This window comes from Sturnira hondurensis, unplaced genomic scaffold, assembly GCF_014824575.4.
Source record: "Sturnira hondurensis isolate 20B ecotype Veracruz unplaced genomic scaffold, ASM1482457v3 Scaffold0002638, whole genome shotgun sequence".
NCBI lineage: Eukaryota > Metazoa > Chordata > Mammalia > Chiroptera > Phyllostomidae > Sturnira > Sturnira hondurensis.
Window position 1 is genome coordinate 9,449,522 of NW_028075269.1, and position 72,089 is coordinate 9,521,610.

General features: G+C 46.1%; 1 protein-coding gene across 1 annotated transcript; it reads left to right on the forward strand.

Annotated features, from left to right (window-relative positions):
- Window positions 1-16,164: 16,164 nt before the first annotated feature.
- Window positions 16,165-29,058, forward strand: RCN1 (reticulocalbin 1). Its single transcript, XM_037040450.1, has 6 exons — window positions 16,165-16,674; window positions 21,060-21,253; window positions 22,258-22,436; window positions 24,120-24,180; window positions 26,820-27,019; window positions 27,907-29,058. Exons 1-6 carry the CDS (start codon window positions 16,421-16,423, stop codon window positions 28,012-28,014), a joined length of 996 nt encoding a protein of 331 aa, XP_036896345.1. The 5' UTR covers window positions 16,165-16,420; the 3' UTR covers window positions 28,015-29,058.
- The last annotated feature ends 43,031 nt before the right edge of the window (window positions 29,059-72,089 follow it).

Here is a 72,089-nt window from a genome sequence, read left to right on the forward strand (position 1 = left end):
ACTTGCCAATACATTTTCTATTGATGCTCCAACCTTCCTTTTTGAAGACTGAGATGCAAGATTAATTATTACCTGGTGTTCTGTAGACTGGAGTCTTATCAGTGTGTTACAGAGTTCAGATAATAGCCTTTATCCCATAAGGATTTGAGAAAGGGGAAAAGGAGTAGGACAGAAGGAGGTGTAATTGTCGACCTATTAGTGGTAGAATATTGGAGAGAGTGGCTTAGACGTGCAAGAACAAAACGCCTTGTATTAGTCAGGATGGGAAGCTAATGCTGCAGTAACAAACAACCCACAAATCTTGGTGGCTGATAAAAAGAAAGGCTTCTTTCTCATCCACATTATATGTACATTGTGAGCTGGCTGAGGGCCTGCTCCATGTCATCTTCACTCAGGGACCCAGCAGTTGGAACAAACTTAAATTGGAACACTGCCAATTATCATGGCAAAGAGGAACATGCAAGTACAGAGAGCCCTCAATGGACTCTCAGAGCTTCCACGCAGAAGGGACCACATCACTTCCATTCACATTCATTGGCCGCATGTAAGGTCCATTACCACAGGCCCCCGACACGAAACCCCAGGGCTAGACAGACATGCGGCCCTGCAACAGGTATCATGGGGAAAACCACAGGCCTCACCCACTGGGCCGGAGCCTTGACTGCCACGTTTACCTTCAGCAAAGAGGAGAGCCCAGCACATGCTTTCTACAGACGGGTGGACCCGAAAGAGTGTGAACGATGGGGCTGTCCTCCTGACTCCTGGTCAGGTGAGAAGGCAGACAACGGCCAGGCAGAAACAGGTAATTCCCCTTAGTAACTGTCTTCTTCATTTTCAGTTCTCCACTTCCCTCTCCTTTTCTGAGGCATCCTTGACATATAACATTGCATCGGCGTTAGGTGTACAGCAGAAGGATTTGATATTTGATATTTGTATAGTCCATTCCACTCCTGAACCCTTTCCTCTTGAACACATTCTCTGCCTTCCTCCCTGTCTGCTTTCCCATCATCCTGGCTTGCTTCGTCCTCCTCTGACAATGGTGAATCAGGCCAGGGAGGTTCCCTGATGGAGTTCCCATCAGCCCTTCAGCAATCAATGAACACATATTTACTGAGCACCTACCACACACCAGGCACTGGCCAAAGTACAGCCCCCACTGGCATACTTTAAAGTGCAACAATGTAGGATATAGGACCACTGCCAGCTGCAAAAGTGTTTTGCACAGATTAGAAAAAGCTGCCCTCTCTGGGCAGATGCAGCCCTGTCCGCACAAAGCTTGGCAAGCTGGAAGCCCCTTTGTGTGAAGAAGAAAGCACCCCTTCATCCGAGTGGACACAGACCATGCAGGGCACACAGCCTGGCGAGCAGAGCGAGGACTGGATTTGGCCCTGCATGCCTCTCTTCCAAGTGTTCCGGCCAAGCACAGTGTTCCCCCAGATGCAGTGTGCAGTGTCCCCAAAGTTGTGCATTTTTCTTAAAGATAAATGTGCTCTGGTCAAGGTCTTCTCTTTTATTCTCTCCTTTCAGATGTGTGAAAATGTCACTTCTTTTTATGACATGATGGTAACAATAGATGGTAGTGTTTGTTTTATCTCTTTTGGAGGATGGTCTTACTTTGCAAGATAGAGTGGACAACTCTGTGTCAGCTCTCTATTTTGGACGCCTTTCTGGACTGTGACATTCAGAACTCAGGGAACCGCTGACTGCTGGGAGGTGTTGTGTGGTAGGAAACGCTCTGTTCCAGAAAAGGGAAAAGTCATCCAAAACAACACAGACCTGGGCAGGTACGATATTAACATCAGGGTCCCTGAGCGGCAAGAATCTGCACGACATTACATCTCAGAACTGCCAGGTTGCCATGGTTATCACCATACCTATGTAATTATCTAGGAAGTTGCTGTCTTTGTGACATAGGAGGTCTATGGCATGCAGATATTCGAAACAGAAAGACTTCAGTGCCTGAGAAATGTACATGCTAGCAATAAATGCCGTGCCCAAATGCAGCTGCACGCACACATGGAAATGTCCATGCACATAGGAGCATCACACACTCTGGCAGGCCTTGGTGATCACATGTGCACGTGTGAAGTCCACACAGCTGTGAGGAGGCAGGTCTTGGCTCCAGAGATAAATCTGGACTCTCTCTCTTAGCCAGTGACTTTTCACTCGCCAGACACAAAAAGCTAGTCTCAGTTAAAGGGGAGTGTATCAGCTCACCTAACTGAGAAAGGAGCATTCGTGTCAGGTATAGCTGGACCCAGGGGCTGGGTGACAGTGTCGGGGCCTGGCTTGCTCTGCTTTGCCCTGTGATTACAGAGCACAGGCTCTCCCCTCACCACAGGGCCATCAGCTGCCATGGCTCTAGGTTTGGGCCCACCAGTAAAAACGAAAGCTCATCTTTCCCAACAGCTCAAACAAACACAAGCTCAGTGAGCTCATCCCTGAGCTTATCACTGTGACCAGGGCCACACCCGAACCTGGGGCAGGGTTGTGGGGGCGGGTTCATTCTCTAGAATCAAGTCAGGTCAAGGGATGTGACCAGTCAAGTTTTCTTTCACTCCCAAAAGGAAAGTGTTCTAAGAAGTTAGTCCCCAAAGAGACATCGCTGGTGCTGCTGCTCCTCCCTTTGCCTCCGTCCGCTTCCCCCGGATCTGTTCTCCCTGCTGTTCCATTTGCTGCCTCGCGCGGACTGCACCCTCAGACCCCGAATGGATGCCGCCCTAGTGGGAGGCACAGGCAGATCTGAGGGAGAGATGGGGAAGAGGTCGGGGGACTTCTTTCCTTCTCCCTGCCTGCTCCAGGCTCTCCGAGGGCCTCATTCTGACCATGTGCCAGTCACACCATTTCCCCAGCTGTCCCTGGAGCTCTCGAGGGAGTCACAGCTTCCCACAGCTGCTGTCCCCGGGCACCTCCACGTCCCTCCTTCGCTCCCTGTCCATACAGCTGTACACTGCCCTTTAAGGTCCTTTCATTTAAACCATGGTTCAGCAAGCTTTGGCCCACAAGCCAAATATGCTCCTCTGAGCCCAGTTTGGTAAACACAGTTTTACCAGAACACAGCCATGCCTGCAGTTTAGGCATCATCGATGGCCAGTTGTGACAGACCGTGTGTGACCAGCAAAGCCAAAAATTCTTCCTATCTGGCCCTTCATGGAAAATAATTTGCCGACCGCTGGACAAACCATCTGTGACAGATTTTGTTTTGTGCTGGGGCCCTGTTTATCACATCTCTTTAGAGGAGGGGAAAGGAGAACACTGCTTTTCTGGTGAGGTTTGTAGGTAAACACTGGGAAGAAACTCGTATCAAAAGGCCCAACCTGCTGCCTCCAGGGGAGAGATACCGCATAAGGGGTGTAGGGATCTTTTTTGTACAGGAGCCCTGCCCTCTCCCACCCCACCCCGGAGCTGTGGGGTCTCAGAGAGGGGAGCGCCCTTCATCCAGGCGCCCCTGGCCCCCACCCTTACAGACAGCACACCTGAGAGCTCCGACTTCATCCCCCCGAGCCAGTGAACGGGAAAATCAATATGTAAAGAACCCAACCGAAATGCTGGATGAAAAAGATGAACATTGCTCGGTTTAGAAAATAAAAATGTTCTAAACAGATAAACAGTAAGCAAAGCGCTTTGATTTGTACTGTTTTCCAGTCCATAAAACCCTAATATCTGCCGACGTTTCATTAAGAGCTTCCATGCTGCTCGGCGTGCCCACGGCGGCTTGAACAGATTGCCGTAAGAACGTTATCCGAGCCGCAGACCCAATCTTGGGCGATGTTTTACATGGGTACTAAATGGGGGGGAAGTCTGTTCAATCATGAACAGAGCGCTAGTTTAGGGGAAAAGTAAATGCTGGAGTTAAATGAACAGTATCTATCATTCCGCAATGCGTTTATTCCAGTCAATCAAAAAAAAAAAAAAAAAAGGTAAAGAACATTTGTGGCAATGAAGAAAAAAACGACAACCCACCAGTGAACGTATGTAACCAGACCCTGCAGCTTTCAGAAGCGGGGAGGACCTGTGTTCTGAATAACAGTTCCAGTGACAGAGGTGGTCGAATCATGTCAGAAAATGGCTCATTTGGACTTCCAGCTCTTTGCAATTTCCACACCTAACAGGACTCCCATGTCTGAAATCCCTGACTCCCGTGGCAAAGACCCTTCACCTAAGGTGGCGCTCATTCCCCCAGGGGCCCCAGTGGAAGGCTCCCTGAGTGGCCAGCCAGCATTGAAGGGACTACGCAGGACGCTTGTCTGTTCCATGATGGCAAGGAAGAGGGAACGGCCCTGGGTGGGAAATCAGCAACCCTGAGTGGATTCTGTCCTGTGATGCTGAGAAGCCTTAAACCAATTATTAAATCACTCTCTGAGACTCTGTTATTTTAATCTGCAAAATGGGACCAACACTCCCCCCTCTCACAACCCCACCATCCAGGTCCCTTAAGTTCATCCATTCTTATGTAAACGATATTTACTGAGCACATTTAGGTGTCGGGAGGCTGCCGGGTGAGGAGGAAGACACAGCCCTGCCCTCTTTCTGCTCGCTGCGAAAGACCAGTGACTGAACACTGAGAGGAGCCCTGGCGTAGCCATAGAGACCGGTCTTTGAAAGTGCCCAGGAGGCACCCGAGGGTCAGAAAGAGCTTCTGGAGGGAAGGGATCGCTAATCACATTCTGAAGAACCTGCCAGGGAGGGTGGAAGAGAGGTCACTATCACCACAAGGAAGAAAAGAGGAACATGAGCCCTTAGCGGTACTAAACGTATTTTCGAATTCCGAGATTCAAAGTCCAGGAGGCAAGAGACCGGAAAGGAGGGAGAGCTAAAAAGGATCAGATAACCAGGGCCTCCTGGTTCTGCTGCGGCGTTTGGACTTAACCTTGAAAGCCCACTGACACGCTTCTGTTGGGGGAGGTGGCCTGATTCCATGCATTTTAGGAAGGCCATCCCCACTCTCCAACCTCTGCCAGTGGAGAAGGAGTGAGAGGGGAGGCTGGAGACAGGGACACCCAAAATCCAGGGACAGGTGGCAGTGGCTGACGGAGCATAGAAGACGTGGGGCGGAGGGAGGGAGAACAGGCAGGTGTAAGAGGCATGGAATTGACAGGATGACTTGATAGTCTGGGGACAAAAGGCACTGAAGGTGCCAAGAAAGGCACTAGGCTTCTGGTTCCGTTCATCGAGGGGGAGCACCCTTGAAGTAGGTCCTGGCATAAGGCAAGGTATACCAGAGGTGCTCAGTAGGTGTTTGTTGGCCCAAAGCAGAATCTTGATTCTCCAAGCTTCATTCTCCCCCCTCACACACACACTATTTCCTCCCACTCTACCTTGTCCTGCATGTCACTGCCTGGTGAATCTTCTTAAAACACCAATTTGTCTGTCAGATTTGATAGCTCATTTAAATGGCTCGGGATTTCCCCAGGCACCACTCCAAGCCCCTCTGCACCGCGCCCCTAATCCAGCTCCCCCTCCCAAGCCAGCCTATATCTGCAGAGCTCAGTCCAGATGCCCAGAGAGCAGCCCCACGACCTGCTGGCCCCCAGGCCTCTGTTCAGGCTGTGTTCCCCTCCCAGAGCACCTGCCCCTCCTTCGTTCCACTACTGCAAGTTCCAGTCAGAGAATCCCACTGCAGACCAGAAAAGAAGCAAGCAGTTCTCCCTGTATGTACTCTTGCTACTTCTGCTAATGCAAAGCCGGCTTGGTTCTTTAACATCCAAGCAACGCATGGGGTCTGTGGTTGAGGAAGTTGTGAGAGGAGAGACAAGAGGTAAGTTTATCTTGATTATAGATACGTTGGCTAATAAGATATGTCCTCATACAACTTTCTAGCCCATTCCAGCCACTCAGAGTCCTTTGAGGTTGAAACATGTTTTTAAAGCATGAGTGGACTATGATGTTCAGGAAAACAGAACGCAGTTGCCTTCCAGGCCTTAAGCTATAAAACTTGCTATTCCCATCCTCTCTACAAATGAGCCTGCTTTAGCGTGTCCTGCTGGGAAACGAAGGCAATTGCTTTACGCCTGGGAATTACCGAGGATTTACTTGAAAGTGCTACCTTGCACTCGGTGGGAAATAAGTCTAAATGAAAAGGAAGACAATTGGCCCAAATGTGTCAGCCTCCGCCATGTCGAGTGGTTGATTGGTTGACTTTAAAAGGCCTTTTTCATTTCTAAAATCAAAAGTTACAAAAACAAATAACAGTCCTCAAATGAGAAGCCTCTGGGGCACAGACAGGGTTCCAGCATAGGCCATGCACCTTCGTGTTGGAGCCCTGCCCAGGACCCTGGGAAGGGCACGCCACAGGACAGAGGGGACCCTCAGACTGCAATCCCTTAGGCCAAGAAAGCTGCAGAGCCCTGATACAACTACCAGACCCGAGTCCTGCAATCTGTCTCCCAGGCTGCAGCGGCAGGTCTCCTGCCTGAAGCCAGCCCCACCCCTCCAGCCTCTAGGGCAGCGATTCCCACGCTGTGGTCCAAGAACCACCTGCACCTGCACTAGAGTCACCTGGACTTTTTTTACACATGCTGCTCTCTGGTCCCTATCCCGCACTCACTGAGTCCAGTCTCTGCAGGCTCGTTCCTCAGCACCATCACTGCAGGCAGGCTTCTCTGTTCTCCCTGTCCACTGGCATTTCCTTCCATTGTTCTGATCCATCTTAGGGTCTCTGGTCCATCATCTTATTTAAAACGCCCTGGTGATCCTACTGCGCTCCCCATCATATTCATCCCTCACCCACCTCAACGGTCAGATCTCTTCAGCTCTCTTTAAACTATAATGTCCTAATGACCTGCTTTCCTAATAATCTGCTCTAATTTTCTCTTAATGGGCAGGTAAATGTGTACACCTTTCCAGAGAGCATTTTGGTAGCCTATGTTCAGAGTCTTCAGAAAAAGATTTATTTACCTTTGGCCTAGCAGTTCTACTTTGAGGAATTTGTTCCACAGAATAATCAGATAAGAGTCAAAGATATTTGTGCAAGAATTTACTGTAAAAAAAAAAGTCCCCAGTTCTGCACCCCTCTCTGCATGCATTGGGCCATCACTGTGCAGAGCCATTCCACTCTGTGCACTTGGCCAGCTGCTTTGCTCTGGCAACAGGATGTGTGAGTGCGACACAAGCAGAGCTTGCAAAAACGGCCTTGCATATTTCTGTGGAGCCCCTGCTCCGTGAGAGCGTGCCAGGGCTTCCTGGAGAATTACTCACCTGGAACAGAGCAGCATCGCCCTGGTTGCCCCAGCCGCGGCCATTGTAAAGGAGCCAGTAGCCAGCCAGTCCCAACAAAGGAGCAAGGCAAAATGAGGAAGGCTTAGGAGCCCGCAGCTGACTGCAAAGGCATAAGTGAGCCCAGATGAGCTGACCCTCTACGAACTTGTAAACCAGGCAAAGGTTTATTCTTTTATGCCACTGAGATTTTGTTTGCTCACTACATAGCATTATTGTGTCCATAGATGTCTGATACAATTGCTGTTTAAACCTCAAACAATTGAAAAAAATGGTGCAATGCTACATAGCTACTCAGGGTGCTGTGCAGGTATGTGCAAATGTTAACCCCAGGCTGGTAAATTGCAGAACAGGAAGCAAGGTGCAAAGCAAGGTATAGAATGTGACACCATGTTCATAAAACATCTATGTCTGCACTTGCAAATGAACCCAAGTTGCCGGCATGGTTATCTCTGGGTGGTAGGATTTGGGGGGGATTTTTATTTTTTGTCTATCTGAGTTTCACAGTTATTCTTTAAGAACATGTGTCTCATGTAATTTTTTAAAGGGAATGATATTTGCTGTAGATTGTAACATTTTGTGTGATTATCCTCTGGCTTATGAGGAATAATACTGAATGCTTTTCAAGAACTTTTTGTGGATAAGTTCATTGGTAGTTATTTCTGTAGCATCTTGCATCAGAAACTTGGAAACATCGCCTTTTCCAGGATTCACTGGGGTTTGCGGAACACATTTAATCTAATCCCACCAGCAAGCCCTGAGAAGAGAAGTTCTGTGTGTGGAGGCGGCTTTACAGCAGCCCCAGAGTTTAAAAGAACCCCATGTCCCCAACCTACCATTAGAACCAAGGAAGCCTTAGAACTCCCTCCCTTGGAGACAAGGGCTGGGGAAACTAGGAGCAGAGTGGAACCCCCCCCCCAACTCCCTGCCCACCAGGCTTAGTTATAACCCTTGGGCAAACAAAAGAGAACTTTCTCTAAATTCCTAACAGGGTGTCAAATTTCATACATTCAGAAAAAGAAATTCAATGCCCCGGGGGCAGGTCAAGGATACCTAACAGGCTAATCCTTCCAAAGGCAGAAAGGTTCTCATTTTCTCTCTCTCATCTTTTCTTGATTCCTTTCTCTGACTTTGCAGTTCTATCCTTTTCGCTTCACGTATTTGGAAACTCTGCTACTAGGTGCATAAACATTTAGAATTGCTATGTTCTCTTCTTTGGCTCTGTGACATGAAATGACTTTTTTATCCTTTGCAATATTCTTTGCTGAGAAATGTACTTTGATATAAATATACTCACTCTAACTTTCTTTCAATTAACATCAGTATGTGTATTTTTTTCATCCTTTTTCTTTTAGCCTCTTTCTGTCTTTAGATTTAAGGGGTGTATTTTCTGCAGGCAGCATGTAACTGGGTATTGCTTTTTTCAAAAAATCCGATTGGCAACCCCTCTCTTTCGAACTGGGGTGTCCATACGAATTGCCTTTAATGTGATTATTAACATGGTTAGATTTAAGTCTATCGTCTTGCTACTTTTCTCTACTTGTCTCATCTGTTCTGGGTCCCACTTCTTCTTCTACCTAGTTTTGAATTAATGGAGTACTTTGTACGATTGCATTCTATGACTAGTGTTGGCTCATTAGCTGTAACCCTTTGCTTTGATACTTTTGTGTTGCTTCAGAGCAGAGCATACCTCTCCCCACTGCAATGGAAGTTCAACAGAGTTCATTGCTGAAGAAGACTCTCAGGACCCGAATGACAACCCTGATACCCCACAGGAAAAGGATGCAGCCACAGCAGCATATGGGAGACTTGCATCACAACCGGAGTCCACCTCCCAGCGATGGGTCAGAAATGTCAGGGGGAGTCTCTTAACCTCCCCTCCTCCCTGAAGGCCATGGCCAATTGCAATTTCTGTCTTGGATCAGGAACCACTGTACACGGAGCATCTCGGATCCAAGGAGACCCAAAAGGTGCCTCACCTGGTCACACAGGCATATTCTTGCTACGTGAGAACAGAGTCCTCCGGGAGTCTCAATAACCAATTCTGATAAGTTGGTGAGAACTGACCGCAAATTCCTCAGACCCGCAGTTTTAAGGCAACACTGTAAGTGGATGTCTTTCATGCCCTCCCTGGGGTTCAGGCTATACAGTCCCATTAGCCAAACCGCTCAGGTAGGTGTTTCCAGGTTGCTGGCACAAACCCTTTCCGCATATCTACCATTAAGTGATACTATGCTGTTTCATGTATAAGAACCTTAAAATGGTATACTTCCATTTCTCTCCTCGTAGTCTTTATATGATTGTTATTGTGCATTTTACTTATGTGTGTCATAAATATCATGATAAATTGTTACAGAAATTATATTTTAAGGGTTTTTTTTAGATTTTATTTATTTATCTTTAGAGGGAAAGGAGAGAGGGAGAGAAACTTCAATGTATGGTTGCCTTTCGTGCACCCCCTGCTGGGAACTGGCCTGCAGGGAACTGGCCTACAACCCAGACATGTGCCCTGACTGGGAATCGAACTGCGATCCTCTGGTTCGCAGGCCTGTACTCAATCCACTGAGCTACACCAGCCAGGGCTATTTTAGGGTTTTAAAACAGAAACATATCTCACAGGTATACCCTTTCAGTTACTGTTGCCGGGTCTTTAATTTCTATGTGTTGAGCCAGATCCCCACCTGGTAACATCTTTCTCCTGCCTGTTCCTTCTCTAGTCATTTATCCCTGACTGCTTTCTTTTGCATTAAGTGACTGCTGCCTAATGTAACACTTTCATTCCTTCAATGAGCGTTTCACTATATATTTTTGAGTTCTTTCTTTAGCCCCTGTGCTAGGGCTTACATTATACATCTTAACTCATCAGCATTTACTTTAGATATACATACTGACTTAATTCCAGTGCAACATTGAAATGTTAATCCTACATAACTATTCCCTATTACTGTTACACCTATTACATCTACACATTGTTATAAACCCAACAATACATGACTATAGTTGTTACTGTGTATAATTTTATGTGTCTTAGAGGAGCTGAGTAAAGGAGAGTAAATACAGTCATGCACCGCTTAATGACCAGATATGTTCTATGAAATTCATCGCTAGGAATTGCCTGAGTGTCGTAGGGTGCACTTACACAAATGTAGCCAGTACAGCCTGCCACTGTCGCTGTGGGTGTTATATTTTCATAGGGCTGGCTGTGCAGTAGGTATGTTTGCACCAGCATCACCACAAGCATGTGAGTGTTGTGGTGTAAACCCTGACAGTCGCCTTTTCTTTGTGTAATGCAAGTGCCCGATTACGGTCCTTGCTTTTATATCTGTTTATAATAAACTGGTAATCAAGTAAGTCACATGTTTCCCTGAGTTCTACTGAACCCAAGTCGGGTGGGGGGGCGGGGGTGGTCCAATCTATAGCCAGTGGGTCAGAAACACAGGTAACAATCTGGATTTGTGATTGGCATCTGAAGTGGGGGCAATCTTGTGGGACTAAACCCTTAAGCTGTGGTTTCCAATGCTATCTCTGGGTAGAGAGTGTCAGCATTAAATTGCGGAACATCCAGCTGGTGTTGCAAAGCTGCCTGGTGGTGTGGGAAAACCCCACACACATTGGACGGTCAGAAGGGCCCGAAGTGAACTATTGTGTGGTAGGATTCAGAGAGCGTCGTGTGTGATGAAGAAGAAAACAAGTTAGTTAGATGTACTAACTACAATAACAGTAACTATTTTAAGGTTCTTCCCTGTTCATTTCAACACCTGTGTTAGTCTGGGCCAGTTTTTGTTCATTGATTACTCTCTTTACCGGTCACGTTTTCCTGCCTTATTGTGTCTCTGATTGAGCGCTAGAAATTGTGAATTTTACCTTGTTGGGTGTCAGATATTTTTTTACATTCCTAGACATTTTCTTTAGTCTTTTTCCTGGGAGGAAGTCCAGCGACTTGAAAACAGTTTGGCCTTTTCAGGTCTTGCTTTTATGTTTGGTCAGCATTTTCTGGATCAGTGCTCACTCTGGAGCTGATTATTCCCTAGCACGGAGGGAAGGCCTGCCGGCTCATGCCACCCAGGGCTCCAGGGACTTTGAGTCTTTCCAGGCTGGCTGGTGGGAATGGGCATTGCTCCTGGCACTCACTGTTTCTTCTAAGCCAGGGGTGTTCAACTCATTTTCACCGGGGGCCACATCAGTCTTCTTGCTACTGCCTTCAAAGGGTTGAATGTAATTTTAGAACTGTATAAATGCAACTACTCCTTAACTAGGGGCGAGGAGCTTGGCACTGCTGCTGGGTAGAAACAAGGTGCTGGGCCAGATAAAACAAGGTGGAGGGCTGGATTCGGCCTATGGGCCTTGTGCTTGCCACCTGTGCTCTAAGCCTTTCAGATGGTCCATTCCCTGGCCACCCAGCATGCACTGATCAGTACTCTGTTGAACACTCAAGGGGCTCTCCCTCTCTTGCAGCTTTGTGCTGTCTGAGACTCTCTCCTGAGGACTGGGGCTGACTTCGTCTTCCTAGACATCATCTTCCTCTTTTCGACTCAGGGAGCCTGCCAAGCTTCATCTTAGTTTCCTCTCCCTGCACTGTGGCCTCAAAACCCTACCAAAACAGTGCACTGAGACAATCGCAGGACTCGCCTTGGTGATTTCCAATGTCCTTCATTGCCTGGTGTCCAGTGCCTTGAAAATGGTTGTTTCATATATCGTATCTGTTTTTTTTGCTTGCTTATTTGTTTATTTCAAATGGGAAGATAAATCAAGACCCTCTCTTACTCTGCTTTGACCAGAAAGGCAGACGTTGGTAGTTACTCTTCCATTTTTTATTGAAAATATCTGTTGGGTACCCATGAGCCCAGCACTGTACTAGATGCAGGGTATACACTGGTGAACCAAAAAGGTGTGGCCCCTGGCCTCATGGCAAAGCTGTCTGTTGAGGACTGACTTCTGTGAGAAGGCAATAAATGGGCTTGGATTTATGCACATACATAAATGCATAGTGCTAGTCCTTGGATTTATGCACATACATATGAATGGGATTGGTTCTTCTTAAGAAATTCAGAATTAGGGAAGATGAAGGCAAATTGCTCAATACAAAGTAGACTGTGGAAAGTGTTAAGTGTGAGATACGAAGGGCCAGGGCATATACTCGTATTCAGAGGAAGTAACGCATTTGACTGGAGGTGCATGGGAAAGCTTCCCAGAGAAAGCACGTTTGAGTCGGGCCTTGAGAGCGAGTGCAATTTTGCTTGGTGGAGAAATGGAAGTGTAACAGGGTGTAGGCTGAGAAACCCCAAAGCAGCACAGGGATTGAGAGTTATTTTTGCATATCAGTGACAGCAGGCCAGCTTCATAGTCTGCCCAGGCCAGATAGATGGGCATGACTTGGACCCACCATGCAGCTGGGAAGGCAGCTTTCCCCACCCCCATTATAGCGCCTGCGCGAGAGCTTGGAGATGGTTCGCTCCGCACCATGGGGCCACGCCTGCCCAGACCAACTATGGCAGCCAAGAAAGGCAGAAAAATCTGGGAGTGCTGGCAGGTGTAGCCAACTGTGGGAGAAGTTGGAGACGAGGTTGTGGAGGAAGATCCAGGCTGGGATTTAAACAAAAAGGTGGGCCACCCTGTGGGGCAGAGACAATGCGGGACCCAAGCAGAACCCTATAGGCTATTAGGGGGTGAAAGGACCCATGCCAGTCGGCCATAAGGAGGTGCCACGTCATTTTGGATTAAGAACTGAAGATGGCAGCAACACAGCTGATGGTGCTGGGAACGGCGCGAGGCCTGCTCAGCCGGATTACTGGGAGGAACCAGGAGACGTGAGCTGCGGGCTTCTGTTTTTCCCTTCTGGAAGGTGGTACTTCTGACTGGCGTGCTCTGGGACTGGCCCTGCTGGGCAAAGGGGGAGGGCAGGATGGTGTGTTTGTGGGTGCATCTTTGTTTCTAAAGGGAGTGAGGTTTTACAGCAGAATTCTGCCATTATTCTAAACCCGTGTAACTTTTAATTAAATAATTCTTTTTTTCCAGACTCTGGTGTTGAGAGTCACAGTTCCCAGTATGATGGCAGGCCTAGGGAACCTAAAGTAACAAAGACCCCCAGGGAGGTGTTTCTGTGACAGAAGGAGGTAAAACAAAGTGCTTTCACATGTCAGAATAGTTCAGCGCGATCCCTTCTGGTGGACACATCCATCTGGCTCACTCTTCCTTGCACAGAACCTGAATCAGGTGCTTCAGAGGAAACTGTGTACCTTCTAGCCCCAGGGAGTCAGAAAACCTGGTTCCTACTGATGTCCTCAAGCCAACTGAATTAACCAGTCTGAAATCAGTCTGCCTTGAGACTTCTTGTTACCTGAGATGTTCACGCTTTCTTACTGTTTTGGTGACTCCTGGTTGGATTTTGTCGTAGTTGGTGAAGTTACTTGCAGCCAGATGTAGCAGATGAGCATGCCGTTAACGACCAACTCAGCTATTAGAAATGTGCTTTTCCTCGCCACCGGGTCAACCCGCTGCTAAATGTCATTCCCCTTGCTTCTGGTTCCTTTGCCTCATCAAGAATGAAGATTAGCTCAGAGATGACATTGTACTGAGCTGTATACACACATGGGGAGAAATAAAAAGCAATTCAAAAAGAAGCAGTTGCACAGTAAATACCTTGCCTAGTACTAGTCCCTACTCCTGATTCTTTGGTTGAGACAACATGTTTAATTCTCACAGGATGGTGGCAGGAGGACAACACAAAGAAAGACAATGCGAAGGCAAGCCCCAGGAGAAGTTATATAAACTCTTTCTCAGGCACAGCCCTGCTGGAATTCTCTGGCGAGTCCCATGGCAGCCAAGGCTACCGATGGAACAATCTAACTGATGGGAACCACTAGTGTCTGGCAGGAAGCCACTAGGGCAGGAGCAAAGGAGAAGCCATCCTCATCCCTGGAAGTCTGAGTCAATCCCAGGGACCCTGAGCGCCAGTGGCAACCCTGTGAATCACCAAAGACTGTCTCCAGTCTCCACCCACTTGCCCATTCCCTTCCTGGCTCTCCTCTTTTCTAGCTGTGATCTCTCTGTGCCTCCTCCTACTTCTCCTTCTCCCCACCCCCATCCCTTCTCAACAGTTCACATCCTGCTTGCCTCAAGAGCCCAGAACATACTAAGCCACCTACCTCAGGGCCTTTGCATTTTAGTACAGGGTTTCTTACCCAAAGTAATGCTTGTCTATTGCTGGGAATTCTCAAGTTTCTAGACTGGCAGTGGGGGGCAAGTCTGTTCACAAGCCCAGCACTTCCTGTCCCACGAAAAGTCAGTTCAAGGCGGGAACACATCCTCAGGACTCACGAGGATACAGGGTCACAAGTACATTACCTCAAACTGCTCCCATCTGCCCGCTCACAGGGGACCTTGTCCTCTTCTCGTACACTCATACCCCTGCTGTCTGGCTTGTGCTACTCACCTTCAGGCTCAGTTTCGATATGTCCTCTTCCAGGAGGCTTCCCCCCAATCAGTCCCCAAGTCTGTCTCTCTGTTGTACCCCAATAATACCGAATGCCTTCCTCTTGGAGCACGCGTCATGCTGATTTGCAATCTGTGGCTGCTGAGTAAACCGATACCCAGCACAGCCCTGACAGTGGGCAGGTGCTCGGGTTACTGACTGACTGAACGTTCACATGCACTATCGGTCTGCAGAGACCATGATTCGGTACTATCTCATTGAACTCTTAGGTGCCAGTCCAGTGCTTAGGCCGTGGTGGGCACACAATGGTTATTTGTTAATTGACTAAAAGCCATCATCATAAGAAAGGTAGTTGCATCTATACTGCTATTGGCAATGTCCAGACGTTAGAGGGCAAGAAGCACAGACCAGGGGCCTTCTCCAGACTAACAGGCAAGGTGGCGTGGAGGTGGGTGGAGGAGACAAAGGACAGCGGAATAGCCCTGGGAGCACAGCTGACCAGGGGCTGTGGGAAGGGCTCTTCAACCACAGTTTTAGTTTTCTGGGGGTTCTTAACCTAGGGGTTCACGAGTGGCCCTTCAGAAGATCCAAGAATCTTCTGACACTTAAATCATACATCCATGCCAGTAACTGTACGTGCCTTTTTCTGGAAGATGGTCCATGGCTTCCAACGAGTCAGAAAGTCTATGACACAAAAAGAATTGTTGCTCTACGCCTGCAATGTCCAATATGACAGTCACTAGCCACATGTGGCTATTTAAGTTTAAATTTAAATTATATTTTCAATGCCTCAGTCACACTCCCCGTGAAGCATGCTCAATGGCCACTACCCACTGGACCGCCCAGACATAGACCATTTCCATCACTGCAGAAAGTTCTACAGAGCGTCTTTATATTGGCAGCATCACTCCAGATTCAGTGTACTGACAAGATTTGTTTGGGTTGCGTGGTGCTTTGGTAACATGAATCGCCATCACTAGAAATGAAAGCATAAACATCCGAAATCCCGAGTTCCTTTGGGAAGCAGGACTATCTGCCAGCTTTGGGTCTGCATTCCTCCTGGCAGCTGGACTGCGAGGTTGCTCCATTTAGATACGCCCTCGGTCATATCGAAGTTACCTGCTTGGCCCTCCGGGGTTTGCGACCCTCATTCCTAGAGAATCTTGCCCACCCTGGTCTCTTCCCAGTCTCTTGTGTCTGTAACCAGACTGTCAGTTTGGGTTCAGTGGGGTTGAATTCGGTTTACGAGCTCATCCTGGGGTCAAGGGGTCTCGGGCTGAGATTTGGGCTCCTAGCTGGAAGTTGAGGTGGGGGGCAGCGCCTCCCTCCTTTCAGTTCTCCGGAACTGGAAGAAGAGAGAGGGAATTTTATCACAAACATCTGTTGCTTGACAAAGAACTCCTTCCCGGTCTTCCCATGAACCCTCCAGTCCCTAGCGCAGCATGCCTGGGCCCGCCCCTAGCGACGAGATCGAGGGGAGGGGCCGAGGAGAAACCCGAGCCCCGAGCGCCCACCACTCTGGCCGGCTACGTGGCTCGGCGGTCGGGGCCTCCTCCCTGGCAGGCCAGCGGCCAATGGGCGTGTGAGCGCGGCAGCCCGAAGCTTCCCGGTCCGTAGCCGGGGGCGCGCCCCTCCGCTCCGGCACGGGGCGGGCGCTGGCTGAGGGGCTGGCCCGTCCCCTTCCCTGCCGCGGCCCCAGCCCCCATTCACCCAGTCGCCTCTCTCCTGTCGCTTGCTCAGTGTCTCCCTGCGGGCCGCTCTCTCCTCCCCACGATGGTCCACGGTGGCCGGGACCGCCTCCTGGGACTCGCCCTGGGACTGCTGCTGGCGTTGGCCCTGGCTCCCCAGGCGCTGCGGGCCAAGCCCACTGTGCGCAAGGAGCGCGTGGTGCGGCCCGACTCGGAGCTGGGCGAGCGGCCGCCGGAGGACAACCAAAGCTTCCAGTACGACCACGAGGCCTTCCTGGGCAAGGAGGACTCTAAGACCTTCGACCAGCTCACCTCGGAGGAAAGCAAGGAGAGGCTGGGGTGAGGCCGTGGCCCGCGCTGCGTTTGGGGGCGTTGCAGGTGCCCAGAGGGCCAACCGGGTGGGAACCACGCGGAATTCTAGCCGCGAATCGAAAGCGAAATCGGAGCACGGATCCGAGGGCGGGGTCCAGTTGGAGCGGCAGCCGGGCTGGAGAAATTTGCCCACAGGAGCTGGAATCCCCCGTGTGGACATCGCCCTCGGGCCAGGGTGGCTTCCCAAGGGGAGGCTAGAACGTGGCAGCAGCCGTGGGAGCCAGGGCGTCGAGGGCCCGCCCCCTCCCCGTGGTTGCATCAGAAGGGAGGGTGAAGGACGTACAAAAGAAGAGTTTATCGGGGTGGCCTTTTAGTGACAGAGTTCTTCCCACCCGCCCAGTTTCTCTCTTCTGTCCCCATTTCCAAACGGAAGCACTTGAGACACTTCTAAGGTCTCAAGGATGAGTACAAATGGATAAAAGATGAAGGGGGCAGACGAAGGAGAGGTTTGATGGTCTGTGTCCCTGGTCTGTGTCCCTGGACTGGGGCCGGGGTGGTCTTCTGACTAATCGCCCTGTAAATCTGATGTAGGGATATAAAAATCCTGTTAAGAAGGGAGGGGCATTTGGGGATAGGGGTTGGGGGTGGGAGTGGAAACTGGTCTCCTAGTTTGTGTTTCCAGCTGCTGTCTGCAAAGGCACCCAGTCCTTTGGCAGCTGAGGGCAGAAAGTTGGTGGGTGGTGTGATGGATTGTAAATTTCACTGTTGAAAGCAGTTGAGTCAGGAACCAGACCTGGGAAACAAAACTTTGGGACATCTCCGTACACCCTCCGCAGGTTCCCTGGGGAGACACTGGGGCATTGTGCAAAGGTATCTGGAAACTGCAGGCAGTGTGGTGGAGGATGGGCTGGAGGGTCCCAGTATCCCTGCCTACTGGGCACTGGGCCTCCTGGAATCTGGTTCCTGGGGGTGGAGATCTTCGTGTCCTGCTACATAAAAAAGAACACAGCCGTCCCTGTGCTGATGGGGCCACCAAAGGCCAATGGGATTGGTTGGGATATGAAGCTAAATTGTACCTATTGTGTAGGTGCACCATCTGCCTGCTCTGAGAAACAGATCTTTGAATTTCAAAGTCACCTTCAGACAATCACCTTTTATCTTGCAGAGAAGTACTTTCTCTTCTTGTTTGGGACTTAACAATGGGGCCCATTGATGAGTTTTGTCTATTGTATTGCTTTGAGGCGCTTGAAAAAGGATTTATTCGATTTATTGGGGGGGGGGTTGGAGTCTGGAGTAGAGAACTCTGTATGTAGTCTGCAGTCCTCCGACCTTCCAGCTTCATGTCTTCACTGTGAGGAGCAAGCCTGTGGGTGAGAGCAAGGGCTGATGGAGTTGGTCTGCATTTGATCTATGTATGAACACTTTAACTTCATTCCTTTATTTATGCAACAAACATTTGAATGCCACGGTGTGCCAGCTACCATGTTCAATACCTGGCAGGTGCAGAGAACTTTTGTATGCTCCAGGCCCCAAACTACTTAAAATCAAATAAGACACAAGCAGATACCAGTTTAGTCACTGCAAAGGATGTAAAACTATCGTGAGCACACCCAGAAGAAGGAGGCCCTAAGGGTTCGGGTTGCAGAGAGAGGCTGGGAGGGGGGTTTGAAATGGATCCGAGCTTGTGGCAATACTCAGAGGTTGCCAGGCATACCAGCAGGGAACAGCATTCTTGAAGAGAGAACAGCATTCTCGAAGAGAGAAGAGCCTGCTTCTAAAGGTTTCGCAACCTGTTCTGGGGAATGAGAGGTATTGGGACAATAAAAGGCCAGGGCAGAAGTGAGAGGTCAGAGTGGAGGGGAAACCAAAGGCAGAGCAGGAAGCACCTCTGAGGGGTGGAGATTAGATGTTACCCTGTATGTGGTTGAAATGTCATCACCCTAAATTCTCATTAGGGAAGTCAGACTGGCAATGGGAAGACCAGTGAGGGATCGTGGCCTTGAGCACCTGAAGCAGGCTTACGGGTCCAGAGGGCGGGAGAGGGTGAGTCCAGAAGCACGTGGGAGGGAGAACTGCCAGTGCTGTCTAGACTTAGCATGGGGTGGAGAGAGGGGACGAAAGGACTCACAAATGACATCTGGGTCTCTGGGTGGGTAGTGGATGCACAGCTCACTTGCAAGGTATATCCGGGCCAGAGGCTGGGGCGGGTGGAGGAGCAGGAAAAGCCACCTCTCTGTCCAAGCTCCTAAGGCAACAGTCTCCTCCAGGTCTGGGCCAGTGAGGGATCCAGGCAGACTTGTCACTGCCACCTGACCTGATTCTGAGAATGTGACAGCTCTGGGCCCCCAGAGACACACACCTAGGCCGGAGGGCTGCACAGTGGGCACGCGCAGGCTGTGTGCAGTGGCAAAACTTAGAACAAGTGGGAATTCATTGCCAACATTTAAAATCCAAGTGATTTCACATACAGACCTTGATTTCTGGCCCAGGGGCTATTATGCCCATGTGGCAGTCATTGTCTGGAGCAGCATGGGACACCCTTGACCCCGTTGGCAGGGGGTCTCCAAGTTGCCCTAATTTTGGCATAGAGGCTGCATTCTTTCCTGCTACCTGCTAGGTGCCTGTTGAACTTTCCATCCACCCGTTTATGGTCCTCAGGGAGGAAAAGCACACATCTCCTTCATTCCTTACGACATTCCTGGTACAGTAAGGGTTCCAGTTTGCAGTTGGAAAACCTGGGCCCAGAGAGTCCAGACCTTTGCCCGCTGTCACACGGGGCCAGGATCACGGTGGGAGGGGTGGGCTTTTCTATAGCAAAGGGCCTTCCCAGTATCTCACTCCTGAGATTTTTTTTAAGACAGGTTTCGATCATATTTATTCTTCCAGCAAATATTCATGAACTCCTATTATGTATCAGGTTGACTGTGACCCAGACAATCATTTTGTGTAGATTCGATGCTCTCTTTTCTGCAAAAAAAAAAGGTTATTCACAGTCTGACATTAGGTCTCTGCCGGTCCCAGATTCTGTTCCTCATCCGGCTTTGGATAACTGAGGGGCATGCCACCTCTGTGTCCCAGTGTTGGAGCGGTGTCTGGCACATAGTAGGTAGGCTGAACAGTGCAGTGTTGAAAGAATTCTGCTGTGTATGGCTATGGTCTCCTGGAAGGAAGCCTGCAGGTATCTGAGGCTTAGTCTTGCAACCTGGAGACCTGGTACCGTTGCAAATGAAAGGACAGAGTAACTCTTTCTCAGAAACTTATGTTCCTGAGAAAGAGGAACCCGGACTACCCAGGTATCCAGGTGGAGATGGAGACTCACGTACTAGTGAAGCCATTTCCTAGATCTAATTAATCAAAGAGAAACTGCCTATCAACTTCTGTTCACACTAAGAAAATTGTACCACTGAGTTGATAGGATTCCAGCCCAAAGCAGAGAAACAAATCCCTAATCATCCTCTGTGACCTATTCCCAAGTCAATGGACCACCCCGGGTAAAACCTTTTTCAATTTTGGGAATAGCTTGTGGGTATCTTTGAGGTTTTCTCCAGGAATGGAGTCCCTAGCTGGGACCCTGTGCCTAGACATGGACTCTGGTAAGTCATGAGCCTGGCCTCTGCTCTGTACTGGGTTTTGGGGAACCTCAGTGAAGTCCAGTGGGAAGCTGCCAGAACCTGGGCCAGCCGTGGAGCAGAAGATGCCAGGGGACACAGGGGTCTTCGCCCTACGAGCAGGGGCTCAGGCTCCTGCAGCTGCTCAGCTGGTTGAGTGTCTTGAATAAGTTTCATTGATGCCAAGTCTCTTTCGTCCCCAACATTTTATGCTTTGTTCAACGAGATCTGGTGTCCTGCTTTAGGTTTCAAGTCTTTGGGTCCAAAGTAGTGAGTGTTTTGTATTGTTTTTGTTTTAAACAAAGAATGCATTTGTCTTCTGGTTTACATGGAATTTTCCATTTTTTTTTAATGATGGAGCCGAGAGTCAGTTTTTACCCGGTTGTACCAAATACTAACTGTGTGGCCTTGGAAAAGTAATTCAGTTTCTCTCAGCCTCAGTTTCCCTTGCTCTAAGGACCACATGAGGGAGGACTGCTAGGTGTCACCTCACACATCAACACTAATCAATTGGTGATGTCTGTCTGCCGAGCACTGTGTTAAGAAGGCCTCGGAGGCCATAACCAGATGTATCAGGACAGAGGGGCATGATCTGGTAGTACTGTCTGCCACCGGCACTCAGAGGGGGAAGGCATCTCGTCCTCAGAAAAGATAAACTTTAAGATCCTTTCCAGCACCTGTCGGATCGCTGGTTTTATGTTGATGCGTTTTAGATTCTGTAGGTGTTTGATCTCTTCTGGATTAAGATCACACAAGCCTTGGTAATAGCTTTGTGGTTTGTTTGTTTTTTTTTTTAAACTACAGGAAGATTGTCGATCGAATTGACAATGATGGGGATGGCTTTGTCACCACCGAGGAGCTGAAAACCTGGATCCAACGGGTGCAGAAAAGATACATCTATGACAATGTCGCTAAAGTCTGGAAGGATTACGATCGGGACAAAGACGATAAAATTTCCTGGGAAGAATACAAACAAGCCACCTATGGTTACTACCTAGGTAAGAGGTGCTGCAGGGGAGATGCCTCGGCTGGGGCCCACACAACAAGCTTCACGCAGGACACTCTGCTCCCTCATCACAGCCACCCCCTTCAGGGGGATGTCACAACCTCCTAAAGCAGAACTTGCTTGTGTAACATCCTGCTCTGCTTACTAGGAAGGTACTGAGTTGCATACTCTGAGTGAAGTCCTAGGTGGTGAGTGGTGGCAGGGGTTGAGGGCCTAATGAAAAATGACTTAGGTTGCTGGCCTCCTAGGCTACGATACCAGGGCCACACACAGAACAAAGCAGAGAAGAAGAGTGTGTGTGGTACAGTTTCCCAGAGCTGCTGAATTTCAGGTAGCAAAGACTGAGTGGGCTGGAGCAGTCAGGCAGGGCTTCTGGTAGAGGATGGTTTGGGAGCTGGGCCTTGAACAATGGATTTATATTTGGAGAGATAGAGACGAGTGGGGGAGGTGGGTCAGCTGGAAGGACAAAGGTGCAGCGATACAAATAGCAATGGGCAGGGTTTGGATATAAGACATACCTGTTTGGGGAGTGATGGAAGGGTGTGTGCAGAACACGGGGTGCAAGCGAGACAGCGAGGGACAGGTCTGAGGAGAACCAGAGACGCACACTCACAGACATATTAAGGGAGATCATGAAAGCCAGGCAGAAACATTCAGACAAAATGTGGGTACTAGGGAGCCTCTGCATGTTCTAGAGCAAAGGATGGTATGATGAAAGCAGGGTTCAGCAAAGGGTGGTATAGCATTAATATGGTCTAAAACCTGTGCTCTTAACCACTGCTATAATGCCCCTACTACACCAGGAGGGCCTGTATTGTGGGGCAGTATGAAGAAGGGGCAGATACTGGAGGCATTCTGAAATAAACTGTTTCAGAGAACTTGATAGGTCAGGCCCTTTAGACCCAGGTGCCCTGTTTGGACATGAAGGTGGGTGATCTGGAAGGAACTGCCTTCCGCAGCAGCCCAGTGGAAACATTTGCACACAACCTCCTGCAGGAAACCCCACAGAGTTCCATGACTCTTCAGATCATCACACTTTTAAAAAGATGCTGCCCCGTGATGAGAGAAGGTTCAAAGCTGCAGACCTCGACGGTGACCTGACAGCCACTCGGGAGGAGTTCACTGCCTTTCTGCACCCGGAGGAGTTTGAGCATATGAAAGAGATTGTGGTTTTGGTAAGATAAAAGAAGTTCCCAGGCTGGGAAAGGACCAGGCTGAAAAGTACACCAAAATCTGGCCTCTTCTTCTAGAGAGAGAACATTCTTCATCCAGAGGGGAATTGGAAAAGGACCATGAAGTGAAATACATTAGAATGTCTGTCTACCCAGTAAATGAGTCAGGGCAGGCTAGGTGCTGTAACAAAAAGCCCCTAATCCTCGCCATTTATCACAATCAAAGTGTATTTCTTCTTTATCCCACATCCACTGTGGATGGTCCCAGGCAGGTGGATCATCTGGGCAGTCTTCCTGTAAGAGTTATCAGGCCGCCAGGCTGCTTCCATCTCCTACTCCACCACTGAGTGGCCTCAAGGCCTTCTTGTAACAGCAGCTGGTAGACTAGGGAGGGAGGGAGGAGAAGGCAGTCCACCTTTACTGCTCCCACCAGGGAATGACCCATCTCGCTCACATTCCCCTGGTTCCTCCTCGATGTGATGAGGCTGGGAAACGCAGTCTAGATAGTTGCTCAGAAAATGCAAATGGGTTTGTGAATAAACTAGCGAGTCTCTGTCCGTTTTTCAGCGTTGAGGGAACTAGAAAAAGACGGAAATGGAATGCATTGGATTGTGCAGCCATACGGAAACTTAAAGTAAAAACCATGGCTGGAAGGGACACTCCCCTTAGCTGGTTTAGGGGCAGGCAGTCTGCCGAGGGTGAATAAATCAGATCCTACAGGTTTTGAGAGTCAGCCATGCTTGTAAGGCCTCGGAATGGAGTTTGCTTTCCATAGTGTCTTGTGGGGTCCCAAATGTCTTAATCTTCCTCGACAATAAAATAATGCCTCTACCTGTTTCCTGGTCGGATAACCCGAGCCAGTTGCAACTGCCTCTGTGCTGCGAAACAAGTGGCTAAAGCCTTAGTTTATAGGCAGCTCTGGACTATTTTAGTTGTGGGCCCTTAGCTGGGTCCACTCTTGCCTCATGCTTCATCCTCATGACCACATGACCCTACGGGCTTGGCAGTGGTTCTGAGAAATCATTTCTTTCTACCGCCCAACGTCCACTTAGTGATAGCTGATTTGCCAGAGGCCCATAAAGATCAAGAATTAGCCATAGGTGGACTATGTGCCTTTGAGTTGCCAAGACAATGGACGGTAAACTCATTTGTACTCACCCTGGCAGAATACCTTTTAGGAAGTCAAATATACTAAATACAGAACGTGATAGATTCAAAAGTCAGATAGACTGTTATTGTTCATTGCCCATTGTTTCATGTCTTTCGGACACCCACTCGGTGTTCGGAGTCCAGTTAGTTAGCCCTGGAATCTATTTCTGTGACCATCTGGTCCAGTGGTCCTCTGGTTCCCCACAGGTACCCCAGGGGATGACTTGGCTGGATGGTGGAAATGGGTGGCCTGGCAGGGCTTCCTGATATGCTCAGAGCATCCCTGGTCTTACAGGTACATTTTCATTTAGAGAGAGTGTTCTGCTATTAAAACTAGGAGGCGGGGGAGGAAGGGCAGAAACCACTGCTTATTTTTTAAGGGTAAGAAGTTGATCCTGGGGAGGTAAGGAGACAAGCCAGAAGTCACCAAGCAGTCAGCCATAAAGGCCAGGCGAAGGAGAACAGTCGTCAGAACTCTATAAGATCTGCGGAGAGCACCTCGCCATGTTGCATGCTGTGTTCTGCTTTGCTCCCTAGGAAACGCTGGAGGACATCGACAAGGACGGGGATGGGTTTGTGGATCAAGATGAGTACATTGGTGAGTGCAGCCCACAGGCCCGCTCTGCTGTCCCATCTGGGCAACATTCTTCCACCCACATGTCTGGCTACTTTTTCCAGGTGTCACTTTTAGAGACACCTATAAGTCTGTGGGTGTCACTCCTGTGACCTCCCAGTGGGGAGGGACTTGTCACCCCATCCCTACTGATGCAATATCAGGGAGAATTATTGGATCGTATTCGATGGAGGAGAGACCAAAAGGCTGGCCCCTACCTCTAGAATGGCCAGGAGTTGGCTTCTGGCTCTGAGGGGTGCCCTTCAGCACACTGTGTGGTTTTATCTTTGGGAAATGGGATTGGAGATCCCAGAGAATTACAGTGAGTCTAGAGCAGACAGCCTCAGGGGAAACATTAAAATCAGCCTGGGTCCTCGGGGCCTAGAAGCTCCAAGCAGACACAGCTATCACCAACAGAACTATTTATATGCCCAAGCTCTCTGCAGAAAAGCATTCCTGCTTATAGGTAAATCCTTTTGCAAAATGCGTAATTGCCTCTTAAGACAGCTGTTTCACTGGGAGTGCCACGCCTCCCATTCGATCTGAAGGCTCCACGTAAGCCCCATCAAAAAGTGCATTTTCAGGTAACTGTGAGCACTGGCTGAATGAGAGAGACTCAAATGAATGTACCTGGGTCAGATGGTTGCTGGTTAGGGCCCTTTCCAGCAGCTCGGTCGCCCTCCAAACATAAAGGACCAGAGCAGGCAGCATGGAAATTTGATCTTCATCAGCTCTGCTCCTTCAGTGCTTGGGAACATGGCTGTCTTTTCATGACACCTCCTCTTTTCCCAAATCTCAGTGAGGTGAAAGCTGGCAAATCATTTGAGGGATGGGGTAAATGGAACACATTTAATAGAAGCAGTGAATGACCTTTCAGTGTAAAACCAGAACCCAGGTTGCCATCGGTCTTTGGTCTGTGGTTATATTACATTGCCACCCCTTCCCCAGAAACAAATGCCTTTAGTAGTGAAGAACGCAGTGGCTTCTAATCGCTAGGAGTTCCATTTGATCCAAGGAACCTTACGCTGTCCTCTGTCTGTGGTGTAACGCACAGGTAGCTTTCACCATGGTAGTCAGAGTGATCTTGGTGGCATTAATTTTGCAGAGTTAATGGACGCTAACAGCCCCCTCCTCAGTGCAAGCCGCAGAGCCTTCCTCTTGCCTGATGCACTTCCAAGGGAAGGTTCGGAGCTGCAGATGCCTGCACCGTGGGTATGGAATTAGACTGACAGAAAAAGGCGGACAGACTAAAACAGTGCGGCACTTCTGATTAAGGGTTGCGCTCCTCCCAGCCCTCCAGAACTCTGTGTGGCAACATTGAGTGGCTTTGCCTAAAAGCAACATTTCAGCCATTACATTGAGCAGAGAGGGAGATGGGGGCACTGCTCCTGAAAATAAAATTCTGAGCACTTTGCGGTCAGAGAGGACCTCGCATGGACTTACCCAGTAAGTGGCCTCTCTTCAGGAGGGCCTGGGTGGAAACCCAGTGGCGATGTGTAGTGGAAAATGATGCGCTGGAACTAGGGGTCCTGGCTTCTGCACCTACCTCCTCGGTGATCCCGGCATAGTCATGCAGTCACTGTAAGCCTCAGTTTCCTCATCCGTAAAATGGGAATACCTAGCACCCACGTTTCCAGGACTGGGTGGAACTCGGGTTACCTAATAGATGTGGCAGCCCTTTCTCCAAAACTGCAGAGGTCAGGTGTGGGCCTATTTTGTGGCTGAACCAAGGGGCTTGCTCTCTTTTACCTCCATCTACCGTCTGCAACCTATATCACCTGACATTTCCAAGCTGTGTTTCCATTAAAGAGAAACTGCCCACAGGCTATCTCTGTTTTCCCAGAAGATCTAGTGATTTAGCAAACATTGCCTAAACTTTGCCTTCTTTCTCCTTCCCCTGCCATTCTGTGAAACGGGTAATGATCTATCACATAGACCTGTTATAACGATGAAATAAAACGCTATATGCGAAAGCCCTTTGGAAATGATATAAACAACAACAGAAAAGAACACGGCGGCTGAGACCATGGGTTGGAAGCAGAGTACTCGTGCTCCTGCACAGCCTGAAGCTCATACTAGCTGTTGCCTTAGTATTTTCATCTCTAAAATGGGAATTATAGCAAGACCTACTTAATAGGATTGTTATGAAAAAATGTATGTAAAGTACATTACACAGTATCTGTACCATAGGAAGTACTTGATGGCTGTTACTATTACTAGTTTCGACCTGGATGGTGCAGTGTGGGTCCCAGAGGGCTTTCGCAGAAAGTGTCCCACTTGGCCTTCGTAATAACCCTGTGATTTGTAAATTATTATCTTCATTTTACAGACAAGGCAACTTGACTCAGCCATTGAATTAAGTAATTTAATCCCTGTCCCTGTACTGACTCAAGAGACTTAGTTCATCTTTCATCCTCTGGCTCCTAAGCTTAGTTCTTTCTGTTCCACCAGGCGACCTTCACAGTGGATGAATCATTGCATTATTATCCCCAAGAAACTGCCCACCGGATGTTTGGGTTGGGTCTCTAGATTGGTCATCACCCTTCCGCAAGCTCAGGAGGCCAGGTGTCCTTTGACATACCTTCCCACTTGCCTTCGTAACCAAGGTCAACCTTCCTTTCCAGCGGATATGTTTTCCCACGAGGAGAATGGCCCTGAGCCAGACTGGGTTTTGTCAGAACGGGAGCAGTTCAATGAATTCCGGGATCTGAACAAGGATGGGAAGTTGGACAAAGATGAGATTCGTCACTGGATCCTCCCTCAAGACTATGACCACGCCCAGGCTGAGGCCAGACACCTGGTGTATGAGTCGGACAAAAACAGGGTATTTCACACTCTTCCGGAATGGATCTTTGAAGGGAGACAAGTGTACATAAGATTGGTTCTGTGTGCTTCTTTGTGATAGCCCTGGCCTGTGACGTTGTGCTTTATTGACATTTCTCATTCTTGCCCTACGCTAGAGACCTGTAAACTTGACCCAAGAGCATGATAACCCCACAGTGAGCTAGCTCGGTGAGACATTCCTGGATAGTCTGCCATGGGCCACATTCAGTCCCATTAGGATTGCAGAACTTTGTTTGCTGTGGGCAGGGCAAGGATTGAAGAGGTACACTGTGCGTTGCCTTAGGACAAGTTTGTTCGTCCATTCATTCAGTCAGCAGATACTTATCCAACATCCATCACGTGTCGGGCACAAGCAGGCCCAGCCCGTTCCAACTCAGGCATCCTCTGGCAAGCTCCCCCTTCGAGCTCTATGCCCGGCACTTCGGTATCTATTTTATCCAAATAAATAAATCTGTAAGCAAGATTTAGAAAGAAGTCCTGCCTGTCCCCACTTTAATCGCTGCTCTAGGCTCTCAGGAGACAGCTGGGTTTTGCAGTCAGGTCTTGAAAGGGAGGTGGAGTCCCCCGGGGACCATTTTGGGCAATGCTGTTACTGCTCGTAGACACAGCTGGGTTCTAACGTCTCCCTTCCTCAGGGACCTAACCTGGGATATTGTAGCACAGCTCTTACAGCAGGAGGCTCTCCCAGCTCCGGCTGCTGCAGTGCAGTAGCAGCAGATGAGCAAGGTGCCTGGCCACTTCTCAATTGTTAAGTGTTAAGTGTGGGGTTTCAAAAGTGGCGAATCCATGAGATAACGTAGAGCTTCCTGCTGAACCGTTCAGAGTTCCTAGAGCTTCCATGACACAGCTCTGTCCTCTCTCCTACAGGACGAGAAGCTAACTAAAGAGGAGATATTGGAGAACTGGAACATGTTTGTCGGAAGCCAAGCTACCAATTATGGAGAAGACCTCACAAAAAATCATGATGAACTTTGATACACACTCACCAAATACAGCAGACTGTCATAACTTTCTTCTATTGTTTTGCATGGTTGTTACAGTTTAATTTACAGCAGTTGTGTCCACGAAACAGCAAGTTTATAACTTCAGATTGGGGTTAAAATTGGTTTTCACTCCGTATTTACTGGGAAGTGGTTATCGCTATTCCTTCACTAAGAAAGCTCTACCAGCACATTAAAATCTTGGCAAATCACCATGTTCTGTGGGGATACATTGCTAAAACATTATTTTAGCTTTTTCCATTGAATTTAAAGGGAAATAAGATTAGGAGAATCCCTGTTACTTAGAAGTTGGGTGGGTCACGGGGACAGTATATGGAGTGACTGCTATGTATTTTAACTGCAAATTTTTATATTTGCCACTGTTGAATGGTTGGTGCAGGAAAGTTCTGATGAAGCTACTGTGGTACCATCCTCTGTAGGCTTATTTCAGAACAAGTCTAATACTTCAGGCTCTTCCTTCTTGACTTTGTACTCTGATCTGTTACTGTAAATGGTATATAAAACTTCTGTGCATTTTTCTGTATGGACCTGGTAATGTGCACAGCAACCTTTTTTGTTTTTGTTTTTGTTTTTTTTACAATAAGAAACGATCAAGAAAGATAATGTGAAAGAGAAAGGAATTTTAGAGGTAGGGAAAAGATGGATGTCAGGCATTTGAAGAACCATAGGAAAATGACAAACATGTTACTATACTTGAGAAACTTTTCTAGATGTATGAATGAGGTAGGTCTGATCTTTGAAAAAGTGAATAGAAACACGATTTATTTCCTCACCATCGAGAGGAATCGGGGGATCCCAGGGAAGCCTGCCTGATGGCGTGCTGGAACTGTGGCATCCGGTCCTGGTGGTTCCACGACCCTCAGACCTGCCTGGGGACCACTTCCACCTCGGAACGAGGATGAGGCGATCTTTCAAGCCATTGACTGAACTGGAGGAAATGACTATTTCAGGTTGAAATGCCACCTTCTAAGTAGGAAGTGAGTGAAATAAAGGATCCCTCTGAGGGTTTTCTACTGTGTCCTATGGTGTTTGACTTCACATGTACTGAAACATTATTACTCATACAGGATTAAATAGTAAGATGGGATTCTATGAGCTAGGTTAAAAAGGGTGTGGGTTTTTTAAATCCAAGGACTAGAATATTCAGAATGTCCTCCTATTATTTTATATCTATACTTCCTTCTTTCTCCATGCTAGTTAGGGGATCTGTGAGTCATTTTAACTGTAAGATATTTCTGGGGTAGGTTTCCTGTGGAAGAAATATCTGGTCCCTTCCTACCTAGTCAGCATCATCTTCCCACTTTCCTACTGGACTCCTCTAGCCAGCCTCACTGACTTTCTGGCCCTTAAATATACCAAGTTCCTGACTAGGTCGGGCCCTTCGCACTTGCTGTCCCCTCAGTCATAACACTGTTTCCCACGTCCCCTGGCAACTCAAACGGCACCTCCTCAATAGAGCCTTCCAGACCCACCACTTACAGTACAGTCATTTGCCACTTCACAACAGGATATATTCTGAGAAATGTGCTGTTAGGCTGTTTTGTTGTGTGAACATCATAGCATACATACACTTAAATCTAGATGGTCTAGCCTGGTACACTCCTAGGCTAACATTGCCCTCCATGGGGTCTGTCATTGACCGAGCGATGGTTACGCACTGCATGACTAGTACGCACTCGAATCCCTATCTCGTTTCTCCTTTACTTCCTTGATACATGTTACCATGTGTATTTGTTCCTAGGGCTGCCCGCCGTACAAATTACCCCAAAGTGGATGGCTGACAACAAAAGTAGCTTACACTCAGTTCTAGAGGCCAGAGTCTGAAAGCAAGGATGCTCTACAGGAGAATCGCTCCTTGCTTCTTCCAGCTTCTGTGGCTCCAGGCATTCTTCGTCTGTCTGCAACACTCCCGTCTCTGCCACCATCTCGTGGCCCTTTCTTCCTCTCTCTGTGTCTCTCTCATAGGACACTTGTCATTGGACTTAAGGCTCACATCCTGAGATCCTTAACTTAGAGCAGTAAAGGCCGTTTTTTCCAAGTAAGGTCACATTCACAAGTTTTGGGGTAGACATGTCTTTTGGGGGACCACCTGCACCAACTGTACCATTGGCGTTGTCTTGTTTGTACATTGTCCATCGCCCACGAGCCAGAATATAAACTCTGAGACCAGTAGTTCGGTCCATCTTCATTGCTGCTGTTTCCCGGAATCTAGAACATTAGAGCCCAGCCTGCAATAAGTCCTGTGACTATTTGCTGGAGAATGAGAGGTTGTTAGCTTTAATCAAAGAGAATATTCCTCAGTTAAAAAAAATTTGCGTAAAGAAAACTGAACATGTGATGAATAAGAAGCTAAGTAACTTTGCCCAGGATTCCATAGTGGTTGAATGGCAGGGACAAAATTCAGATCAGGGTGTTCCTGGCTCCAAAATTCTGTGGTTTAGCCCTAAGTTTTACTGCTCCAAATCTGATATATGTTCTCTTTATTTCTCTGCTCACCCACAGTACACGATGACGTGGTCAGAAAATGGGATAGTTTCTCTTACCTAGATGGAGGCTGACACCTTTTTTTAAAGCAAGGAAAACCTGTCTTTTAATAAATGGGAAAATAATACTGTGTAGCCTAATTATAAACATAACACTTTTAAAAGGTGCTAACATTATTTTTCCCCCAAAGGGAATATTGGTTGATTTCTTAAGTTATACACAGGAAGATGTTAAACATATTTTGAGCACTTAGTTTTTCCTTTCAAGTCAGTGCACATGAGAAGAGAATCCTCAAAGAGACTTGTGCTTTCTGGGGCTGAATTTAACACTATTTAAGGGGAAAAAAATCTTAGCCAGGGGACACAGCTGTTAACATCGTGATTTGTAAAGCCTTAGATGTGTAATAGGGTCTGACTGTCTCAAGGAAAACATATTTGGTTTCTAGGTAACGTTTCAAGTCTGATTATGAACAAATGCTACAAAATCGATCTGTAATGAGAAATACTGTAATGTCACAAAGCATTATTTGTACGCTTAATGTGACTGAAAGCACTAATTGCTAGGAGCCAAAACCTGTCCAAGCAAAACATGAACATACATTTTATACCTCTTGTCTCCTAGCAGGTTTTTGAATGAATTCAAAGGTAACAAAAATGTAGTTAGGAAGTCAGCCCCACCTGGAGGTTTTTTCACCTGCCTGGGTTACTGTGGTTGTCTCTCGTTAGCAACGGCACAAATCGTGTCTGCTCGGAAGTGCCCGGCAAATGGCTGCTGTATGGAGACCGTCGGCTCAGCTCTAAAACACTGTGGAGTGAATGGCGGGCCGGATTTTTTTAAAGTCTTTCTAGATGTTGTCTGCCACCTTTATGATAAAATCCACTTCCTCCAAATACACGCACCCAGTTTGGGCTCTCTCTGTGGTGTTAAAACTGAGTTCACAGCACTAGAATTTCCCGCGGAAAACCAACGTGTGCCCTAAAGTTCACCGCTTTGGCTCACGTTGAAGTATTAGAAAAGTGAGCAGTGGAAAGACTGTGTCGTCAGTACCTAAAGTCATCTGATTTACATGAACTTGGAGGTCTGTTCAAAGAGTCTGTCAATGCTTTTGATTCTGGGCAGCTCTGGGGTCCAGGGCTGGGGCCACCCACCATTCTATGAGCTCTAAGTAGCTGTGATTTTCCTCCTAAAAGAGAAACCAGCGTCTGATTCCCCACAGAAGCACATGAATGAAATGAGTGTCAGGATCGGTTACTTCCCTACCTTGAAATTTGTGCAGTGGGAGCATATAAGATTCCTTTTCTCCTTTGATAAATACAAATAGCTGTGTACCGGGCCCTATGCCAAGTACATACATTTTTCACATAACCTCCACAACACCCCTATGAAGTTGTTGGTTGGTACTTAAAGAAAGATGGTAAGCTGGTTTATGCTGTGGTAACAAACAACTTTGCCATCTCAGTGGTTTAAAGCAACAGTTTAATTTTTGCCTTTGCAGCCTGCTGTAGTTCTGGACAATTGGCCATGGCAGCTGCGGTTTGGGGGCTCAGCTGTGTGTCTCCCCATCCACCGATGTCCACTGGAGAATTAAACACAGGCCAGCAAAATGGTCGCTCCTGAAAGTGATGCCTGTCCCTCATGCTCACTTGCATCGGTCAAAGCAAGTCACATGGGCATATCTAACATCCGGGGGGCAGGAAACACAATCCTACTGTTGCTCGGAGGGTGGACTGAAAACCTTGGTGAGTAGCACTCCTGTGGTAACCGAACTATTTTCCCATTTTACAGGTGAGAGAACTCTAAAGGGAAACAGTGCCCAAAACAGTGCCTAATTTATACAACTCATAAATTAGGTGACTATGTAATTGATTGTCCAGAGCACAATATCTTCGCCAGAGAAGGGGGACAGTCCTAATCAGTACCTTCCCAAATCCTGGGCCACCCGCCCTGCCTATTTGGGATTTAGAGACCCATCCTGCTCCTCTACCCACGGGGTTCTTTCTCATGGCTAGAGGGGTTTGTGGGTTGAAGGGGTTGCTGACTCAGAGCCAGGAACTTTGCTTCTATATCATGCTCCAAGTTTCTGTAGCACCCCAAAATTCCCTGCCAAAATAACCCCAAACCTCCTCCAGAGACTGTGTGTGAGCCTCCAGGTAGAATTCCAAAGGGCAGACAAAGCCACAGGTGGGCACACACCTAGGCCCAAAGGGCCCAACAGGCAGCAGTGACTCAGTTTCAGCATGCAGCTTGGGGTGTCCACACATGCATACATAGAGCCCCTTGGTAGGAAAAAAGTGGTGGGGTCACCCACAGACCAGTCTCCATTTTTACTCTCACCGGAGCCCACAGTATTGGGGGGAGCCTGCCGTGATGCTGGGACAAGCAGCCCCGTCCTGGGCATAGTGGTTCCCCTGTTTAGGAATGGCACAGCCAGGATACAAACCCAGGAGGAACCCACCCTCTTCATCGCCCCACTATGTTGCCTCCAGTTTGAGAACCTCTTGGCGAAACTACCGCTAGTGTTGCTACAATTTTAAAACTCCGTGGCAATGCATGTGGTAATTTGAAAATTCAGGACCTCTGGGATGAGATGCAGAGTTGGTGGCGTGGAAAGACGGGTCCCATGGCCTGGCTGGATGTGAGTTCCAGCACCTGCCTCGCTGGAGTCCTGTGACCGAGGCAGGCCACCTTCCTGCAGAACAGCCTGTTCTCACCATACAGTGGGGAGAATAAAAATGATAATAATAATAATTAATAATAATAACCAACTCTCGGAGCAGCTCCGAAGACGAGATGTGATCATGCACGTGCACGAATTGCAAGGATCGAAATGTGAGACATAAATGAAAGGAGTTCGTTCTCCTTCACAACCTTTCTGAGCAGTTCAAATGCCAAGACAAATCAATGCCCACAAACGCTAGGCTGCTGGCGAATAGTCTCTGTGAGTTTCAGAATTATTGTGTGAAGTGTTTTTAAAACCTTAAAATTGATCTATTACTAGGTGAAGTTGAATGGATTCGATGGCAAAGGAATAGCTTTTAACTTTGTCTTTTATCTTGATGACTGCATTCTAAAGCTATTTATAGGTGGCAGGAATTTAGAACTAAGTTCAGAAAAAGTGGACCAAGAGTCTCTGGGTCTTCAAAAAAGATTCAGGGATCCAACTGGAAAAGGTCACTCAGGGTCAAGTTTCCAGGGGAGGAAACTGAGGCCCGGAGAGATTGAACCTGCAGTTTTCCCTGTCCCAGGACCAAGGCAGAGGCAACTAGCTCTCCTCCCCCAACCCCAGTTGTTCTCTTTAAATCCTCAATGTTCTCACCTGAAAAATGGCGATGTAAGGGTTATATAAGGTAACGATCGTAAAGCACTTGGTATAGTGAGCACTCAATAAGTAGTAACCCTTTTTATTATTATACCAAAGTCGGGGCCTTATGTGTTTTGGACTCAAAGATTCTGTTTACTTGCCCTGACGTTCAAACTTCAGTGCATGGCATTAGTGACAGATGGAGGTTTTAGATGTATCAGAAAATTGTCAACGCTGTTTGTTGTTTTAAATACATAAAAGAAAGTTGGGTTTTTTTTCCAAAAAAAAGGTCACATCTTTAAAAAAAGAATTCATGTGGTGATTAACTGTAAGAAGCTGAGGACATTTAATGAGTCACATCAGATTAGTGATTGAAAACCACAGGAAATAGGTGGCCCTGCCGCTCAGGTGTTGGAGGTTAAAATGAATGTCGAGAGCTCGCCCAGGTGGACTTGAGGGTCCAAGGGACTCACTGGCTGAACCTCTTGAGGCCAATTTACCTCCACTTTGCAAACCTCTGCTTCCTCTTCAGTAAAGGAAGTAGGAGGGGCACTTTCCTCACTGGGAGTCTTCCGGAAAACCCGTTGGCTTGCTGGCGGCTGGAATTGCAAAAAGAAGGACCGAGGATCAAGTGATACAGGCCAAAGCGTCCAACTGTGCCGGCTTGGAGTGGCCAAAGAAAAAGACATCACTGAGGTCACGGTGGTCTACTGTCGGCGGCTCCTGGGTGGGCTCAGGAGGAAACAGGGCAAGGCGATAATGCAAGCTGGAGTGGCCCACTTTCACCACGGCCAGAGAGGCCACTGGGACCCGAGGGAAGCTGACAGGTAAGTGGAAGGTGCACTGATTGGCCACCATGACCCCCAGCATGGGGCATGTCAGCAAGCCGGTTTTCAGGCCGCAGTACCTGGGAGGATGAATCAATGCTTATTCCAGTCAGGGGGACGCTCCCTCCCAGCCCAGTGACTGCGTTTCAGCAGCATCAATGGTGAGAGCCTGGAATCTAAGCCCAGCACCGCCAGCCACTCGCCGGGTTACCTTGGGCAAGTTACTTAACTTCCTCTTGCAACAATATAGTGTTCACAACTGTAGTACTACCTCATAGACTGTGAGAATTAAACGATGACTATAATTCAATATTCCGTTTAATATATGAACAGTCCCTAGACATAGTAAGTTCTCATAAACATCGGCTCTTATTAATAGTATTGTGTCCATTTTGCAGTTGCTTCTTATCATGAAAAGCCAGGTACTTTTGCGTTACTTGAGGGGGAAAAAACCCTCATTTGTTAGAGATGGTTATTGTCTCTTAGCTCTGCTCCTAGCTCGTAATCTCTTTAAGGACAGGTGCTGGATTTTTTTTTTTAATTATTTTTAAGTTTGTTGACTAGACTTGAGATGGCACCGGAGATAAGTGTGGGGGTTGAACAGAATCAAAAATGAAAAGCCTAATGTCAAGTGACAGCCTCTCCCTTCCTCCTTGCCAAAGCGGTCCACTCACAATGTAGACATTTTAATTGAGTTGTCTTATCTTTTTTTCCTTGAGAAAATGAAAACTTAATGTGAGAGTTCACTGCAAGGGAACGGGCATGGATTGCAGAGAGGTTTGGCCAGAGTTGCTCCCGGAATCAGTGCTCACAGAGGGGAACAGAAACGAGCTTCCAGCCTCTGCCCAGGGAGGGCACCGTGAGTGCCTGTGACCAGCCACCCTGGGTGTCCCCCGAGTCACCCATCGTGACATTAGATACGTGCATTTACTGACATGGAAAGCTGCTGAGTGAAAAAGATCAGGTTGCAGAACAGAATGTGCCAGTTGGTCTCGTTGGTTTTACAGGAACATGTTTGTTTATGTGCTTATTGCCCAGGAAAAAAATCTTTGGAAGGATAGATTCCAAAATGATTTCAGTAGTTATCTAGCAGTGGAATTTGTTGTCTTCGTTTTGCTTACATGAACTTTCTAAAGTGAACATGATTTGCCTACAAAATAAAAAAAAATGTTAGTTTTTAAATGTCTGAATATAAACTTCAGCTCTTTAAAAACCACTGGAGAGAAGAGCAGGCTGGATGAACCTGGCTCTTTCTCAAGACCATCGGGATCCTGCCTCTGGTTGCCCCACCCTCCCTCCAGGTGCAGGAGGTTGGGGGGCAGGCAGTGGGGGGGACTTCCCGGTGAATGCCTGGAGAGGGGAAAGGGGAACAGGCAAGAAAAGCCTTGCCCTCCGGGGAAACTCCAAGATCCAGCGTGAACCAAATTCCCCTGTTTCCATTTCTCCTGCTTCTTCGTTGCTTTGCTCTCCTATTTCTCTACCATCACTTTCCTCGTTCTTTCAGGGCGCCACCACCAACAAAAAAGAGCACCTCTTCCCACTGAGAGAGTAGAATTTCTTGGGCTCCGTGTGCCCCCGAGCCCAGCCGGAGCACCTTTAAATAATTATGAAGCAGAGATACTTTTAAACAATGCCATCGATGAGCCCCTGGCAGCCAGGGCTATGCTGGGTGCATTACATTTTGTATTCAGTTTCCAACAACATGAACCAGCAAAGCAGGTTTCATCTTTCCCATTTTCCCGAAGAGGAAATAAGTGGAGAGGCCGGACCCCTTTCCCGGAGATGTGTGCGCAGTAAGTGGTCGGCCAGAATTCAGGCCCAAATCCAGGCTCTCTGTGGCCGAAGTTTACATCTTGTCCTCCAATCCAACTCCCTAGATGGCGAAGCCAAAATCTACATTTTAGTCTAGTGGGTGACTTGCATTTTCTTTACGTGTGTTTGTGCCTTTCAGAATTATTTTCTTTAAATGCTAAATGACAGCTTATTCATGTTTGGACAATAGAGAATTCCTGATTGCAAGTTCATAACCTGATGTGGCTGGTGGTAACGATAGGGTACTCGGTGAGAATTTTTTTCATTATTTCATCTTTAAGGGAGTTGTAAATTTTTATCTGTACTTATAGATGTGTACACACTTTAAAAAACCAAGTAGTTGCTCAAGTCTTATTACAAAAACAGTAACGCTCTAGCTGGTTATATCATTGGTTATACCATTGGTCAAAAGTTCTTAGAACGAATTCATTCATTCACCAACCTCCACTGCACACCTGCTCGTTATAAGTTACTGAGGATACAACTTTGAATCAGAGAACTCCTGCTCTCAGGAGTCCCCAGTTTTAGAGGGGTGGACAGCGGGATGTGTCAGCTCTTGTCCTCCTGATGGGGGAACTCAAGAGTTGAACATTTTTTTAGCTTTAAGTTATAGTTAATAAGCTTAGTAATTAATGCATACAAAAACTGTGGTTCCAAGAACAGGGATGACCAGGACTCCAAGAACCCTGCAAGCAATTAAACTAGACCTTTGTGTTCCAGAAGGACTACAAGCAATTAAGATGGTATCTGAGCCACTGTGCTCCAGGGAGGGAGGGCTACAGTCCGGGGGCCAGCAGATGAAAGGATGCTGGGAGAATCACAGGACTGATTAACCCATTCCCTGATCTACTTTTTCTCTAAATTCTAAACCCCTTACCTACATCCTTCTCTTTATGAAAAAGGGATGGTTTGAGATGAGATGTAAAATGGTCTTTTAGGGTACATAACCTGCCATGTTCTCAGACTGCAGGCCATCTGAAAAAAGCGCCCATAAAGATTCAATGTTTGTCCCTGCTTATTGGTTCTGGTGGTGGCAGGCAGCATGAAGACTGACTTTTCCAGTGTCACTGTTTTGGGCAAGAAGAAGGTGTTAGTCTTGATCTTTTCTGGCTCCTATTCCCTTTTGCTTCTTCTTCTCTTCCTCTCCTCAACACTCATTCATTGTGTACCCTCTATGTTACAAGGATGTGCTAGGCACAGAAGAGAGAGCAATGAACAAGCTAGACAGGATAGTTCCTGCCCTCACGTAGCCTGGGTCTAGAAGGGGGTGCATTCACAATGTGGTATGGTGAGTGCTATGCCAGGGGAAGCACAGGGCTCTGCAGGCTCACAGGAGGAGGCCTGACTTGATCTAGGGTGTCTAGGAAGACCTGAGGAAGTGACAGCTGAGCGGAGGCATGAAGACAATGTAGGAACTACCCAAATGAACAGTATGGGGAAGAGTCTTCCAGGAGGAGGAATAGCAATGTGAAGGCTCAGAGGCCAGACTGTAGGGCACATCCTAGAGATAACAGAAGCCCCAGATGGCTGCCACTTAATGGCCAGAGAGGCAGAAGCTGGACTAGGGAGGGTCTTGTTAAGGAATTTGCATTTTATCCTGAGGCACTGGGAAGGCGCTGAGTGGATCGTGTGCAGGGGAGAGGAAAGATCAAGTGAAATGAGCATTGTGAGTTAGAATTGAATGATGGGTTAGAAAGAAATAATACTGTCTGCTGGGCAATATTTAGGCAACTACATAGCCCTGGCAAAGAAGACTCGGACAGGGTGGTGACCGCAGAGATGGAGGAAACTGGATGGAATGGAGGTTTCTGCGTGGGCTCTGAAGAGCGATTGGAATCAAGGAGGCAAAAGAGCCCAGATGTCTCCCAGTCTAGGGGACTCACTGATTTCATTTGTGGAGAGAGGGAATGTGGAGGAGAGGCTTGCAGCAAAAGTGGGGAAAGTGAGGAGCTCCATTTTGAGTGGGTTGAGGTGAGGGGCCTGTGAGATTCTAAGAAGCTGTGCACAGTGGAGATAGTAACACACATCACTCACTCAGCCCTGCGCTGCATCCCGGGCCTTCCGTTAAGTGCTCACACTGGCCTAGCTTGCTGAAAGGCATTTGGATACCTGGTCTGATACTCAGAAAGAGGTTTGAGCTGGAGACAGAGGTTGAGAGACGGACTTTGATCTAAAATCAGGGTGTAGGCAGGTAAAGTAAGGGCTAAAAGCCAGCTGGTGTGGTATACACAGGTGTGGTGGGCCTGTGGTCAGTGGAAAGCAAATGCCCAGTCTGACCCCAGACAGATTCAGACTTATATAAAATACTGGACAGACTAAAATACTGGGCAGACTAAATATGTGTAGTTTGACTTTCTGGCCCCTAGTTTATGACCTCTGGGGAAGATGGCAAGTAAATGGTGGGAGAGAGAGATCACCTAGAGAGGATATAAGAGGGGGTATGCTTGAGTCCAGGTGTACAGCCTTAGAAATGAAAAAGTAGCTTTGAACAAGTTCTCAATTAATCATTTCCTGGAACTCAACAGGTGACTGATAAAGCGGCTGATTCTAATGCCCCCCAGTCATCACACGGGCTAAATGCCTACCTCCCATGCTTTCTTGTCCCTGATTCCCTGATTTAGTAAACGTTAGTATACAGAGATGCTAGAGTGGGAAGACCCTTTGGGGATCATGTCGTATGGGGGCTCTCCAACACTGGTGTGGCTCAGAATCCCCTGGGAACCTGGGACACCCCCAGATCCCTATATCCTCCCAGACCTCCTGAATCAATGTGCAAGGAGGGGCCCAGGCCTCCTCAGCTTCACCAGCTCCCAAGTGATGCCAAGGCACACACCTGCCCATAAGAGTTGCTCTTCTGGACCTATTCCTTCAGATAAGGAAAAGCCCAGAGAGATGAAGTAAGCTGGAAAGGGGCAGAGTCTGTCTACACTCCAGCCCCTTTAGCTGGGTCCATTAACCTCCCCACCCCCAGATTCAGCTCCCGCCCAGACTTGGAGACCAATAAATCTCTGGGGCATTCAGGGCTAAGATTTAGATCAGATGCTCATGATCCTGCCCTGATTCTGTACCCAACTCCAACAGCTGAGTTCAGTTTTACCTTACTACTTCCCGCTTCCATGCTCCCGCCTTCTTCCTTCCACCCATAACTAGGTTCTGCCTCAACCCCTATCCTGAGGCCTCACCTTGGTGCCTCCCCAGGCCCTGGGGGCCTCTGGAGCAGGAGGTAGTGCACACAGGAGTGACATGGTGCCTTTGGGTCTGTGTGAGGACCCAGCCCTGCTGCTTCCTGAGGTCTGCAGGTAGGACAGCAGTGGCCATGTGGCACAGACACACCTTTCAGAGGCTTGAAACTATTTTTGTCACTCTCTATAAACAGCATAGAATGGACCACAGCTTGTGGTCAGTTACCTGGAATATGAGGGCAGGATACTGGCAAGCAGTCCATTCCTACACTCCCCCAAACTAAAAATAAGTATTAGCCTGGCCGCGTGACCACCACACGACTGTGCTGAATCCTCCAAGGAGTGTCCCAGGGCAGCTGAAGGGAAGCCCAGGCCTTGGGTGTTGCCACAAGGCGGCCCTGCCTGGGTGGTGCTACTTGGTTATGTGGTTTGTTGGAGAAATACATAAGTTGGAAATACAGACCTGGGAGAAAATGCCTCAAGTGTGAGCATGTATAAAGCTAAAAGATTTAAATGATGAAACTTACTTAGGGATGTACTCTGTGTATCTTTATATAAATGATTTTTCTTCAGTCAAACCCATTTAGATATAGCCTTTATAGAGTGACTGTGGTCTACCAGGCACAACAAGGCTAATTGACATCAATTGTATGCGAGTTCCCAGGCCAGCCCTTCTTATTAACGTATTGACTTTGGCCTGCAGTACAGAATACTGGTTGAGACCTAAAGTCATTCGACCGGGGTTTGAACTGTGGCCCTGCTGCTGCGTGGCATCAGTGAGTTGCTCAATGTCTCAGAGCTTCAGCGTTTCTACTCTCTAGAATGGAGATCATAACGCAGGCTTCATAGGATTTTTATAACCATTACATAAGGCAATGCATATTTTACATGTCCTGGCTGATTGCTGGAACTTAACCATTTTTCTTGTTAGTGCTGTTGGTTTGTTTGTTGGACTTTGTAAACAGTTTTGGCCTCTAGGGGCTGAGATTCACATGTGTCTTGGGTCAAATGCTTCCTTTATTTTGGGGAGGCCTCTTGCATCAGGACCCTAGGAACCAACTGAATTGGAGACACTGGGGATCTGACAAGGGGACTGCTGATAAAGGCCATTGCATTGTTCCTTCAGGAGGTTTTGAGGTCGGTGGACATGAGGACTGGGTGAGCAAAGCAAGGGGAAAGGACAGGACGGATGCAGAGTGGTGACCGTTACACTTTAGGAACTTTAAGGAGTTGCTGAGCGAGGCTTTGAAGACTCTTGAGGGAGAAGCATCAGCAACTGAACCAGAGAAAGTTTCAGCCAATGTAATTTGCATAGTAAAGACAGAATTTATTCCATGTATACTGCATTGTCATGATAGGCAGCCATTTACTCAAGAGGTACAGTGGAGATTTGCTTGGTCTCTTTGTGGCAATGATGCAAGCTTACCAATTCGTGGAGCTTAGACCCCCTCAACAGAAACTGGGAAATCCGTCTAGACTTCACCTTAAGTTTTACCAACTTAACCATATCACTGGGTTTGCCACCAGGCACATGGCAATGATAGGTTCTCCAATCAAAGAGAAACAATAATGGATATGTCGATACAAACTGAGAGTAAGTGCTGTGCAGGCGAGGGATGTGGTTGCGTGAGGTGCTGTAACAAAAGAGTGAGACCCAGACGGAGGCTGGTAGGAGTGGGGAGTTTCTGAGGAGTTGAAAGCAGGCCAGGGAGGCCCTGCAGGGGGATGGCAGGACAGCCGGGAGGCTGGGCCTGATCTGGAGTAGGTTGGATTGTCCTGTAACAGTATGGGAAGCCCCTGCGGAGGTTTAAAGGGGAGCCAGAGTCATGACCAAGTTTGCGTTTCACGATGAGCCCTCTGGGGAGCAGACTGGCGAAGGCCACAGTGGATGCAGAGACGCCAGTCAGGTGGCAGCAGGGGGTCAGAAGCTGCGACTTCCAGGGACTTTCAAGGAGGGGCTCAAAAGACCGACACCTGGGCCTTCCTGGCTGACTAACTCCCACCTCTCCGAGGTTCGTGTTTCCCAGTAACACCGCCTATGACAAGAGCAGGGGACTCCCCCAACTCCCCGTAGCTTCTGAGGCTGGAGATGAAACCTCAGGTTCCTCACCGTCGCACCCCATGCTCCAGGTTGATCTCCGCCTCCACTCCCTGCCCCTCAGCAGGGCTGCACCCGTGATCTCGTCCCACTTTCCATCTGAGCAGAATTGTGGGCCTGGGTTTGTCAAGTATTTCAGGAGGTATATTATTCCAAACCTAAGGGAAATACCAACATAGACAAATACATTTACAAGTTAAAGTTTTAAGCTGTTTTACTTCCCAAAGGGGTGGGAGGCAGGTAAGATGAAAATGGGAAGGCGTGGTTTCTGACAACCTCATCTTTGGGCGATGGTGACTTGAAGAATGCTGAGGTTTTCCTCTGGTTCGTTTTATGGGTTTTTTAAAGGGGTATTTTGGCTTTATTTTAAAGGACAAATGATATCCTAAGTAACAAGAAAAATTTCTTAGAATTCAACCAAGCAAGATGTGAAGTGGAGAAAATATCTAAATAAGCCTCCCCCCCCATGCTGTTTATCTCGCTTTACCGCTTACTTCCAAACAAGGTTGCCTTTTGCCAGATATAGGAAGCTGGTATCATAAGCTGGCAACAGCCACATTAGAAAAAATGCCCTCGCCCTGCTGGCTTCAGCTCACTGCTATTGCAATGTTCACAGTGCATGCATCAGGTCCCCAAACTGAGCAAACCGAATGAAAATCATCTGCTGTCGGAGCAGAATGATTTCTTTGCAGCAGTGTTCTTGTGAGAAGTTCATTCTGGTACGTCCGTGTCCAAATGACAAGAGAATTCAACATGTCTCAAGAGGCACAGCATATAACAAGCGGGATCTCCAAATCTGTGTTTAGGAACCGAACACTAGAGGGTCTGATGAAGACTTCAAGACTAAAAGTGTGAAGGACACGAAACACATCCATTAAAACATTTTCAATAAAAATGAGAAGACCATGACATTACGCTTGATGAACGGGAAAACACAGTCTCAGGGTGAATGTGGGAGATGATCTGATTTTCGTGGACATCCAGGAGCAGAGTCGGCCATTAGAGACAGCTCTGAGAGCAAGAGCAGATCAGAGAGGAGCTTGGGCCCTGCACACCAGCGACCTCACAGCGCTGGGCTTGGTGCCTCTGCTGGAGTTATTCTCTGAGTCAGAGACTTCAAAGAGAGCATCTCTGACAAGTGACTGTTAGATCTTTCAACAGTCAAAATTACGCAGTTCAGGGACAGAGTGGCCATTCTGGGCCTGCCGAGAAAAGGTGGGACTGAAGGTTGAAGACGGTGGGTCATGCCCCCACCCCCACAGCATACCATGGGGTCCCCAGAACCCACCATCTTGCAGTTGGTCAAGGAAAATTCCAGGAGATGGAGGAACAACAATTTAAAACCCTATTTAAAAAATCAAGCCAGTAGCAGAAAACACCTAAAACAAACAGAGAACACCTTAGGCACCAAATAACACCAGAGGGCATTCTATCTCGAATAGATGTATTTGGAGGAGAAGGAGAATGGAAGAGAAGTTGTTTTGCTTTTTTCTTGTTCATCATAATGGGATGTTGAAAGCTGAAAGGACTCAGACCCTCTGGCCCAGAAAGAGGTCACTGAAGAAGGAAAGACGTACCCCGGCTCAGAGCGTCCCGTACCACCCCATACACATGGGTGGCTTTACAAGTTTTGTCATTTGTCTCTTCATGCTTCTTGAATAATTAATTTTATTGTATGATTAATGCATGCACATTGTAGAAAAGTAGGAAATAGGGATAAACAAAAAGAAAAAATGTATTTCCTAACTCAGAAATAACCAGAATTAACATTTTGGCATATACCTTTCCAGACTTTTTAAGAAAAAGACATTTTTGTCTTGTTTGGAATGAAACCAGGATGGTTATCATAACTTACTCCTTTCAGTCAGTCATATCTCAGAAACTCGTTTCCATGCTAGTAAGTATGTTTATTAATATTTTTAATGACTGCCAAGTATGCCCTTCTATGGACATAACATTTATTTAATCAATCCCCGGGCAATTTAAACAACTTTTTTTCTATGAAATTTTTTTGCAAACTTACTGAAAAGTACGCAAGAACAGTAAAAGGACTCCTACGTGTCTTTTGTGCAGTCATCCATTTTTAACATTTTGTCACCTGCACGTTATCACTAGCTTTTATTACTTCTGAACTCCTAGGAGGAGGTTATATGTATCATGCCACTTTTCCCTAAATATCTCAGGGTGTATTTTCTAAAAACAAGGGCAGTCTCCTCTATAACCACAGGAGAGTTATCAAGTTCAAGGAAATTAACATTGAGCTAATATTTGTATCTAATCTATCGTTTAGATTGCAAGTTTACCAGTTGTTTCAGTAAGATGTTTTAGGAAGGAAGGAAGGAAGGAAGGAAGGAAGGAAGGAAGGAAGGAAGGAAGGAAGGAAGGAAGGAAGGAAAAGGAAAAAAAGAAAAGGAAACTTCTTTTTTCTGGTTCAGAATCATGTATTACATTCAGTCATCATCTTTTAATCTGGAATCGTCCTTTAGTCTGTCTGAGTCTTGATGACATTGACATTTTGTTAGTGAATACAGGCCACCCATGGTATAGCTTGCCCCTTAGTTTGGGCCTGTCTGATGACTCTTCCTGGTTGGATTAAGGTTACGAATTTTTACTGAAATGCAGGGTAAGGGCTGGGGGCCCTTCCCAAGCCCACCTCCACTGTGACGTCCATTTGCCCTTTATCAGTGATGTTAATTTTGGTCACTTCAGTAAAATTATTTACCATCCAGTTTTTCCACTTGTCTATTTTTTGAAATTGTGGTGAAATATACACAACACAAATTTACCATTTTAACCATTTTTCCAGTGTCAATACGTACATGCATACGTGCATATACTCTATAGTTTTAGTTTCCTTTTAACAAGTAATCTGTAGAAAGATACTAATGTCATCTTAGTCTTATTCTCAGAGGCTGTCCCTACTAAACTTTCCTTCCACCTCTGATCTCCCAGTTTAGTACCCACCAATGATTCGTGCCAAGACAAAATATTGAGTCCTTACAGTCCCTCCAGCTCTGGGCCCCTTGCTTTTCCCTCACTGTGGAGACCAGGGTGGGAAGCTCCTATTGCCACCAAGTCTGAATCCTGATCAGGAAATGCTAACTTGGATGATTTCCAAAAGCCATGTCTGCACCAAACTGCTAAAATTCTTCACGAAACTTGTCATCCCTGGCCTGATAGCATGTTTAGTTCTTCAAACAACTCTTCATTCTCCTCTGGGCCAGATAGTCTGCTGGGTGTCGGGAAATAAAAATAGATGAAGCCAAGAGCATTCAAGATCTGGATTCCCAGCAACTGCTGTCAGTTTTGGCTCAAATAAATTCTGATAAAAATTTTTTAAAAAATGGATGAGGCAACAGTGGTTTTTCTTCAGCTGCTTCCATTTTAATGGGAGAGCAACAAAGAGCACTTATAACACCATGTGATACAGACAAAATGACACCCTGGGCATGGGGGTAGACCCAGAATACAGTGGGGACAGAGGGAAGTAGCAAATCTCACAGCTGGAGTCAGGACGCATGGAGGTGAGTAATGGCAAGAGGTGCGTTTGTGTGTGTGTACATGTGTGTCTGTGTACTTATGTGTGTACGTGGGGGGGAGGGAGTCAGTGGGCAGGTAATATCAGGCAGGGAGCAATGGGAGATGAGGGGAGGCAGGGTCAGAGCATGGACGGCCTGGATGCCAGACATAAAGCTTGGACTTGACCCTGTAGGATGACACAATGTAAGCAGAAGATAACAGGATCAACACAACCAGCAGGCTCACCCTGGAGGCAGCAGCAAGGTCAGGTGTGAGGGAAGCAAGCCTGGAACCAGACCAGTTAGCGGGATATTACCAGTTAGTAAGATATTGCCACAGCCTATGTGAGAAGAGCCAGGCCTGATCAGGACAGTGGAAGCAGGAATCAGGAAGAGACATAGATTCAAGAAAGATCTAGGAGGCACCTGAGTCTGGTGATGATGGTGAAGGAGGGATCAAGGTTGACTTCCAAATTTCCAACATTTCAGAGAAAAAAAAATCATGAATGAAAATAGTTATCACAAGATAATCTGTATAACAACCTTGTCAGAAAGGCAGGGCTGTTATTCGGTGACTTGTAACAGGTCACACAACTATTCAATGGCACAGCAGAGATACCAAGTTTATCCTAGCACACGTGCTAATGGATGATATAAAATATTCAAGCTTCTGGAATTGGAGAACCATATGCAAAAATATACAAACTTGGATTCATACCTCACGTCATATATAAAAACTAAAAATGGATGATAGATCAAAATTTAAGAGCTAAAACTTACAAGACATACAGAAGATAAAACAAAAAAAATTAGTGGTTTTGAGTTTAGCAAAGATATGCTTAAATAAGACACAAAAGGTAAAAGCTATCAAGAAAAAAATCAGTAAGTTGGACTTCACCAAAATAATACCTTTGGTTCTTCAAAACCCAGTATTACAAAAAATGAAAAGGCAAGCCACAGACTGACAGAAAATACTAGATAAGCCTGTCCAACAAAGGACTTGGATTTAGAATATATAAAGTACACTTACAAGTTAATAATTAAAATACACAACACAATTTGATAATGTGCAAAATATTTGAATAGACACTCCACCAAAGAAAACATGAATGGCAATAAAGACATGAAAAGATGTTCAATACTATTAGTTATTAGACAAATGGTAGTTGAAACCACAATAAGATGCCCATGGCATACCTACTAGAATGGCTAGAATTAAAAAGATGGACTATATTAAGTGTTGACAAGAATGTGAAGGATTAGAATGCTCATAGACTGCTGATGGGAATGTAAAACAATACAACTATTTAGGAGAGTACTTTGGCAGTTTCCTGAAAAAAGTAAAAAAAAATCACCTATTATATGACCCAGCCATTCATTCTTGGGGATTTACCCAAGAAAGATGAAAGCGTACCTCCTACAAAAGCTTGCATATGAATATTCATTGCCGCTTTATTTGTAATAACCCAATGGTCAGTCCATTAGTCCATAAACAACATACAGCACACGCATACTGTATAGAATACTACCCATTCATGAAAAGGAACAAACACACAACAACACAGATGGAACTCAAAGTAATTATGCTAAGTGAAAGAAGCCAGGTCAAAAAAAGTACATACTGTATGATTCCAGTTATAAAAATTTCCAAAATATGCAAACTAATCTCTAATGAAAGAAGACAGATCAGTGGTTACCTGGAGCTGGGAAGTGGAGGGAGCCAGAGGGAGAGACTACAAAAGGGGCAACAGAAAATTTTGACCCTTCAAGGAGGGTCCTGTGAAGTTCATTGTCTTCATCGCAGTGATGGTTTCACAGGTATGTGTGCAAATATGTCAAAACTCATCAAACTGTGCACTTCAAAATATGTGCAGCTTATTTTACATCAGTTATACCTCAATAAAGCTGTTCAAGAATAATGCAACAGAGAGAAACTCACCAGTATCTTAGCAATAATATACCAATATATTAACAAAACTGATCTCTGATGGTAGGATTATTAATGATGACTCTTTTCTTCTTTATCTTTTTCTGAAATTTTCCAAAATAAGTATGTCAAAATCACAAAAGCTCTATTTTTTATAAAAATTATTTTGTGGGGCAAAAAGAATTAGGTGTACAAAGAAATTTGGAGAAAGCAGCCTATGCTTAGAACCTTAAAGCCACAGGGTAAAAAAAAAAGTGACACTTTCAAACAATGAAAGACCCTCTGTTCTTTCAAAAGCCATGGCAGGCAAGAGGGGACTCTAAGAAAGTTCTCTAAGTTCCACAGGAACAAAAACATCAAAATCTAAAGCTACCGATGCAGAAGACAACATATGAACAAAATGCATCAGTGAGCTGGACTGTCCAGCTCATGTGTCTTTCAGATAAATTGGTGAAAGACATGAGTAGGGAATAGGGAAAATGAAAGACAATGCCAGCCAGAACTAGGAGATAAATTTTAACATGATGTCATGACCCATCATTTCTTGAGTTCACCCAGTAATATAAGGATTAAGGAATAATCCAACATAATTGGCAAGGGACCCGCATAGCAAATCCTTAAAAAGAATACATACTGCAAAGTAAAAGTCAGACCTCAGAAAATGCTATTCCACATCTGACCAAATATGGTCAAACCTCAGTTTCGGTTTCTGCCCTTAGAAATGTTTGCTAAATCTGGCTGTAATGGGCTGAGGATTCACTCTGAATTTTTATTAGTAATAAAAGTAATAATTTTTAAAAAGCTTTCAGGGAACATATTTAACCTACTTAGATGATAAACCTTTTAAATCCCTCAGTGCATTATTTAGATAGCAAGTACTGAGACTTATGAAGTAATTTTTATTCATTTATTTAACAAAAAGTCACTGTCAGCAATTGTGCCAGGCCCGAGGATATAAAGAAGCAAACAGAACCCATGCCCTCTTAGAACTCTTAGTCAAAGGGCTAAGAAACTTGCAAACAGTTGCAAGACAAGGCATCAGTCGGTTGGGAGAATGAAAAAGAAGTTAGAGAAACCAACAGACAGCAGGTAACACTTGAGCAGGCTGTTGAAGGTTATGCAGGAGTTCTCTGCTTAGGAAAAGAGAGATATTCTAAGCAGAGAGGAAAATATGAAGCACAGAGGCATGTGAAAAAGCTGGGTTATTTGGTAAACAGTGAGCACTTCGGCGAGGATTAAGAATAGGATTCAACCGTGACTAGAGTGGTTCAGTGGGTTGGGCATCATCCCACGAACTAGAAGGTCGCCAGTTCAATTCCCAGTCAGGGCAGAAGCCTGGGTTGCGGGCCAGATCTCCGGTTCAGGGCATGCAAGAAGCAACTGATGGATATTTCTCTCATGCATAGACATTTCTCTCCCTCCCCTTCTCTTTCCTTTCCCCTTTCTAAAAATAATCAAATAAAATTGTTTTAAAAAGAAGAGGATTCACCTGGAGGTGACAGGCCCCGGAGATGGAGGCCTTTACCCCATGCTGGAGAAGTTCAGTCTCCTTCTGAGAAGGAATGAGCTGTTGCATTAGTGACAACTCTTTCACTTTAACAGACATTAATTCATTTAAGTGAGAAAGTTGGCTCTCTCTAGTAATCTCAAGGGCCTCACGTAGTTGGGACTATAAAGGGGCTAGAACTGAGAACTAGAAAACTAGAGGGACTCTCACTTACCTTTCATACTGTTTTTTATTCCCTCTCCATGTCTATTTTCTAGACCAGGATTCTTTCGGTCATAGGACAAAAAAACCCCCCTCAATATAGTTCAAGCCCAAAAGGGAATTCATTGCCTTTCAAAGTTGGGAGGTCTAGGCACATGCTACTACATGGATGAATCTTGAAGGCATTTTGCTGTGTGACGTAAGCTATTCACAAAAGGAAAAACTATGTGTGATTCCACTTATATGTAGAACTTAGAACTACCAGACTCATAGAGACAGAAAGGAGAGTGGTCATTGTCAGTGGCTATGGGAGGGAAGAGTGGAACGCTGTTTAACAGTTTCAGTTTGGGAAGGTGAAAAATTCTGGTGCTGAATGATGGTAATGGCTGTGCAATAATGTGGATGTACTTAATGCCACTGTAGTGCACCCTTAAAATGGCTAACATGGTGCATTTTATGTTATGTATGTTACTTTTTTAACAAGTGAGAAGTCTAGAGTAAATACAACTACAGGCATTGAAAGACATTATGGGGTCTAGGGACATTATCAAGTTCCTGTCACCATTTCATCCTACTTTCTTCTATGTCGGCTTCATTTCCAACACAACTGTCTTTAGCTGGAGGTAAACATGGCCACTCTTATCTTAAATCGTCAATAGAGCTAACAATCACAACTAAAGAAAGCCTCTTGCCTCAAAGTTTCAGCTCAAGTTCACGAAACGACTGACTGGCTTGGTGTTGGGTCATAGACCTATCCCTGAACCAATCACTGTTGCCAGGGAGTACAGTATTCTAATTGGCCAAACCTGGGTCATGTGTCCAATCCTGATCCAATCACTGCAGCCAGGAGGCCTGAGTTCTCTGGCAGGAGCCAGCCCCAACTGAACCACAATGGGAGAAGAGTGATTTCCCAAACAGATACTAGGCAGCCAAAATGTCAATCACAGCATCTTTCTTTGCAGACCAGCTTTCCGTCTTTCCCATAAGTATGGCAGGAGAAATACTGTCACCTCCTGGTCAAGTTACACTTTCTCTCTATTCAAGAACTTTTGGCTTCAATTCAAAATCCGTAGGAGAATCTAACTAGTGCAGCTTGTCCAATTAACTGTGATGGTGAGGGTGAGGATAGTCTTAGGAATAATACGGCTGCTACAGGCCCATTTTTTGAATATATGGGTAGGCTGCGAGGGTTAATACAGCAAGCGAGATACTTCAAGAAGTGTCTTTTACAGCAGATAATGGGAAACTGCTTCAGAAAAGTGGTGTGAACAGACGGTATAAAATAGCGCTGGCAAAAGGGCTAATCACTGGGCTGTTGCAGAAAGATGACTCTGAAATTTCTGTCTTGGGAGAATGAAAAGATGGTGATATCATCCACCAGTAATGAAACTAGAAAAGGGATGCTTGGTGTGGGTTTAGAAAGAAAAGAAGGATGAGGTGAAGCAGATGAGATTGCACATGGAGGGCATGGGGCACGGGCAGAGAAGAGGGCAGAGGAAAAAACCTGCATTTAAGGGGCTCTGGCAGATGCCCTCAGAGACCTCAGCGGTCACATCTGCTCAACACTCCTTGTTTCTAATGCACCAGTGACATCCTACTGAAACTCACCTTCAGGATTTCCTTTCAGGCTGAGCTTGGTGCAAGCCAGAAATGCCAGGGTTCATAACCCTCAGCCAATGACACATGGGAGTTGGAGGGTAACTATCTTAGCTCCCTTGCCATTAGGTAGGACAACTCAAGCATGTCCCACACCACCTGACAGAGGTCCCAGTGGGCTGGAGACGCTCTACTCTTGCTTCTTTCACTTCCTTGTCTCACTGCTCTACTCCTCTGCTGGCATGTCCTAAGATCTCCTCCCAAAGAGACCCTTGCACTCAGACTCTTGTTTCAAGGTGTGTGACAGGAGCACACAAAGAAGGAAGCTCCAGGAAGAATGACACTGAAGGGTTCTGGGGGTAAGAAGAAAACCAGGAAGTGATGATTTCCTGAGAGCAAGGAAGGAGAGAATTAAAGAGGAAGTAGGACTCCACTGGAAATATTTGACTAGTGAGGCGTATACCCTTGAAAGTAATAAAATTCCAAATGCAGACATATCGAGTTCCCAGAGTTTTCATCAATCTAGCAAGGGCTTCCCCAGGTATTTCATGTTCAGGAAGACTATTTAGAAAAAAATAAGCCAAATTCATAATCTCCTAAAAAGGAAACCCTGCAGGCCCAGAACAATAACCTCTGATGCCTGCAGAAACAGGGATCTCACAGCAAAACACAGCTTTAACGGTCTTGTTTAGCACTCTCGTGTGTGTCCCACACGGGAAAGTGCAATGCAAGTGGTCCAAAACACCTTCACTCCATGGATAATTGATTCACTGATGGCTTTGATGAATGCTCTCCTCCCTCCATATTTATTCCCCTCACCTTGTAATTTAGTAGTCCCCACCCACCATGACTCTGGGCAGGCCTTGGGACTTCCTTTGGCTAATAGAATACAGTAGAAGTGACACTGTGCAAATTCCAAACATAGGCTTCAAGAGGACTTGCAGTGCTTCTGACTTGCTCTCTTAGGTCCTTCCTCTGCCGTGAGAACAAGCCCAGGCTAGCCTGTTGGAGGGTGAGACCACATGGAACAGAGCCGAGTTGCCCCAGTTGTCCCAGCTAAAGCCCAGATATATGAGAAAATCCAGACAAGATCAATAAAGACAACTACCTGACCACAGGTGTAGGAGTGAGCCCAGCTGTGATTAAAGCAACTATCTAGGAAAGATAAAAGATTCATGAGCAAAAGTTAACAAATATTATTTTCATTGCATTGTTACATAGCAAGAGCTAACTGCGACACAAGCTTCTTGCCCATCAACACTCAGTTCGTTGCCAGGACTGGAAACCTGTTCTTTTGTGCACCTGGGAGGTAAGTCAAGTTTCTTAGGGACCAAGATAATCAAGTTGAGGTGAAGTTGTCTTGGAGTTGCGGAGAAAGGGGAAACAAGAAGCAGAATGGACTAATGCTTTTTAAGTACCTATCCTCTGTGAGGTGCCTGGCATGTTACTGTCTCACTTTATACTCAAAATTACCCCAAAGGAAGTATTATTATCTTTGTAACCAGAAGGGCTCTCATACCATAGAATGCTCTGCTGGAAGCAATGGCTGGACGCCACCATCACCATTCCACCCCCGGTGACATTGTTCCTTTGCCTGCTGCTCTGCGGGTCAGGAAGTACTCTACGCTTGTATGAGTCCCATCAAATTGGAGGGGACCCCCTAGCAAAGCTGATGCTGCAGAGGCCTTTCAGCTCTTTTAGGTTGACTTAAAACTCCCTTTGCCAGTCACACATGCAACTCCTGCCAAAGCCACGGGATGGGCCTGGAGTGGACTAAAGTAACAGCTGCCTGAAGACCCTATCCACTTCTCCTCTTTGGTTCCTGGGCTCTGGGATGGGGCTGACACTGGCTCCTCAGGGAGAATCCTTTTCCAAGGGGCCTGCTCTCTTCCCTTGCTATGAAAACAAAGTAATAAAGACTCATCATTCTTAACAGTACGATCTTCACCCTCAAGGCTATTTGTATCTGTCGGGTCTAGTGTACAGCGAGGGTACCACTCAATGGTATACAATGCTGAGCAGCTCTTCCCAACCCTGCACCCAGTGGCATCAGTTAGTACTTGAACAAACCGGCCATGACGGAAGTGTTTGCACCATGGAAATCAGCAAACACCACAAGTTTATTGTTTTTATTTGCTCATTAATGTGTTGTTTTATTGGTTTCTTGTTTTATCAACAGGGAAGGTGGGGAAGCAAACTTCTGCAAAGGGCCAGGTAATAGAACTTTTACGCTCTCTGGGCCATAAGGTGTCTGTCACAGCCGTTCAACTCTGCTCTTGCAGCACAAAAGCAGTCACAGATGACACATAAATGAACAGGCATGGTAGTGACCGAACAAACTTCATTTACAAAAATAGGCAGGAGGCCAGATTTAGCCCAAGGGCCTTAGACTGTCGGCCCCTGGGCTAAAGACTTGAGAACATGTTAATAATGCAAATTAAATTGGAAAGCGCATCATGTCTGAAGGGTGACTCCCACAAAAAGTTGAAGAACTATTCTTCCAGTATTCCAAAACTATTCTTTTTTAGCTCACACCATACTTCTTACTCATAACCATGAACAAAAACGCCAACCAACCTTCATGCCAAAACTATATTTGTTTATCATTTGCAACTAAAGTTAGCTAGCTAGGGATGGAAGAATTCAGCTGAGGATTAATGGGAGCATTCTGTAAGAACCAACTGCCTATATGGAATTTATAACAAAGAAGATAGTATATTTTATTATAATTTTTAAATTGTGCGCCAAGCATCTTTTTATCAGTAGAATTTATAATGTATATATGTATATTCTGGTTGTTAAAAACACCAGTACATGACCCAAAAAGCACCCAGTCCTGATATAAAACAGGAGATACAAACAGATCCAGGAGGAGGGAACCGAATGTCACAGCTCAATGTATCTACATCACCTTGCAGGCCTGCCTGGGGATGCTGGTACATCTCCATTTCATAGATGAGAACACTGAGGCTGGTCCAGCGTCACAAAGCCAGTGAATGACAGCATAAGCCCAAACATAAGTTTATTGGACTTCAAAGCCCATCCTTAGAGACTGCCTCTCTAGAAACTAACTATTTGGTTCTGAAAAACACAGGGAAGTTGTAAATGAGAATCGGTTTAGAAATGTGCTACAGGAGGCTTGGAGAAATTCCAGTCTTCACCCAGGTGAAGCAAAGGCAGGCCTACGGGGAAGGAGAGAGGATGCTTTGCTAGGGGTCCACACATAGATACAGATTCTAGATGTGGCTGAGAGCAAACACTTGGTCACAGAGAGAGAGAGAGAGACGGGGGACTTTTTGTGTCAGGCCTGCAATAGTAAGCACATTTCATCTCATCGATGATGGTTTTGCACTGATGAAATTGTGAGTGCAAGCATCTATAATTCAATTAGGTGGTTTTGTTATAGGCAGTGGAGCATGCTTTCCAAGCCGTATCCAGTCAGACTGGCAGGAGGTGCTGGGCCGTGGCTAGGAGTTGTACTAGCAGGTGGTCGGGAACACTGCACTTGTGCTGAGGTTGTGGCTTGGGAGGGGAGGAAGGAAGAGAAGTGGGCCTCGGAGCTCCTGCCTGTTTTCTGGAAGAACATGAGCAAGAGAAAACAGAACATCGCTGTTGTGGCATCACTCCTACAAGAGGCCTTCTGTGGCCTCCAGCGGCTGAATGGCTCTGGCTGGGAGAGGTCACCACAGGGACCTGGACTGTGCCTTCCCTGAGCCCCTGACTAAGGGAAACTGAGTCCCCATTTTCCTCAAGGCTCTTCCAGTTTCAAGTGAGAGAAAGTTCAAAAAGCTTAGGCAGAAAAGGTATATTTTTTTCTTGTGGAATTAGTGCTTTCATTTTTTTAAAATTACAGTTTGCATTCAAAATTACATTTTTTGTATTAGTGTGAGGTATACAGCATAACGGTTAGACAATCATATACTTTACAAAGTGTTTCCTTGATATTTCCATACCCACGTAGCACCATGCATAATTATTACAATATTATTGACTGTATTTCCTTTACATCCCTGTGATTATTTTGTAATTACCAATCTGTACTTCATCTAGATGAAAAGGAGAATTTACTGGCTCCTGCAACTGGGAAGTTCAAGAGTGGCCTCGGGACACTAAGATTGATGCAGTGTTCTCAAAAATTAGCCCAGTCCTGCTTCATCTCTAACTCTGCTTCTCTTTGCTCTGGCAGACACGTCTGTCCACAAGTAGGAGGTGTGACTGAGAGAACTCAAGGCTACATCGCTGCTCCAAAAGGGAGGGAGCTCCAGCCTGCCGATATCAGAATATGAATCCTCATTGGCCCACCCTTTGCTCCAATCAGGAAGGCCAGGCAGATGGATACTGTGATTACCCAGGCCTGCTGTGGTACCGAATCGGTAGCTTCTCCAGAACCACGTAGAAGAAAAGGGCACTGCCCACTGAGTAACGGGGTACTGTTACGCAAGGGAGGGAAGGAATGGTGGACAAATAAAAGTGGAAGTCCCTTGCTTAGTAGAATTTCTAGGGGATTCTCAGGCCCAGAATAATTACTAACATCAAGGCTGTGATTATTAAGAGGCCATGGCCTCAGTGCCTTGACGGGGCAGGGAAGGAAGCAGACAATAGTCACTGGATGCCAGGTGGCGAGGGACCATGCATGTTGGTACACACACTGCCTCTTCTGATTTTTGTAACTATGTCATTCAGGTTTTACAGATGAGGACACAGAGGATGAGAAGGCTAGGTAATTGCCCGAAGTCACACAGCTCGTAAGTAAATGAAGGCACACTTCCTCCGGCAGTGAGGAAAGCACTCATTTCTGGTCTCCTCTCTCAGCAGGCCTCCCTGTCAAAGCCCTACAAATACCTCTTAGGATGCTTCAACCAAATTTTCTCTGGGCTATTTCCAAAGCTCAGATGTGGATAGATATCTCCTCTTTCATCTCTCATTTTTGGAGGGTGGAAGGTGCTATTTCAATGTCCCTAAATAGACACAGAGAAGAGAATGGGGCCAAATGGTGTGTCTGTTTACCCCGCCCAGGTGGTCTCTGGGCCCCAAACCAAAGGAACCAGCACTCAGACGGGCTGGCGAGCTTCCCCTGTGCTTACACCTTGTGTAACAAACAGCACAGGTGTTGTGGAGTAGGCACAACGTGTGAAAGCAGGGGAATGCAACAGTCCCATCTTGTCCCTCATTCCTGCCTGTTACACTTGTTGGTTGTATGACCTCTCACAAATAATTTAACCTCCATTAGCCTTAATTTCCCCATCTGGAACATGGGAAGGACCATACCTGTTTTAAAGATGCACCAACATACTTTAATCCCCATTCTATTTGTTCTGCCCACAACTTCTGCCCCTTCTAGCCACAGTGGACAAGGGGCATATTCCTGACCCAAGGGCAGAAAACTCACGAGCTGATAAGAGCTCTGATGTTCCGCAGAGAATTTCAGCTGAGAAGGGTACAGTAGTGGGTACTTAAAGTGACAGGCCCTGGGTGAATGGGGTTGGAACAGCTGCTTGGGCCCATGCACAAAACAGAAGAGCAGATAAAACCAGTCAAGAAAAAAGAGAGCTTTGAAGTGAGTAGATTCTGTAAGAAAGAGAAGCAGAATGAGACCACCTTCATGGCTCTTGAGTGATAGAGAAGCCCCCGTCCCTGTCCTTCTTCCTTAGAGTGAGTGACATCCAGTCTCCATTGCATCTGAGCCAGCCTGAGGAGGGTTCCATTCCTTATATCAAAACAATCCAGACCAGAATATCGAGAGGAACATAAGGACTGTTGTGAGAGTTCTCGTTTCTGACACACAGTAGTTGCCCAATAAACACTACACAATCCCTTTCCTGCACTTGATAGAGGGAGATAAAACATTTAATCTAGCCTCTTGGGAAGGCACCCAGGTCTGTATTTGGGTCACCTTCCCTTCTATTCCAGAAACTTTGGCCAAACTGACTCAGCAAGATATACTGCCCAATTAGCGTGCACTCCTTAGGCTTGGCTAATTACCTCTTTTATCCATTAAAAATATTTTCCCGTTAGGCCAAGGAGTTGAGACGGAGAAAGGAGTCTCTTCTCGGTTTCTAAGGTCTCAGAAAAATCCAGCAAGATAATGTCACTGATTTGGTTCATTTCAGGTGCACATCGGGCCATTCAACCTAAGTGAATTTAATGACTCAGGACAGGTTGGGCGATGAATGTCCCTGTAAATCATTTCTAATTGCTAGCATAAAAATTAAAAATCAGTCTGAAGAGCAAGATAACGTAATGCTAATGACGGAGGGCAGTAATCTGAAGATAGAGGTTCCCTGCTTTAATCAGGCTCATTCAGTTGACAGAGCGCAAGCCCCCAGGGGATTGTTCTGGAAACAAAGGGCCGGGAATCTACTTCAGTCTTTAATGACTCCCCATGATAAAAGAAATTAACTGAATTTTCATATTGTAATTATAAAACTTACTAGGGATTTTTTCACCCTTCGTACCTTTATTTTTCTCCTGGACAAGATAATCTGACAGTCTATTCTCCTTACGAGGACGACCTTAAAAAGCCAGTCATGTCCAGCCACATCACGTTAAAAGTTCGGTTAATAAATTATTTCTAGGAAGAGGTATTACCAGTGCTATAATGGAGGCAGTCCTAGCGGCTTTAGCAAATTGGAAAAGTCTTTACTTTATTTTCGGTGTTTATACTATAATATTGTATTTCTCCAAGTCAGTCAGAATGAGGGACGAGGCAAACAAATTCTTCCCTTGGGGTGCTTTCAAACCACAAATTGAACGTTCTCTTTTCCTTGACTTGCCTCCCTGGTAGACACCTAAGCATATTTCCAAATCTAACTCAGGTGGGACTTCTTCCAGGAAGGCTTACCTGACCACCACCCCTCCTGTCCGCTTTCCCAGAACTTCGCCATCCTGAAAGCTCATCACTCTTTCTTCTGGGTTTCCTCTGACCCTTGTACATGAACCTAATCCTGGACTCACCACGCTGCGTTGTAATATACAATAGTAAGACCGCTGCATTTTCAAACCGTAAGTTCTTTGAAGGGAGACTATGTGAGAACCATGACGAATTGACCCTCCAAATATCTGGCACATTATAGGCATCTGATAAGTCTCTGTCAGCTGCCTGAGATTTGTCTTGACTCTAGGTTGACACAGGATAACCACGTGGGAGAAAACTCAAGACAACACTGACCCTTTAGCACTGAAGAATAAAAATTACACAGAGTGATAACAGGGGAGAAAATGGGGTGGTTGTTGTTGCTTTTTTTGTTTTTAGTACATAAGTTTCTTTATGTAGACACACACACACAAATTCCTGCTCTTTATAATAATAAAAAACCATGGGGTAATATCTTGGAAATATCAAGTATTTCCAAGAGCCCTTGATAAAATTACAGTCCTTTCCTGAACAGCCAGGGCAATATTGATCCATATAATTTCCTCTCTACAGGAATTTTGTGTGGTCAAAAGGTGAGGTGAACAAGTAAGGATTTTTCACTTGCAAGCAAAAGAGACTGACTTCAATCTACTTAAGGTAAAAACAATAAGTCAGGGGTGTATTGTGTTCTTAGGACACAGAAGTATCTCACCAAAGCCGAGGGCAAGTGCACGGCTAGCATCAGGAAGAGTGGAACCGAGAACGGGGACCTTGTCTCATCCACAGGAGTTCCCTCTTTCTGTCCTGAGGCTCCTTTTCCCTTGGTCTCCCTTACCCTCTGCACCAACTTAGTTGCATCAGAATCCCCTGGAGGGTCTGCTGAAGTGCAGATTGCCGAGCTCCTCTCCAGGGTTTCCAAACCACTAGAAGGGGCCTGAGAATTTGCATTTTCAACAGCTCCCAGGTGATGCTGCTGCTTCTGGTGGTCTGGGCACCGACTTTGAGAACCACTGCCCTATACGGCTTAGTGCACAGGGCAGGAAGATGCCACCAGCGCTGCTACATTTGCAGGTCAACAGCTTTAGCCGCCAAGAGAGACTCACCCTGGTCCAATTACCAACTTCCTGGGAGACAAGACCGACTGACCCAGGGGGGCCTCAGCTATGGCCGGACACATAGGGGGTTGTGGGCCTTTCGTGCACTTCCTTGGGAGGAGGAGCTAGGCAGACACCCCAGTGTGATGCCGTGAGACGTACAGGACTCTTTCATTTTTACTGGACTAGTAGGAGCCCAGATGCTCTTAACACAGCAAAAGCTCAGGACTCCGGAAACCCAGCCTTGACCACACTTGAGTTCCTCCCATCTCCGGAGACAGCAGCCCCTGTCAAACGGAGAGGGGCAGAAAGGAAGCAGGGCTTAACCTCGGGCTGGATATTTAAGCTGAAGGAAACAAAAACACTAACTCAAAAAGATACATAAACCCCATGCTCACTATAGCATTATTTACAATAGCCAAGACATGGAAACCATGGAAGTGTCCATCAGCAGGTGAATAGATATATATATACTCATATATCTGGTACTTTTATTTTAAAAAGGAAATAAAAGAGAAGGCCTAAAATGATGGATTCATGCAGAATTGCCCTGTTAAGAAGTCGGTCAGAGTCAAGGCAGCTCAGTGGCTTCATGCTTTGGCCCAATATCTCTGCTCCAAGGATGTAGGAATGAGAAATCAAATATTAAAGTCGAAAACCAAAGCAGCATAAAAGGCCCAGTTCAGAAATAAATGTAACATGAGTGGGGCCGACTCCCTGGGCTTTTGGACTCACGGTCTAGAAGCCAATAAAGGTGATTAGGAGGCCCATGCCTGAGGGGTAAGAACAATTAACAATGCTCACCGAGCCACATTCACTGTTGCTTAAAGCTGGGAGCTGAGCAGTGAGTGGTTCCTTTGTGGTGAAAGAGGCTAAAAGTGCTGAATACTCTCTGGCCTACGGCAGAATTTGTCACTTCCAGTACTATTCATCATCCTACGGGCCAGGTAATTCTTTGTAGTGGGGTGGTTCTGTGTACTGCAGAATGTTTAGCAATACCCCCCACCTGTACTCACCAGATGCTAGTAGTAGCAGATACCTCCTTCCCACTATGACAGCCCCAAAGTCTCCAGATATTGTCAAATATCCCCTGGGGGTGGGGATCAGGCTGGTTGAGAACCACTGGTCTATAAAAATGATGGAAGTTGGGGAACGCAGAGCCTCCCAAGTAAGAATTTAATTCAGTTACTCACTGCCTCATGACTGGACCTATGGTTTTCTAATAATACATGGGACAGGAGCCCGAAAGTACAACAAAATCGCAAAGACCTGATTAGGAATAGCCTATGTGGAAATAATTGCAAAGCTGTCGGAAAAAGAATTTGGGCAAGCCACGAAAGCCAATAAATGCAAGAAGAACCAATAAGAAATCTTAGAAATAAAAAACAATTATAGTCACTGAACCAATAAAGTAATGGGGTAAACTCTAGATTAGACACATTTGAAGAAAGAATTAGTGAACTGGAGGACAGCCCTGAGGAAATAATTCAGAATGTGACACTAACAAGGAGGATTTTTAATGGAACAAGGCAATAAAATTTTTTTAAATGGTTAAGAGACATGGAGGGTAGATCAAAGAGCACAACGTAGGAAATGGCAGAGAACCGTGTTTGACAAGAAATTGAAGAAAAACGTGCCCTCTTTTGGTTCAAATGCATGCCAAATTCCAAGCAGTAAATATAAAGAAAAATCACAGCTATATACATTACATTAAAACTGCAGTATATAAAGTATACTTTCTTATTAGCAATCATAAAGGCCGGCAGACACTAACATAATATGTTCAAAGTCTTCATGAATGATAACTGTCAACCTGGAATTTTTCTGACACACAAAGCTGTTATTCTACAAAGGGGTATGCAAGGTTTTTCTGAAAGGGACAGATAGTAAATATTTTAGGCTTTAGGGTCCATATGATCACGTCAATATCTGTGTCAAATAATGAAAAATATATTAATATGGAGTGTTTTGAGACATCATTGTACAAATTACAATTAAGTGGGTAGTTTAAAATATTAAGAAAAACCATTAGAAGAATGGAAATACAAACTGCAGCTTTTAAAGCAACAAAATAAGAAAAAGGAATTATGAAAAACTTTGTCAATATAAAAGAAGTCAGAAAAAGAGAGGAAATAAGAAGCCAAGAAAAGGAATTCACCACTGAGGGGCGAGACAGAATAAGAAGAGAGAAACAATTCAGTAGTCTCAAGAAACGCAACTAACTATAATGTGATAGACTATCAGGTGTATCCAAATGAAATAAAAAATAAGACACCACAGAGCCCACTTAGATTTTGGCTCAAAAATTTTAAGGACTGTGTGTCATAGGTTGCATTAGAAAGGAAGGACTTTCAGATTATTCCTCCACTCTAGCTTATGTCCAGTTCTTACAAAAGATTTAGTATCTTGTGCTTAGAAACCTCACCCAGTCCCTTTCCTGAACTGATAGCTCAACAGTGAGAACATTAGAAGACACCCAAGGTCTTTGCATTTCTCAGGTTCCGAGATGAATACTTCCCCAGATCTGACATTTCTGTCAGCAGAGCTTGGTGCTGGCATTCCAGAAAAGCACGGGAACAGTGGATTCTACTGTCCATTCGATGGAGGCTGGCCTTTCCACATTCAGCTGCAGTCTCGATTTTCACATTGTCACCGGCCTATGTTAAGGAACCTTTTGCAGACAGACAGAGGCTTGTTGTTACCATCCCCTTACAGGCAACCTGCAGTTTGACCAGTGGGAGGCAGCAGAGGGCTGTTACTCCTAATATGTTATGAAAGTTTGAGCAGAGTGTGCATTTTGTCACGAATGATTGGTCTCAGTTCAGATTCACATTCACTTTCCCTAATTCAGTATGAAAAGTGCCAACATAAGAACACTTTGCTAGAGACGGGGAGGAAATGCGGATGCCGCCACTCTCAAGGTGCAGGGTCTCCTGTCTGAAAGACAAGAAGTTTCCCCGCACTCCACTGTTTATTCTTTCTCCGGAAAACCATAGCCTCCTTTTTTTAATTACTAAATTTACCCCCAGCTTTGTTGATGTATAATTGATACTTAACATTGTGTAACGTTAAGGCACCATTATGCGTAAGCTGCTAAACGTGTCATTACCGCAGAAGGGTCAGTTGATGCATCCAGAACCTTGTGGTTTCAGTGGGGTTTTTTGTGCTGAGAACTTTAAAGATGGACACTCTTAGCAACTTTCGGATATGCAGTACTGTAAACTACAGTCACTATGTTGTCCATTATACCCCCAAACTTATTTCATAACACAGTTGGTACCTCTGACAACCTTCACCAATTCCTTCCAACCCACGCTCCCACCCACAACCATCAATCTGCTCTGTTTCTGTGAGTTTGGTTTTTTTTAAATATTTCACGTAGAAGTGAGATCATACAGTATTCCTCTTTCTTTGTTTCGTTTATTTTACCTAGTGTAATGTCCTCAAGGGCCATCCAAGTTGTTGCAAATGGCAAGATTTCCTTCTTTTTTTTATAGCCAAATAATATTCCATTATACTGTAGACCTTTAAAACGATCTCTAAAAACCTTGTAGATGTCCAAGGTACCACCATCATACCTGAAATAAATGTCTTTACCTTTCAAGAGAGCTTCTCCTACATTTACAGGACAGTGGGGTTTGGGGTAGAGATTTCTGAGAGTTGAATTTCGGCAAACATGGGCTCCTTTCACTGCATCCTTGTGTCCTGGTGGGTGATCCAGTGAGAACTGTTGACTATGGAGGGTGGACAACTATGAAATGCCCAAGGCAGGGGTCTCGGTCTCAAACAAAACAGTAGGAGTAGAATGTGGAAACAGCTGACCCCTCAGTCATTATATAATGAACTTCTTTGTCTTCTTTTACAGCAGACCCTATGCCAGACGGAGGACAGCTGTCATCATCCCACATCTTGCTCTTTCAAATCCACCGGGCCTGAGTGACCTAGGTACATGACCAGGGCACACTGACATGTAGCATCCCATACAGCTCTATCTGACTCAGGTGTCAGGCACTCCCTACAGTGTCTTCCATCTAAGGAATGCCCCAGCCTAGGCAGAAGTGTGTTTCCCAGAGATGTACAGCATCTCCCCCCCGAGCCCTAGACATCACAGGTCTGCCTCTCACCCACTTGTTTGGATGAAAAATGGGTACCTGGCACAATTCTCTCCCTGAGAAAACTGAATATGGGTTATGTCGCTATGGCCATTTACCTGGGGCGGGGGGGGGAGCCCAGCTAGAAGGTCGTGTGAAATCAGGATGTTATTGTGGGTTTGTCGAGATAAGGCCATGTGCAAGCAGCCCCCTTAGGAATTTACAAGGGTACCCCCAACTGAGCAGCCAGTGAACACTGAAACCTAACTTGCCAAGCTGTGTGTGCTGGAAGGGGGCTTTCTTCTAATTTTTGTACCAAGTTTTCATATAAGGTAACAGTAGAACTGTATGCAAGTAGATGAGTATGGAGAGAAGATGGTCTGCAAAGACAAAGATGAAGGAAATAGGCAGCAGTGAAGAGAGCCATGTAGCCCCAAGAAGAAAGAGAGAGAGAGTGATAGAGAGAGGCGTTCCAAGGGTCCTGAAGGCCTTCGGTTCCAGTTCCTACAACATCCTGCTCTAACTCCTGCTCGAGGCTGGAGGAGATGCTCTACTTCTTCTAATCATCCCCTTAATTCACTTTAAGGAGTAGATTTCTGTTTCTTGCCATTAAAAATATCCTATTGTTCTTAAGCTGCAGGAGGAGGGGGCTGTATCTTGTTCACTTGTGTGCACTCAGAACCTAGCACAGTGACTGCACAGAACAGTTGCCCATTGACTATTAGCCACATGAATGCTTGGATGACAAGCCGTGACATGAGTGGCTAAAGAAAGTGGCAGCACTTGAGCCTCGTCACCAAGTGTACCTGGAACCACAGAAAGGCAGGGTTCCTTTGGTGAAGTTAAATCAGCAGCAGTTTGCACCAGAGGCCAACGCCAAACTTTCAACAGGGTGAAGAAAACACAGTGTGAGCCTCAAGATTCAAATGGTCCATCTGCTCCCTTGGCCAAAAAAAAAAGAAATGTTACCTCTATGGAATAAAACTCCAGATTTTAAAAAATGACCCTAAACATGTAAAGTCAATTAAAAAATTGAAAAATTTTGAATTCCTTCTGGGATCACAGGTATTGCAACGGGGACGGTCTAGAAGGGATCCATCCATCCAGCCCCATTCCTTGAAGGAGTAGCTCACAGAAGCCGGACAACTTGCCTGGGGTCACGCAGCAGGGGCAGGAAGACACCACGCCTCGGGCAGTGTTTCTACTGTAACAAGTTGCCAGGTCGGAGAAGGCGCTCAGCCTTCCTCCTAACGTTGCCACTGCAGTGAAAAGGACACCTCTTCCCACACCCGCCGAAACAGGCCCCACTCACTACTCTCATTCTATTAACTTTGGTTGCTCTAACGGCTGCATATGCATTTATAAATGGAGCACATTGAAGAAACAACAGCCCACCAGATACATCAGCTTCACTGAAGCTCCATTGAAAATAAAGTTTTCAATGACCAGGGGACCAAAAACAAAGTGCAATTTTCTACTGTAATATTGCCTATGAAATATCACAAGTACAGAACGGCAGGATGTAGCCACTTGAATGATATTTTTGATATCGTACCAGCAAATTATGCTGAGTCCCCACTGTGACAGTCCTAGCGGGGTAAGCGTTCTTCTGTGTGAGTGTCCGTTCTCAATCCTTTAGGAAAACGAAGTCGCTCAGATGTCCCTGTGTGCCAGCAACCCGCCACCTCACACTGCCCAGACAGGCTCGTTTCCAAGCCTCCCATGGAATGTTTAACCCGTAAACACCTAGGACATTTACCTCCTGTTTGTTTTTCCCCAGTTAAGCCCCAGGGAATCCTTTTTATGGAAGTAAAAAATCATTTTAGATAATAAGAACGTTTCTCCCTCTATTTTTCCTTTTAATCATCAGCAAATTCCTTCTGCTATTAAATTACGCATCTCGAAAACTGGGAAAAGAGGTAATCGCTGTACATTGCGCTGAAGACGAACCCCCTAACACCACGAGGAGGGAGACACACACAATGTGGTGTGTGGAAGAATCAGCCGTCTTCGTGTTGAGCAAACTCAAATCAGCTTCCAGCAACCTTTGGAGGCCAGTGATTTGTGTTCTGAAGTTCAGAAACTTTATTAGGAGATTAGAAAGAATGCAGAGCACACACACCTCTAAGCATTGAAAAATAGCTGCATTTACTTTGGGTACAAATATAGGGTGCACTAAAATCAGACCCAACTTCAGGTTTAAAAAATGCCCCTCTGCACGTTTCAGGTACCAATATCATGCAGAATTTCAAACAATTTCTCTTCCAGAATGAAGGACCCCATCCTCACCTCACTCATCTGAGTTCTATTTAAAATGCACGGAAAAGGCCGTGTGATAAAAGTGCAATCATGAGTTGTTAACACAAGTCAGCCTCGTGACTTGGATTCTGTAAAAACAGGAGATTTTCCTGAAGAACTATTTTCTCCATAGTATAAAACCAGCCTCTCAGAAAAAGGAACAGTTGCCTCCGACCTGTGAGTCTTTTCAAGCTTAGCTGCAAAGATGCAAACACTGAGGTCAGTTATTGAGCATCTCTGCATTTCGATGTCTATTTTAAGTAGAAAATCAGCCCTTACGTGGCCATTCCATCTGGAACATGTAACTAATAAATCATCAGTTCTTGGCTCTGCACGCTGTCTCATAAATTGTACAAAAAACGAGAGAGGAGAAAAGGCTAAGATATGCTTGTTATGGATCAGCCCCTAGCGCTGCCCCACACACGTCTTTAGTGTCCCTGGGTGTCTAGGAAAACAAGGGGCTTGGACCCACCTGGAGAAAGTCAGCCCTCTTGAGCTGACTTGAGATCTAACTGGTCTCTGGTCTCCAAGCTCAACCTCATCACACCTCTCAACCTCAGAGCTTGAACAGGGGAGAAAGAGGTTGAAGGATAGAGTTTTGCAAGGGGGCCCCAGGGCCTGGCCAAAGGAGCCCCCTGTGATGACAGCCTCGGGAAAGCCCAGAGGGGAGGAGGAGGCCTGGCTGGGGAGCTCTGGGAGCGGAACATCCTTCAATCAGAGTCAGACTAAAGAGGTTCAAACTCAGACTCTGCGTAGCTGTGTGAACCTGGAAGAGTGACTTAACCTTTCCAAACCTCAGTCCCACTGCAGGGTATGATTCAGACGAACTCATTAGTTAGAACAGAGGCAATAGTGCCCCACACCCCCCTTCTGGTAGATTCTGAGACATCAGGGAAGAGTAAAAGCTGTTACCATGCTTGGTGGAAGTTGTTCCACAATGCAAGTGAATACAACTGTCGTTTTGTATAGGTGCAAGGGTCGGGGTGGTTGGTCCCAGCATCCCTACAGATGCTAAAATTTGTGGATGCTCAAACCCCTTGCATGAAATGATGTAGTATTTGCATATAACCTATGCACATCCTCCCATATACTTTCATCTCTCTATTATTTATGAGGGGGACCCCCCAAAATCTGGTATCTAGGTATAAAAATTGTGTATTTATTCTTACATGTTTAAACTGCAGTCACCTTAAAAGTACTCTCCATTGATGCAACACACCTATCAAGACATCTTTTCCAGTATTCAAAACAGTTTTTGATCTTATTGATTTTGATGCCTTTTAGTGCTTCTGCCGTTTTTTCTTTTACCTCTTTCACCTCAGCAAAATGTTTCTCTTTGAGGACTTTTTTTACCCAGGGAAACAAAAAAAAGTTGCTCAAGGCAAGATTAGGTGAACAGGGAGGGTGGAACATGGGAGTCATGGGGGGTCATGCCGTTTTTCAGTCAAAAACTTCTGAACACTCAGCACAGTGTGGGCAGGTGTGCTTGTAAATCACTCATCATGAAATGGGCAAATGCATTGAAAGAGGCTTCAAAAAGAAATTCACTGAAACCAAATGCAGCCTCTCACAACAACGCCAGCTGGTACACTGACACAGATGGGTTCCTAGAACCTCACCTAGCGGGGGACACCTACACTACAAGGGTCCTGCCCTTCAGAAGATAATTGTGGTTTTTTGGTGGATTCCCCTTCACATAATACTTAACACAGGGTAAATGCTATATAAATAGTTGTTATACTGTATTATTTAGAGAATAATGACAAGAAAAATATCTATACATATTCATTACAGACACAACCACCATAGACCTAACTATATAGTACCTGTCAGCAACAACATAACATTTAAATAGATATATTTTTTGAATCCATAGTTAAGTTGAATCAGCACATGTGGAATTTGCAGATATGGAGAACCGACTGCAATTTTATTCACATTTTTAAAGAGGGAACTGATACATAAAGATGTAAATGGCTTGGCCAAGATCAAGATGGTAGCTCAGCCCCCTGGTTTAAAGTCCTACCCAAGACCCCAGGGTCCCATCCTCATGAAGGCCTTACTCTTCCAGTGGATCTGAATGTCTCTCTTGCCATCTCTAGGCCAGAAGAACCATTTTAATGCTACACTAAATCCAAAGGCTTACCGTTTTATCCCAGCCCCCCTTTAGCTTCAAATTTACAGTATTTACTGTGGGCAGCCCTGATGAACACCTGAACTCAGCCACTGTGGTTGTGTGTGTACACACACACACACACACACACAATTCTAATCCTCCACAGCTCACCCGAGTGCTATCTTACTTGGCTTCTGGGTTTCCGCACCGCTCTACTTCAGAGAGCCAGGTATTTGGGATTAAATCCAGCCTGAAATGTTATTTGCTCTGTTTAGTGCTTTTATGATGATTCTCTTATTATCTGCATGTGCTTCAACGCTAATTGTACGGTACAATGGCCGTAAGCAGGCAGCCTGTGAGCAAACCAGGAGAGTCGGGGGTTTGGAACAAGCTGCTGTTCCTTAGACTCCAGACAAGCCACGGGCCAGAGGGGGAAGCGCCAAAGGGAAGGAGAAAAGGGGGCAGCCTGACTTCCCTGTTCTCGGAGAATGGGGCCTCGTGCTGTCCTGAGCGCCAAGGTAGCTGCTGCAGGGCGTTTAGCAAAGTGTTCCACCGGCAGAATGTATGAAAGAGAACAGTAAACGTGACTCCTAAAATCCCAGGAGGGTGCCCAAAATAAACCTGGGTCTTCAGACTTTAGAATAAATGTATGATCACATTCAGGAAATATCTGTAAAGAGAACTATACTAGTTACGTTATTAAAGTGGTCCAAAGACTTCAGCGATAACTGACAATGTGATTTAAGCATAAAGAGTAAAATAGCCACGTAATAAATTCCCAAACCTGAGTTTCAACAGAAAATTTTAAATCCTCCTTTTGATACTCATGCAATCATAAGAGCTCACAGGAACAATTTTGTCCCACCCTCTATGAAACCATTTCCAGCAGCTTAGGAATCACGATGAGCCCCCAATCCGTGGTCTCTAGTGAAACCCTTCATTTTGTTACATAGAGTTTGTAGGTTACTTTAAAAGACCACAAGCAGCACTAAAATGCCTCTACAGAAGTATGACAAATGGCACACAGGAACTAAATGATGTCATAGTTCTTGGCATTTTTATTGGCTTAAAAATAATGTTCGCATTGACATTTTGGGCAGTGTAATAAAACACAGAGTATAATCAGAAAACATCTTGGTGTTCATTTTCAGATTCATCTTTTGTAATTCCTGCTTTCCTGACAGCAGCTCAGCCACCGCAGACGAGGGACAGTCACCCACGACCAGCTTTAAGCTCGACTTGCCCATCAGTCGCCAGGACTTCCGCCCCTTCCACGCTCGGGTTGCTCTGCTTGGGGGGTGGGGTGGCCCTACGTGAGGTGACTGAAGCCCAAGCTTCAGGCCCTTTCAAGGCCCTGGAACTACTTCTGTATTTGCAGTTTTATAGTATATTTTGTTAGTAATTCATCTTGAAGCTTCTACGAACTCAGCATTCATGGGTGGAAAAAAATTCAATTTTATTGATCACCTATATGCAGCTAATTAGCCTCCGAAAACCCTCATTTTGTAGCCGTGTGAACTGAGGCTCCAAGAGGCAAAGAAACCAGCTCAAGGTCATGTGACTGACTAAAAACTGAAAAGTGCAGAGTCCAAAGTACAAGACACCCCAACATTCTAACACACACACAATCGTTCTACGTTACAGTGCACACGAAGAACGTCACAAAGTGCAGAATTTGTCCCAAAGCTGTAGTTCTCAAAAATTAACATATATAGTTTGATGGTTTAGGGGTGGTGGGAGCATTATCGTGAGCAAATAAGAGTAAAAAACAAAAGCTGTATACATAATAAACATTTTCCAGTTCTGGTCATGCATTATTAGTGGCATAACAAGCAGAAACTGTGAAGGGTCACAGATAGATGATAATATAGCATTTCCTTTTAAAAAATGCTGAGATTGTTGGGCTGCAGCTAGAAACTAAGTGTGATTACCAATTACCGCATCCAGGAAAAGGTCTTTGATAGTTGAGATTTAAGAAAGAGACAGGCACTTGACAGCAACCAAGACCAGGAAGCAGGGAAAATTCTTAAAGGTGCCGGGCTTACCCCAGACCACATACTCCAAGGAGAAGAGAGGAGAGTGTCAGGATGGAAAAAGACAATATCAACTCAGAAGAAGGTGAAGATTCTGAGGCTATGAGTGACAGATCAGGAAACAAGGTCATTTCTTACAGAAAGTGATGTCGTTGAGATTTCTCAATGGGATTCAGTGGAAACGGAAGAGCACCCACCCAGTTGTAAAGCTACAAACTGACAGATTGAATGGGAAAGGGACAGGGACTAAAACACCGAATCAAGGAAGATGGACAGTCTTTGGCAAGAAAAGAATAGACCTCCTAAATGAATTTGGGGCACAGAGTTGATTTTCAGTCTTTTAGCAGTGATAAAAAATGACAGCAGAGCTTGATTCGATCTTCAGAATCCATGCCAATTCCTTATGAAACTGTCGATCTTTCTTAGTGTCATCCTTAAAGATCTCAATTCAGTAAATGTACCAGTGAACCTGAAAACTGTGAGTTTCAACAGCCCTCCCTGGAGAGTACGCCCCAGGCTCCCACCCAGAACTTCTGGAGTTTCTGGGGGCTGTTCAGTGCCACCTCATACTGAACTTCCTAACAGGTTACAACGAATTGTTTACTTAGTGGACAATCTGCCAAAAATGGCTAATGTAGAAAATGACTTTTATACTAAATAGCTGGTTCTGATTTCCCTTGAGCTCCCAATCAACTAGAACTTATTACTCTCCAGCCCTACACTGTGGACATTTGTGGGAATGGCCACATTGGCAATTTGAAAAGTTATAGGACCTTGATAAAAATCAATACCTTTGCCCAAACCTATTTCGCCCTGAAAGATAGTTCCTGTGTCGTCAGTCCATTCGAGTTCCTCTGGGCTTATTGAGAATCCAGGAAAAGGACTAAAATCTGATCCCTCTGTGGGGGATGAGACATGGGGGATTCCTTGGCTTTGCAGCTCCCAACATTATGCAGTGACTTGGGTCACTCATTAGTCTGCACCAGACTTTGAAGTGTAGGCAGATTCAGATAGCTTGGAGAGGGAAGCGCCTGTTTGTGCTCAACTGCAATTCCAGCCTCAGCCAGGTTGTCCAAGGAGCAAGCATCTCCACACGTAGAGGGGCAGCGGGTCCTGGGCTTCTCCTTCTGCTGGGGACGTCTCCCTCAGCTCTGCTGCTATGACCACATGGCTCAGCCCGGCCCAGGCCAGCACACCTCACCCAGTGGAGGCCAGACAGCAACACAATCAGGCTTTGCTTAAGGACATAACCCAGAGTAACACACACATAGATCACCTCGGTTATGACGTTTAGCTCTCTCTCTTAACCCACGGGGTCCCCTACGCCCCTTGCCCCACCTGCTTCTAGCCTGACTCTGTGTGACCGAAGCCACATTTCCTACTCCCACTCCAGAAGTGTCCTCGGGCATCTCTAGAGCCCTCCTTGTCTAGACCCCAAGAGGTGAGGTCCAGGGACATCCAGGATTCCCTTCTCCAGCTTCCAAGTTCACGTCCCTGACTGAGGCCCAGTTCTTTCCTGGACTTTCACTCCAGAGTGGGCATCTTCTTCAGGGGAGACTCAGCAGCAGGCCTCACTCAGAGCCCTCACCAGATCAGGGTCCAGCATCTACAGAGAGGTCGCCAACACAGTGGAGACACAGAGCACAGGTATTTTATGACAGCTGCTCTTGATAGAAGGGTTCAGTCATGATTCACTCAAACACTGGGCCAGACCTTGGCCTACAAACAAAACAAGCGCCATCTCTCCTCCTGAGGGGGGCACTGTCCAACAGAAATGTAATGTGAGCCGCACAGGGAAGGTTAAATTTTCTGCCATAGTAGCCATGTTAATAAAAATAATAAAAATAATGTGTTAGTAAAAATCAATAAAAATAAAAAGAAACGGTTGAAATTAAAATGAATACTATATTTCATTTAATCTAATGACAAAATATTATAATTTCAACATGTAAATATTATCAACAGTTATGAGTGAGATACTTTGTTTTTTTTTGTGCTACGCCTTCAAAACCCTGCATATATTCCACACAGTAGCACACCTCAATTCCGCCCAGACACATCCCTCCAGGGCCACTGGTGGCTCCCAGCCACTCCACCGGGCAGGGCAGCTCTGGGGGCTTATAATCTAGAGGAGCTGGAAGATGTGCTCATTCTCTCTGATCACCTCTCAGGGTAAAGCAATGTTCAGACACATAGTTTGTCCCCATAATTTACCCTGGGGCCTATGGCCCAGGACTTTTCAGGGAAATGACCTTAATCTGTCCTTTAACACACATGGCTAAGAGCTCAGTCCCCGGCAACGGGACAAACCTAATGACAGAACAGAGTCTGGGCCATCGCAGTTAACACCCGACTGCTCGACCCACCCACAGCGCCACCCTCTTGGGATTCCTGCTGTGGCTACTACTTTATAAGGAGTAACAAGAGCCTCTTGTAAAAAGACTTCCGCAGCTGCACTACCCTAAGTCTTTCTTAGTTGTTGTCCTTGGATAAATTCCATTCCACTAGCAATCCCTGACCAATTGATTCTAATGTATAGGACACTTTAGGCATTAGTGAAGTTACTAGTGAGGAACTCTTACGTTGCAAGTGACAGAAAAACCAATTCAAATCCACTAGACCAAACAACAGGCAAAGGGCGTGAGTGCTTTATCAGTCATCTAACTAGAAAGCCCAAAACAGGTCAGCTTTGAGTGAGGCTTCATCAATTCCACCAAGGACCTGATTCCACACTCTCTCTGCTTTGCACTCCTCCATGCTGACCCAAGCTTCGACCTTCACACAGTGGTCTCTGGCAGCTCCAAGAAATCACGTTGGGGTCTCAGAGTGGCTTCAACAGCAGCAGAGCTCATTTCCAGCACAAGAAAAAGCCTGTTCACTAGCTCCCCACAAACCCTAGGATTCGTCTTCTGCCATTGGCCAGAAGTGGGTCACATGTCCATTTCTGAACCAATCAGCACAATGGATTGCTGGCTTCCCTAACTGGTTTAGGCCAATCGGGGCCCATCCCAGGAGCTGGAGAAGGAGTTAATCCCACCCAAACTACATGGCTGAGATGGAGAGGGGTGAAATTCCCAAAGGGAAAATCAAAGTCCCTCAGTGTGAGAAGCT

What these genes read in the sequence shown, in the direction of transcription:
- RCN1 (XM_037040450.1), top strand. Translation starts at nt 16,421, where the DNA reads ATGGTCCACGGTGGCCGGGACCGCCTCCTGGGACTCGCCCTGGGACTG. An exon ending in CACCTATGGTTACTACCTAG is followed by an intron (nt 21,254 to 22,257) that starts GTAAGAGGTGCT and finishes AACCTCCTGCAG; the next exon opens with GAAACCCCACAGAGTTCCAT. An exon ending in TGAAAGAGATTGTGGTTTTG is followed by an intron (nt 22,437 to 24,119) that starts GTAAGATAAAAG and finishes TTTGCTCCCTAG; the next exon opens with GAAACGCTGGAGGACATCGA.